Below are 60,948 nucleotides of genomic sequence, written 5' to 3'. Positions count from 1 at the left end.
AAAGAAGTTTATTTTTTGCAAAAAATCCATTTAAAGGTGTTTTTTTTAAATAAAAAAAAACTGAAAACAAAAATTTGTCAAATCCAAAATTTTACTACTAAAATATGATTTCATCTCCAAAGCAATTTTGTGCAACGAAGAATAATGTTTTTGACATCTGATAAAATGTTGAGAAAAATCGAATTGACAGTTTTTTTTATAAGAAATAAAAATCTAAAAAAACATTACTTAAAGTTGGTAAAAATTGACTTCAAACTTATTTCATCTTATAAGAAATATTGTTTTCAACATTCTGAAAAATGTTGAGAAAAATCGAATTGACAGTTTTCTTACAAAAAATAAAAACTTACAAAAAAATTAATAAAAGTTGGTAAAAATTGATTTTCGATTCAAATATCTTTTCAAAACTTTGAGACATTGGCTTTAAACTAATTTTATTTTTTAAAAAATATTGTTGTCAAAATTGAGTACTTTTTTGAGAAAAATCGAATTGGTAGCTTTTTACAAAAAATTAAAAACCTAAAAAATAATTAACAAAAGTAGGTAAAAATTGATTTTCGACTTTAATATCTTATCAAAAATTTGAGATTTTCTACTTGAATCTAATTGTTCTTGAACATTCAATAAAATATTTTGAAAAATCAAATTGAAAGTTTTTTAACAAAAAATAAAAACATAGAAAAAGCATTTCTAAAAGATCGTAAAAATTGATTTTCGACTCAAATCGGTCAAATGTCTTTCCAAAAATTAAAAATATTGGTTTGAAACTTATTTTATCTCACATAAAATATTGTTTTTAACATTCAGTGAATTTTTGATAAGAATCCAAAAGTCCGTTTTCTTATGAAAAAATAAAATCTACAAAAAACACTACGAACATTTGGTAAAAATGATGTTCGGTATAGAGGAAATATATTATTGTATATATTATTATTATAATATATTTCCTCTATGCTTTAAAGCAAGACAAATCGACGGACAGGATTTGAAGTTATCAGTATGGGTAGCATCCCAGCCTCTGTTTTACTTTAATGACTAGCCTCCCTGGATAAAAGCCTGTATCCGCCCTTGGATAGTCACCGAGCTATTCCACTCTATTCAATTTAATTCAACATTTTCAAATGAGTTAATAAAGTAATGGGTGCCGTAAATAAGTTTGTTTATATAATTTGGATATAGAGTGTTTTATATTTTTGTCCAAATCATAAATTTAAAAAAAAACTGCATCAGTGAGCTTAGGGCCTCAAAGTATTAAATCTAGGTGTTTGTTTTCAAGCAAATCATTTTCTTCTCTTATCTCACTGTTGGCTAACCTGACTGTCAATGTGATGTGACTGTCAATTCTGCTAATGTCATCTAATGTGTATTTTATTTTTACATAAGAAAATTAAAAAAATTATAAAGTTACAAAGCATTTATTCAAATTAAATCATCAATAAAAGAAAACTCTCAATAGCATAATTTTCATCATGGACAGCGATCACAACCCGTTTTCAGGTCTAATCCAACAAAATCAGCAAGTGATTGATTTAAATCAAAAATTAAATGAGCTTATCGAAAGTGTCTTCTTGTTCACAATCAACAAAAACATTCATTCCGATTCGAAGCAATTTGTTTACATGGAGGAATTCGCCTCCCAAGCTGATGGAAGTACCTTTGACATGGATCTTTTGGAACAAGCCCTCTTCGAGAGGCTACTCTTGCCAAATCTCAGTGAATATTTGGTTCCGAAGGGCGTTGCATTATCAGAGAATGAAACGAGTTATGTGGCAGAAACGCAAGTCATTGTTTATTTGTGTCGAGCGTTTATTGAATTGGAAAAGCGTAGGGCTATGAATGAAGATGCCAGTTTGTTGGATGTATTTGAGCAAATTAAAAAGTTAATTTTGAGGAATTCCAGTACATCAATGAATCAACCGTCACTCTACGAAGGACAATCTTTGCACTCACAATGGCTGGAGTTGCTGCAGGATGACAATGATGTGGATTATAAGCAAGCTTTTCTTGAAGGTAAAAAAATATGTTTTTTTCTCTAATAATCGGTATTTTTGTTCACTATGTTTTAAAATTAAGATCATTAGTAAACGGTTTACTATAATTCTCAAAGACTTGGCGTATTGTAATTGTTTAGTATACCAAAATTGTTAAGGTTGGATGAAATGTTTCCTTTATAGTTGTGTTGGATAGATTTAAGTCTTGTGTGTGTTAGGGCTCTTGTTTTTCCTTGGCTGTTTTGCTCGTTTTTGTAAATGATTTCCCGACCGCAACTTGTAATCCATTTAATTACACCGCTCTGACTATAATGATCTTAGTTTTTTGTATTCATTCTCAAACTCACAACTTGTCTCTTTAAATATAGAGATGCAAGGGCTAAATATGATGAGCTCATTAAATCGACCTTCGCAGTATTGTACAGTGTGGTTCATATTTATTTATTAAATCAATAGAATTTATACCTAACTAATAAATTGTGTCTTTAACGGTATGGATTCTTGAACTATCCTGCTAGACAATCCAAGTTCTTTTATAGTTGTCTGCCAAAAAAGAAACAAAACTACGACCAATCGTGCAAAAAAGACTAGACATCCCCAAAACTGGAACTCATAGAAGGAATCCCTCAAAAAGTATAAACAAGAATTGAGAACAGCCAAAAGATCCTCATGGAGATCCTTCTGTACCTCAATAGAAGAATCCTCGGAGACATCAAGCATAAGGAAGATTCTCTCGACAAATCCAACCATGCCTAGTTGTCTTAAAACCTCGGATATTACATTGACTAACTCTTGCGAAAAAACGCTAAACCTGCTACTAGACACTCACTTCCCATATAGCTCCAAATCCGTTAATACAACAAACCGTCCTGGGTCGGGTATTAACTTAACTTTTCCTCAAGGTTTTGTTACAAAAAAAAAATTGGCATGGGCTCTGAATAGTTTCGAACCTAATAAATCTCCAGGTCCAGATCAAATCGTAACAGCTAAGCTACAACTTACCATTGACATAACTTTGCCCATCGTTGAGATGATCTATAAAAGGTTGTTTAGATCTGGTCTATATACCTCAGCAATGGAGAGAAGTAAAAGTAGTTTTTATTCCCAAGGTGAGCAAATCCTCGCATGTCAACCCTAAAGACCTAAGACCTATAAGCTTATCATCAGTCATTCTCAAAATTCTCGAACTATTGGTTGATATCCATGAACGTAATAGCATTGATAAGACACTATCGATGTTTCAGCATGCAGGGAAATCGGTAGAAACAGCCTTGCACACTCTGGTAAGAACCATCGAATACTCCTTAGAGCAAAAGGAATACGCTATGGTGGCCTTCCTGGATATTGAGGGCGCTTTCAACAACTTTGACACATCCGCTATCACTTCTACTATGACGACCCTAAACGTCGAATACTCAATCTGTGAGTTGATTAATCTAATGCTAAAAAGCAGGATCATCAACTCTAAGTTGGGAGATTTTTGCACAAAAAGGTCTGTCAGTAGAGGCACTACGCAAGGTGGTGTTCTGTTCCCTCTCCTGTGGAACATAGTGGTTAACGAACTACTCATATCCCTTGAGAGGGAAGGTTACAGAGTGGTTGCGTATGGCGATGAGGATTAGGAGAACATCCTAATACACTGAGAGACGTCCCCAAAACACACTCAATATGCTCATTAGATGGGCTGATTACTGCGGACTTAGTATTAATCCTCAAAAAACAGACCTCGTCCTTTTTACACGAAAATACAAGATCCCAGTAATTGTACCTCCTTCAATAAAAGGTGTACCACTAATTTTTACCAATGAAGCCAAATATCTTGGTGTGATATTGGACAAAAAATTAAGTTGGAAATCTAATATTCAGGAAAGAGTTAAAAAAGCTGCAGCAGCTCTTTGCCTTTGCAAGAAAGCCATAGGAAGCAAATGGGGGTTTCAACCTCGCATTACCTACTGGCTATACACATCGGTCATCCGACCAATACTTATGTACAGGGTTGCAGTATGGTGGAATGCACTGGAGAAAGTCACATACTACCACAAACTCAGCAGAGTCCAACGCACTGCATGTCTCTTCATAAGCGGGGCATTGAAACCACATCCTCAGCAGAGTAAGACAGACACTCTCCTGCATCTGACACCCCTCGACATATTCAGCAAACAAGTGGCAGCGAGTACAGCTATAAGACTCAACGCCTCATCTCAATGGACCAATAATAATGTTTGACATTCCATCATTTTGAACCTCTTTGGTTCTATACCAAAGTACATAGACTACACTTTTGGAAAAAAAACTTCCAGGTATCCATTCCATCCAGAGATGAATGGGGAGACAAAAAACTCCTGGATGACAAAAGCATCCATTTTAATATAGATGGATCCAAGACAAACGAGGGAGTTGGTAGTGGTGGGTACTCAGATAAGCTTAATCTAAGCATCTCATTCCGCCTCCCTAATCATTGTAAGGTCTTCCAAGCAAAAATTTTAGCGGTCAAAGAGGTACTTTCCTGGCTAAGAGAAAACGTGATATCACGTTATTCTGATATCCGCATCTTTTTTGAAAGCTGCTTTTGATGGTGTCTCAACTAAATCTCAAACGACACTCGATTGTCGATCGTCTCTCATGGAGATGGCGCAGCAATTTAACATTCGGCTATGTTGGGTGCCGGGCCAAAGAGACATCACACGAAATTGTAGAGCCGATGAACTCGCTAAAAATGAAACCGTCATACCTATTTCACCTGAAATTCAGACGGTAGGTATACCGATAGCTACACGTAAACTTCTGCTAAAAAAAATAGCTTTTGCGATAGCAAACTCTAGGTGGCAAAATTTACCAACATGCGGAGCCATAAAACTCATATGGCCTTTACTGGACCTAAAGCGCTCTAAGGACTTGTTATCTCAAAGCAGATTTCATATTAGCTCCCTAATACAACGGGACACTGTCTTATAGGCAGACACGCAATACGACTTGGTGTAGCCTCTAATGACTTCTGCAGGAGCTGTATGGACGAGGAAGAAGAGGAAACAATGTATCACCTCCTCTGCCCTGCTCTTTCACTTAGACGCAAACTTCATCTGGGAGACTACTCTTTTGATAATCCCAGTGAACTAGCTAAAAAGGATATCAAATATCTCCTTCTCTAGATTCATGTGGTATCACAATGGGCTTTTTCTTTTGGCCTAAGTGTGTGGATTCTAAATCCGCAGCCACTTTAACCTAACCTAACCTAACGACCAATAACTTCAACACAATGTTTTCTGTTCACTTTAGTAGAATTAAATTGTATTTCTAGACACCATCACCATCATTTCGCATTTAATAAGTCATTCCAATAAGAATTCACACCATCAGGACCATCTTAAATCCAACTTTTCTTATCAGAAAAATAATAAAGATCCAATAACAACTCTTAATTCAAAAATACAGATGTCCAATTAGTTTCCATATTATTCTTGGTGAACTCTCCAGAACAGTGACCTTAAGACAATCTAACAGATGTGGTGCCCTATGTATTCAGAAGTAATTCGATGTATTTAATACATTTCTTTATATGGACTTAACGCACAGAATTTGATCTCAAGAAAAATAGCAAGGCTTTTGGTAAAAAGTAAAAAGAGCTCAAATGGGATTGCCAACTGCATGCACTACCCAGGGACTTATTTTAGTAGTGACCCTATTGAAATTAGTAATATGTTTTCAAATTTTGTTGACAAATTGACAGACGGGGTGGAAAGTTATCAGTGTGAGCCACATCCCAGCCTTTTTTTATTTTGTTTTCGAACTTTAAGAAATCCTAACACAAATTTTGCACCCAGCTAACTTTTTTTTCAATATTAATTTTATATTATTTTGAATACTTTCGCAAAAATTATGGCTAAAATATTTCGCTACGACAAATAAATAAATTAGGCGACGCAACAGTCCGTTAAGATATAAGGCTTACTGACTTACAACTCTCAACCAGTCTTAAGTAGAATCTGAACGACATACTTACTTAAGGTAGCGCTATAGTCCGGGGCGAACCTGGGCCTCAACCAACATGTGTCTCCAGCCAGCTTAGTCTCTAGCTAGCTGTCTCCAGTTTCGCACGCCAAGATGGTTGAGGACTTCACCCACCCCTCCTCTTCTAGATCCGTCCCTCGGGATTGGATTCTAAGCCCTTCCGGGCTGAAGTGTTGATATCCATTCGCCATCTAAGCCGTTAGGTCAGTGTCGCTGTTCAGCCCGTACAGTTCGTCGTTATATCTTCTCCTCCTTTCTCCATCTATGCGTACGGAACCGAAAATCACCCGAAGAATTTTTCTCTCGAAGCATCCTAAGACGCTCTCATCTTTCTTTGACAGGGTACAGGCATCAGCGCCATAAATGAGAACCGGGATGATGAGCGTCTTATAGATGGTGATTTTAGATGCTTTAGAAGTCCAAAGAAGCAGCGATTTGCAAGAATTATTCTTCGTTTGATTTCAGCGCTGGTGTGGTTGTCTGTGTTAATAGCGGTGCCTAGGTAGACAAAGTCCTTAACTACCTCGAAGGTATAGCTGTCCATGGTGACGTTTTGTCCAAGACGTCGTTGTTCAATGTTATTTTTGATGACAGCATATATTTGGTCTTGCCCTCATTGACCACTAAACCCATCTTCTTCGCTTCCGTCGCAATGCTCAAAAACGCTGCACTGACATAACGCTTTGATCTTCCAATTGTGTCAATATCATCTGCGTATCCTAGTAATTGGATGGACACAGTTCTTACCAGAACGATGTTGAAGAAGTCGCATGACGGTTCATCGCCTTGTCTAAAATCTTTTTTAACATCAAATGCATCGGTAAGATCTTTTCCGACCTTGATAGAGCAGCGTCCATTGTCCATCGTCATTCTGCAGAAACAGATAAGTTTGACAAGGATGCCAAAACTAGACATTGCTCGGTAGAGCTCTTCCCTAAGATCTGCCGTAGTGTACAAATTTGGTCGATAGCGGACTTTCCTCGTCTGAAGCCACACTGATAAGGACCTACTAGGTTTTTGAGGAACGGCTTCAGACGTTCACATAATACGGTAGAGAGGATCTTATAAGCAATGTTAAGGAGACTGATGCCTCTGTAGTTGGGGCAATTTAGAGGATCTCCTTTTTTATGTATTACTATGATGTTCCCCGATTGTCCTTACAGGCTTCGGTTCGAGTCGGGTACCCTTGGGAGGTTTTTTTTACCTTTTGGTAAAATTTACGAACCTCATTCCTGTTTTGACATCCCTCTATCTCCTCGGTCGCGTGTTTCTCGTACTCTCTTTTTTTTCCATCTAAGAAGTCGGTGTTTCTCTCTCCTCTTCTACTGGTAGTGCTCGCGAGCAGCTCTGGTCCTTCTGGCTCTTGTTTTGATGCGTGCGCTTTCCGGCATTCGTCGTCAAACCAGGGGTTTCGCTGTTGTGGCCGTGTTAAACCTAGCACTTCAGAGGCGGCATCTCTGATGACTGCATGGTAATGTTGGCACTGGTTTTCAATGCTTAATGCAGGCAGCATAGGACTCCTTAGGTGGTTATTAAAAACTCGATAGGAAAAGGAAATGGCAATCTCTTGTGACTGTAGCCGTCTAACGTCGAATTTTCTCACACTCTTCTCACTTCATTGTTTTGTTTTGGATCTTGATATCCGTAGCCGTACCTTGATAGCTACCAGAACGTCTCGCCCCGCAGCGAAATCTATCAGCCTGAATCCGTTGTCAGAGGTTGTGTCGTGCAGGCTGTATCTCCCGAGTATGCCACAAAAGATAACTTCTCTTCCTAGCTTGACATTAAAATCTGCTAAGACAATTTTAATGTCATAGCCAAGGCACTGCTCATAAATCTTGTCTAAGAGCTCGAAGAATATGTCTTTGGTGTCTCCATCTTTCTCCTCTGTTGGGGCATGCGCAAATATTAGGCTTATGTTGGCGAATTTAGCCTTGATGCAGATTGTCGTGATGCGCTCGCTCACACTGTTGAAACTCAAGACTTTTTGCCTGAGTCTAGTTCCAACAACAAATCCACACCCAAATAGACGCTGTCTTTGTTCTCGGTAGCAGTCGCCGTAGTATACATCGCAGTCTTTTAGTTTGCGTTTGCACAGTCCATCCCATCGCACTTCTTGAATGGCGGTAATATCTGCTTTGCAGCAGTTGTTCGGCTGCACGTGGTCTGTTAAGGGACCTTACATTTCACTTACAGATCCGAAGTTCGTTATTTTGTTTGCGTGGGTTGTCAACAGTAAATCCGTCCGTATTCGAGGCTTGTTGGTGCTTCGCAACATATGTATTTTTTTACGTGGCCGTTACGTCACCCCGACGGCATAACCCCCAACCTGGAGGGCTAGATCCTTAGTATAACTTTAAGGACGGGGAGCCGGATAAACCGCTCCTTATAGGCCTGGGCTCCGAATAAGTCTTAGAAGCCCTATAAGGTGTTCACTAAGTAGTTCAACCTTAATAAATCTGTAGACGCCACCGTTGATTCCATCTCTAGAATTCGTCCGCTGCCGTCTGGATAAGGAGAGGTGCCTTAGTGGAAACACTTCTCCCCCCTCTCTCGTTTGCTGCCCCCAACAACTGTCCACTGGGGTTAGAACCCAATCTCCAGTTGAGGTACTAGGCACCCGATGTTCACCGCGTTGATGTGAGAGTAGGAGTTGATAGACAGAGGCGTGTTTTGAGAAAAACCTGTATACGCTTGTATCCTCTTGAATGCACATGTCTACCATTTGAACACTTACACTTGGAGTATTTATACCGTAGTATACGTGAAAATAGTAAAGATGGTATAGGCATAGATTAAACCCAAGACCTAAGGCATGAAAGTTCAAAGCACTGACCGTCACGACAGGGGTGCTCGCTACGACAAAAAAGAAAGCTCTTGGTATTATGGCTTGGTTTGATAGCTAGCAGCTACAGCTGAATAAGTGTTCAAATGTTAAAACGATGTTTGCAAACCAATCAAAAACAAATTTTATATTCCAAAATCTTTTTATTTGAAACATACAAATGTAAGCAGATGACAAAATAATTTAACGAACATTATAAAAAAGTTTACATTTTATTTATATTTTAACCTAACGTATTAATGGAATTGATTTGGCCGATTGAAGTTTGGTCTGATTGGCCGGTTTGGTGGTAATGTTTGTGGTCGTTGTGGTCGCAATCCATTTCCTCTGTTACCTCCAAAATTTGAACCAGAAACAATTTGCATTAGTGCGACTATCAAAAAGCAAAATACAAGAAAAATTTTAGAAACAAACATTTTTAAAACTTGAAATGTTTTATTGAAATGAACGATGAATGTTTACTAAATGCCGAATTATATTCAAATTGGTTTTTATAGCTGATAAGGAGATGATGAAAGCTGAAATTTTTTTGTATTCGATATTTTATATTGATTCACGGGGATTTTTCAAAATGTAAATATAACATCGTAACTGATGGGAATCACACTTATGTCTACATTGCTTTGTTTATGTTGATTTTTCAATACGGTGGTTTTTTCACAGTAAAAATTTGTATGATATAGATTTATGTTCAAATAATTAACTTGCTATATACAACATATCTATGTTAAATCAAATCGTATCGGGTGTTTTGTTTTAAAGAGCTTGGTAGCTTTATAATAGCATCTTGAATAATGAAATCGGGCCGGGTGAATTTAAGGAAATGGTATTGTTCCCAATCCTTAAAGAAGGAAATATATCCGATCCAGATAACTACAGTAGAACATCCTTTCTTAAATTTTATGAATTCTAAGGAATCCAAAGTTTTATGAAAAGGTGAAACGAAATTCACAGGCACATAAACCTAGAACAGAAGGCTGCAAAGACTAAAGTGGATACATCATAGTGGAACCGCAGTCAATGCTGAGGATATGGAAGGACCACTTCTGCAGACTGTACAACGGCGACGACGAACCAAATTCCGCTGTCAGGCAGGATGATCAATTCAACATAGACGACGAAAGCCAACAATCCCGTCCTCCCGACTTAGACGAAGTAAAGATTGCCATATCTAAGATGAAGTCTAATAAAGCCACTGGAGCGGATGGCTTGAATGCCGAGCTCTTTAAAGCAGCTAAAGATAAGTTGGTTAGGAGCATGCACCAACTTATCTGTAAGATATGGTCGGAAGAAAGCATGCCCGATGAATGAAACCTAGGTATTGTTCGTCCGATCCTGAAAAAGGAGACCCTCTAAACTGCACCAACTATAGAGGAATCCCTCTACTTAACATCGCCTATAAAATCTTTTCTGCCGTATTATGTCAATGTCTAAAGCCCATCGTCAACAACCTGATAGGTCCTTATCAGTGTGGTTTTAGACCAGGAAAGCCCACATTCGATCAAATATTCACATTACGGCAGACCCTGGAAAAATCCAAGAATACCAAATCGACACTCACCATCTTTTCATCGATTTCAAGGCCGCATATGACAGCATCTCCAGGGACGATCTGTATAGAGCCATGACTAGTTTTGACATCCCTGCCAAACTCGTGCGTTTGTGAAGGATGACCATGGAGAATTCACGCTGCTCCATAAAGGTTGGAAACAACTTAACAGAAACTTTCGATGTCAAAAAAAGGTTTTAGACAAGGTGATGCGCTGTCATGTGATTTTTTTCAACATCGTGCTTGAAAGAATAGTGCAGAGTTCACACGTCAACACCAGAGGCACTATCTTTCAGAAGTCTGTCCAACTACTAGCACATCTGATGACATTGACCTAATCGGAAGAACCCAGCGTGATGTCAATGGTGCTTTTGTGAGTATTGAGGCAGAGGCGGCAAAATTGGGTTTAACGGTTAATAAGGGCAAAACAAAGTACATGTTGTCGTCAAGAAAGAACCTACAACACCTACGTCTTAGTAAAAACGTCACCATCGACAGACGAAACTTTGAGGTAGTCAAGGACTTCATTTACCTAGGCTCCCCTGAGAACGCAGAAAATAACACCAGCGCTGAGATCAAATGCAGAATAACTCTTGCTAACTGCTGTTTCTTTGGGCTAAGAAGGCAATTGAGTGGTAAAGTCCTCTTTTGAAAGACCAAAGTGTCGCTATATAAGACCCTTATCATTCCCGTCCTGCTATACGGTGCAGAAGCATGGACTATGACAAAAGCAGATGAAAGCACCTTGGGTCGTTTCGAGGAAAAGTTCTTCGTTTGATCTACGGTCCCGTATGCATTGGAGGGGAGTAGAGGAGAAGATGGAACGACGGGCTGTACAGCGACGTAGACTTAGCCAGAAGGGTAAAGGTCCAACGACTTAAATGGCTATGTCATGTAGAGCGCATGGAAGCCAATTCCCCGGGCCGGAAAGTCTTTGAATCCTAGGGACCTAGCTAGATGGAGAAGTTTGTTGAGTGAGGCTCTAGTTCACACAGGACTGTAGCGCCACCTTAAGTAAGTAAGTAAAGAATCGCCTAACAGTTTGGATTAAAATTGAAAAAAAATGATAAGGAATTCCAAGCTGGTTTCCGAAGCAGCTAACGAACGACAACATTTTTGTCTTAAAACGCATTGCGGAAACACTTGCGGCAGAAATAGAAATTATATGTCCTATTCATAGAGTTCAAGACAGTTTTCGATAACATCGATAGAAGAGCCTTGTTTTGCAAGCTGTAGAACAAAGGAATATCAACAAAAAAAAAGTGTTAGAAAACCTTTATGAAGGAAATATAACTGACGCGTGAAGAATGAGGATATGAAAAATATGAAACTGTTGAAAAATTACTAAGGATTTATGTCAAAAAATGTTTTCAACTACCGACACATAATGTTTTCAACACGTCAAATTATATGACCATCTTTAAAAACGGACTGTCTCCGCTCTTTATTGAGAAACGCTTAAGCCACATATTGACTACCTTTAAAAAGTTTTTAACGTACCTAATCAAAAATTGCTAAAAGTCATAGCTCTGTTCGGTCGGAAAAAATCTCACCGATGCATTTGATGTCAAGTTTTTAGACAAGGCGATGCACTGTCATGCGACTTCTTCAATATCGTTCTGAAAAGAATTGTGCAAAACTCAACCGTCAACACTAGAGGCACAATCTTCCAAAGGTCCAGCCAATTACTTGGATATGCATATGATATTGACATAATTGGAAGATCAAAGCCTGAGTGGAGTGTTTTTGAGCATTGCGGCGGAAGCGAAAAAGATGGGTTTAGTGGTGAATGAGGTCAAGACCAAGTATATGCTGTCACCAAGAAAGGACATTAAACGACGACGTCTCGTACAAAACGTCACCATGGGCAGCTATAACTTTGAAGTAGTCGAGAACTTTGTCTGCCTAGGCACCGCTACAAACTCAGAAAACGACACCAGCGCTTAAATCAAACGAAGAATAAATCTTGCAAATCGCTGCTTCTTTGGACTAAGAAGGCAGTGGAGTAGTAAATTCCTTTCTCGACCATCTTAAATCACCATCTATAAGACACTCATAATCCCGGTTCCCGTGGCATGATGGTTAGTGCGTTGGACTGTCATGCAAGGGGTCTTGGGTTCAATCCCTGCCTGTGCCACCTTAATTTAAAAAAAAATTAATTTTCGCGGGTACTGCCTCTTGCGAGGAATTGACAAATCCTTCAAGAGTAATTCTTGTCATGAAAAAGTGCTTTCTCAAACTAGCCGTTCGGATTCGGCCTAAAATTGTAGGTCCCTTCCATTCCTGACAACAGTACTCGCACACAGGAATGGTTGAGAGTTGTAAGTCACTAGGCCCTGGTTCACAACGGACTGTTGCGCCACCCCATTTGTTTTTTGAATCCCGGTTCTCATTTATGGCGCTAATTCCTGGACCATGTCAATGAAAGGTGAGAACGCCTTAGGATAATATAATAGAAAAATTCTTCGTGTGATTGATGGAGAATGGAGGAGAGGATATAACGACGAACTGTACGAGCTGTACAGCGACACTGACCTAGTTAACAGAATTAAAGTCCGACGGCTTAGATGGCTAGGCCATGTAGAGCGTATGGACATCTATGCTCCAGCCCGAAAGGTCTTCAAATCCAATTCTGAGGGACGGGCGCAGAAGAGGAAGACCGTGACTCAGGTGGCGCACGCAGATGGGTGAAGACCTCAACCAACTTGGCGTGCGAAACTGGAGACAGCTAGCTAGGGACCGAGCTGCCTGGAAACGCATGTTGGTCCAGGTCCGCCCCGAACTGTAGCGCCACCTTAAGTAAGTAAGTAAGTGCAACATTTCAGTAAGAGAAGACATTATGCATTTCATGGAATCGTGCCTAATTCTAAAATAAGTGAGAAGAACCTTCTTTTGCAGTGAAGTATTAAGCTCTTAATTTCTTGCCATTCACAGTGACGACATCTCCTTAGTAGTTTTTCAATGGTTTACCATTTTTTCAATCAATGCACCTCCTTTCAAACCCAATCCTATTTTACTAAATTCGATCAATTACTCGATCGGGTTCTCCATCCCTGAAATTACTCTCACAAAGGAATGGTTGAGAGTTGTGAGTCACTAGGAGCTAATTCCTTACGAGCTGTTACGCCACCGAATTTATTTTTTAATAAGGATTCTAATTATAACAATATTATCAATATCAAGTAACATTATTTACATAAGCTAAGGAAACCGTGTCACACAGTTTGCATTTAACATTGATTTTTTTTCACAGGTACTGCCAAAGAAATGTATACCGATGACGAACTGGCTTCAATGGGCAGTCTTAAAGCCATCTTCTATCCAATGTTCAATGAAGTGCAAAAAACTCTAACAAAATCAAATTTAATTTCATTGCCTAAATGGGTTTACACCCTGTTGACATATTTCGTTCGAAATAAAACAGTTCCTCAGTTAGGAGAAATAATCATAGACTATTCCACACCAAATCCAAACACAAATGGACGAGCTTATATGGAAACTCTTTTTGGGCAGTTGTTGACAATGTCGATATTACCTAAAAACGACAACGGTCCATATGACTATTTCGGATCGTTATCCGAAAATTCAACAAATGTCGATCATCTTAACAGCTGTCTGACTAACCATCAAAACAATATATTTTCTATCTTTAAAATGTTACTAGTACTCGGGCCGCAAGTTAAGAACAAGACATTAAATTGGATTGCAAATTGCTTGCATGCCAATGCACAGCGCTCTCAGATATGGACAATGCACAATATGGCGCCAATGCCCAATTCGGGTGCAAGTGATGCCTTTATGTTTGGTTTATGTTCGGTGCTTCTTCGACTCTGCGCTCCGCTCTGTAAACCAACGTTGAAGGTGCTTTTAGTTGATCCCACTTATTGTGCAACACCGGAGAGCAAGTGTTCTGCCAAAGAGGTAAGGCTTAAGAAAGCATGGGATGAGACGTGCCTCTTACCAGTAGAAGACGGTGAAGAAAGAATAACCGCAGAGACGTACAACTTCGTAACTGAGCTATTTTTTATGACACATAAAGCAATCGAACTAAGTAAGTGTTTATGAACTATTAACATTTGAGTAAATAATATTTTTGCTTATTTTAGGTTACCGAGTTGGATATGAGAAATCCATTCGAATAACACGAGAAAACCAGAATATGTTAGCAGCATACCAAGACGCTATGAATCAATTGAACACTGGAGCAGCTGATACCATTATGCGAATGGTAACATCACAAACGCAAAAGTTCTTATCCATGAAAAATTATTTACAAAATCCGGAAAACGACAAACACTTGCTTGGATTCTGCGAAGCGACAGCTATTTGGTTATTGCAGGTAAATGCAAAGTCAAAGGAACAGTTTGACGCTTTGGCTTCCACTAAATGTTTTGCTCCAAAGGATCAGGTTTCAGTAATGCTTCCACTTGCTGCGTACGTCCCACCTTACTTGAAGTAAGTATGACTTTTTAAAACAAATTGAATTCTTAATTTAAAAAAGATAAGTTGCACATATAAGCTTCCTAATTTCCTAGCACTTTTTTTAATAACAGTATCCTTTATAATGTTTTTATTTTACTACAAAAAAGTAAGAAAAACTTCTGCGAATGTTGAAGAATTCGTACCTTAGACAAAAAAACTCAAAATACTTTTTGTTTCATAATTTACGACCACTAAAAGGGATTTGTATTAATATGCCAAAGATACAGTGTGAGTGTGAGATAGAAGGTGTCGGTGTACATTGATTTAAAATTCCTGAACCTTCCAATAACAGGGAAAGATAGAGCGTGGCAAGGCATTTCACATTCGTAGGGTTCAAGGGTAAACTGATGGGCATACCTAAAAGCGCGGGTATTAGGTTAAATTGGGAGGAAAATTTCTTGCATCTTCTCAGAAAACATAGAAATCTAGCGGCATTTTTGGCGACATCACGTATCGTATCGCTCCACAAAAGGTGGTTGCTGATGCACGTTCCGAGGATGTCGAGATTTTCAGTGTCTTTGATGCAAGTGCCACTCATGGATAGTTGCAAATAGGGTATATCTCCCTTTAATGATACAAGACAGCATTCGCTTTTCGAAGCATTAAATTCCACACGGTTTTTATTCCCCGTTGTACAATGCTGTGTAGGTCGGAATTTAATGAACTTATCATATTTTTCCGTTGCAGTTCCACATATAAAGAAGAGGGGTGTGAATCTGGAAACGAATATGAAAAGCTGAGAGTGCTATCTTCAGCGAAACAATGTATTGGATTAGAAGTAGCAGACAGAACATCATTTATAAAAATGAGGAAAAGGGTCAGAGACAAAAAAAAGCCCTGGGGCACACAAGCATTTATTTTATGGGGTTCAGACTTGAATCCGTTTAAAACAACTTGTATTGAAAGGTTCGAAAGAAAATTTCTAATCCAATGAAGAAGAGATTGATCAATACCAAAAGGATGCAATTTCAATAAAAGAGCAAGATGCCAGACTTTATCAAATGACTTTGAAATATCAAGTGCAGTAATCTTACTTTCTCCAAAACTATGTAAAGATTTGTTCCACTGTTCGGTGAGATGAACTATGAGATCACCAGTGGACCTATTGCTTCGAAAGCCGTATTGCTGATCATTAAGAAGCTTCCGTTCCTCAAGATATTTCTTAAGCTGATAATTAATCATCTTTTCCATGACCTTAGAAAGAAGGGACGTCAGTGCTATCGGTCGGTAATTTATGGGAGAAGAAGATTCGCCTTGTTTGGGATTGGCTGAACAAATGCAGTTTTCCAACTACTCGGACCGGACCCAGTTGAATCTGCACTGGAGTCTACGTCGTTACCGAGGAAGCATAGCGACCAGTTAAAGATGCTGACAAAATAATTGAGACTGCCAAAGGGTTCTCTTTGGAGCTCTTTCTTTAAATAGATTTCTTTGACACGAATAATTAGCAGATATGACACTGTGATCCGATGTGCCTAGAGGCGTCAATATATATCAGGACCAGAAGTGAGAAACAAGTCTAGTGTATTTTCTGCTCTGCCGTTAACGTCTGATATACGAGTAGGCTTATTGACAAGCTGAGTAAGATGGTTAGGTAGGTAGAAATGGCGAGCTCAAGGCAACCTAGCCTGAGATCCAATTAGCGCTGCAGTGCGCCGTTTTGATACCAAAAACTCGTTTGACCTTTGATTGAAAGGGATAGATTTACAGAAAAGCTTCATAGCGATTATGTTAGAGCCATTTTGTCGCATTGAGAAAAAAGATTAGACCTCTAATCTTTGTCTCAGATAGCTCATCGAGTTCTTGAAAGAATGCTTTTCCAAAGCATTTCATTCTGGTGTTTGCCAAAGCAGGACATTTGCAGAGGAAATGGATTATGGTTTCACTTTCTCTTTGGTCACTACAGCTACGGCAAAAGGTGTAGTAAGAGATACCCAACTTCTCTGCATGAACTCCTATAGGCCAATGTCCGGTACAAACCGCAACAATCCTGGCTATGTCTTGCCTTGGCCTGCATAGAAGATCGTTTGTACGGGTTTTGTTATAGGTGGGCCGTATCTTCCTAGATATAATGCAGTTGGGTAAATTGCTCCACCTTCGGTTTGATTCAGTTTGGTAGATAGAAAAGATTTTACTCTTCATAGCACCAAGAGGAATGTTAACCATTTCCGCAAGTGAGCTATGAAGGGCCAATCCTTGCCTGGCTAGCTCGTCAGCCCGTTCATTTCCCACGATACCACTATGGCCCGGAACCCAGATCAGGGTGACACGGAGGTTAATATTCAGGCTAGCAAGCTCATCGCGACATTGCTTGGCCAATTTAGATGAGGATGTGGCCGAGTTAATGGCTTTGACAGCTGCCTGACTGTCTGTAAAGATAGCCGCATTTCGGTTTTGGTTTGGGCTTTGTTTAAGTATCTTACATGCCTCCCTTATTGCCAGCAGTTCAGCCTGAAAAACGCTAGCAAAGTCAGGAAGCCTAAAGGATTTGGCTACATTTAGGGACTCAGAAAAGATCCCAGAACCAACTCCGCACTCCATCTTTGAGCCGTCAGTAAAGAAGGTTATGTCGAAACCTATCGACAATGTCATCCTCCCAATCTTCTCTCGATGGGAAAATAACCTTAAAACCCTTACTAAGTGCAAAGTAGGAGTTGCAGTAGTCAGTCTCAACCGAGATAATATCTGAGGGAATTAATTTCGTAAGATGGTTAAACTCAGCAAAAATCTCAGCACACATTCTATCGGATGTTGTCTGGCGCGAATGGCGAAGCCACGAAGAATTGTGAACATTGAAATCACCCGTAATAACCATTTCAGTGTGAGGATACAGGGAGACAATTCTTTGTATGGAGTCAGACAGACCAACAAATTCCTGAGAAGTCAAAACTCTGTGCAGTTTTGAGCTCTGATAAAGAAAATAATAGTGAATGATCGGCTTATTCACGTAAAATTTTAACCACATGAAATTAAAAAGGAAGTTGATACAATGACCATATTGCGGTAAAGTTTTTATGCAACATCTTTTCTAATATACATGGCGGGACCATGGTGTGAGAAGAATAATGGCACCAAGCAATCAAAATTCAAAAACTGTCACCTGAAGAAGTCTTGATGTAGGGTTAATTGTTATAATATAAGCTCCGTTGCTTTGTCTTTGAGTTGAAAGAGAACACATACATAGGTAAAAAAGTAAACTTTTACCTTCTAAAAGATGTTAAAGCTTTGAAGACTTTTCAAGTATATGATTTTCTGTTAATGAATTCTGATAAAATATTACCAATCCTTATAAATACTTATTGTGTACCCAACTTTCAAGATATGATTATTCTGTAATATTAACGTTCAGTTCCTCATCTTAATAGTCTTTTCAGCATTTATTTGAAACAAAGAATGAAATATTACATTTATTAGCTTGGTTAGCTCTCTTTTTAAGTTTAAAGATCATAAAAGTGACCTTAAACCTTTTATAAGAGTTTTATAAACGCATTTGATTTACTTATTTTTATTTTTATGTTCCAGATCGATTCCTGAAACCATTTTAGAAAACACAGTTGTTTATTTTAATTTCAATCGACGCTTCTTCTCCTCCACCGAGCGACCACATTCGTTTTTTAAAATGGTTCTTGCATTTATGGGAAGCGCACAACGTGTAAAGAATCCACATTTGCGAGCAAAACTTGCCGAAGGTCTAGAGAGTCTTTTGCCAAAAGAAAATGAAAATAGATCAGCAGCAGATCTCTTCACTAGCCATCCAGATCGTTTGCAAATAATTCCCAATTTATTAGAAGTTTTTGTAAGCATTGAAATGACTGGACAATCAGTTCAATTCGAACAGAAATTCAACTATCGTCGACCAATGTATGCAATCATGGAATTCTTGTGGACACTAGAAGAGCAAAGACAATGCTTTAAGTAAATTAATTTATTCTGATATTTAATCTGCTTTTTTTTAAACAAAATGCCGTTTTTTGTTCTTTTAGAGATCTTGCCATAGAAGCTGAGAAAAATATGGAAGCTACCGAACCACCACTATTTCTTCGTTTTATTAATCTTTTGATCAACGATGCAATTTTTCTATTGGATGAGTCACTATCGAATATGCAACAAATACGCCAACAACAAGCAGCTCAAGAAAAAGGGGAATGGGAAGCTCTACCTGCTAATGAAAGGGAACAAAACGTATCTAACTTGGAGCTATTGAGAATGTTGGCAAAGATATATAATACAGTTGGGCGTGATACAATAAATATTTTAAAATTGATAACAACTGAAATCAAAGTTATATTTTCACACAAAAGTATGGTGGATCGAATAGCGTCTATGCTGAACTACTTTCTATTGAATTTAGTTGGGCCAAACAAGGGAAAATTTAAGGTATACTCGTAAAGCATGAAGCTATTTATTTTTAATTATTTCTTTCTATAGGTAAAGGATAAAAACGAACTTAAATTTGACCCAGCTCATACAGTAATGGAAATATGCCGGATATATATTAATTTAAGTGATTGTGATAGTTTTTGCTTGGCAGTATCACAAGATGGGCGTTCCTATAGCAGTAGTTTATTTGAATATGCTGAGACAGTGCTAAGTAAGTTATTTTTAACTTGGAGAATAGAAATTTGTTTAACTCGATGGTGCAAGTTGACAAATTTTAATTTCTTTTTTCGTAGTTATAAAATCTGTTCATAATATCCTGTTTGTTTTTAAGCTTGTAGCTCTAAATAATCGTTATTTGTTGAAATTTCGATAAATTGTCAACTTTACCGAGTTAGATATGTTTGTTTTTCTTTATTGAAATCTTATACAAAATATATTTATTTGAATTTCAGTCCGTATATGTGGTGGGCAATTGATTGGTGAAATGGAAGAATTTGCTATTAAGGTTAAAAATATTGAACAAAAATACAAAGCAGATCAAGAGGCTCTTACCAATGTACCCGATGAATACTTGGATCCAATTATGTCAAGTATAATGACGGATCCTGTGATATTACCTAGTTCTAAGGTTACCGTAGATCGATCTACAATTGCCAGGCATATACTAAGTGATCAAACAGATCCCTTTAATAGATCACCACTTACAATGGACCAAGTTATGCCTAATTTAGAATTAAAAGCAGAAATTGAAAAATGGATTGAACAAAAACGAATAGAATATAGTGAAAGGCAAAAAGAAGATGACGAAGATTAGAAATAAATAAATTAACCAACACATCGCGATTCAGATGTGTGCGATTATGTGTCCTTCATTCCGTGTAAATAAGTTAAACCAAATATATATAAATGTGTTAACATTAAAATATCATATGATTTTTTTATAAACTTTAATACGTGGAATGAATGTTGACAGTGCTTTAAAAGATGCAGGTAAGCTTTCACAAAATGAATTTTTTTTTCGAAGGGCTTGGACCGCAGAGTTTGAGCACTATTTTAGAATTTAAGCATGTTAAATTTGAGAGATTAAATCAACCAACATTGCTCGTAAGAAAGTATGGCAATGATGATAACGATAAAGACAAGTCAATTAATCCACTGGATTGAATATAATTGAAAGAAAATACAATTAATCCACTTTTTCATTAAATTAATGGTATCATTGACCACTTTACAGTATACATAAAGAGTTGATAAAATAACTAAACGTCAATTTCTTGTTTATTAGTTTCATAAAGAACAAGAAATTAAGAACTTAAAGAACTGAAATTCATTTTGAAGTGCACTAATTTAAAAACCTGGTTTTTAAATAATAAGTTAAGATTTTATTTTATTTGAAACTTAATACAGTTTTGGGCACCACCTGCTTTACAATACAACCATTAATCTTCAAAAATATATAGATCTATAATATGTATTGAAAAAGTAAATAAATTCCTTACAATCCTTAAATTAAAAGTACAACAAACAAAATTTAATTTATAACAAATTTAAGAACAGCAGAACCAATATTCCTCGCAATAAGGCTCTTTATTTTTGTATATATAATTAACTTTTATTCTTAGTTGCTAGTTAATGAATTATAATAATAATAACAATAATAATAATAATTATAATAATAATAATACAATATGTTTTATTTACATAATATGAGTCTGTTCAATTGCCATATCCAAACAAACCGAAGGACAAACTAAGATTTTAAACTCATCCACTCTATAAGAATGTACACTCAAAATCTCAAGGTTACGGTTTTTTAAATTGAAGATTGTTTTCAAAAAATCCCAGGAAGATGAGGGTATGTATTTTTTTGTAAATCGTGTTATAACCATAAGACACTGTAAGTGCCAACTAGGAGACAAAACATTTCATTTCAAACCACTTAAAAGTTCTTCTAGAAAAGTAAAAAGTGTTATTTACAAATATTCTATCCAATAGAAACTAATTTAAGTGGTTGAAGACACTAGACAGTGATGGTCTATATAACCAAAAACTAAAAATTGTTATTGCTAATTTTAAGCACTTTTATAGTTTATTGGTGATTTCAAGTCCGAATAACAATTTAATTGAATACATTTAGGTTATTATATATTGAGTCTACTAATTTAACCTAACATTTAAGTAGTACCCGTGGCATGATGGTCATGCGAGAGGTCTTGCTCTCTAGGTCTCACCTAAAATTAAATTCACGGGTACTGCCTCTTGCGAGAATTTGACAAATTCCCCAAGTGTAATTCTTGTCATGTCTCAAATAAGCCGTTCGAATTCGGCACATATACTGTACTGCCCATAATCTCGTAAAGGCCCTTACTAACATTTTCACTATTTCGATATAATGATGAAAGCACTAAATCGTTAACCCCGACCTGAAGGTAAAAAGTAAAAAATACCAAAAATATTTTTTTAAAGCGTTTTTATTGCTTTTTTTTTAATATTTTAAAACTCAAAATTTGTATGCATTTAGAAAACAAAATTGCACATCGAGAATGTGGAATGCTTTGGCCAACTCTGTTTTTCCCTCCCACTTTGATGTTCAGAACTTTAAGACCAATGTGCACCGGTATCTCCTTTTAAATCCTTCAATATTTTCCTAACGCTCGCACTGTGTTTAAATATAAACATATAAAGGGTACTAATAACCCCTTCAGTGCTTGTGAATTTGAAAAAAAAGAAGGTAGATAGGGCTTTTTAGCTTTGGACGGCGAAAAAGGCCCTATGTACAACAATTTACGTTATGCTTTATTAAAAATCTTTAATAAAACATGAAATAAGAATTCAAATTAAATTAATTTATTTCAAACATTTTAGTTATGCGTCATGACACACAAAAAGGCATTATTAAAATATATATTTTTATATTCAGTTTTATAATTGAAAAAAGCGTCGAGTTTGGTTATTTATAGTAAACAAAAAAATACTGGAACTTATTTCTCCCTGTAATTAATTATTATGTTGTTTTACATTTTTATTTATTCGTTTATTATTCAAAAAATGCAAAAATGCTTTCGGTTTTCATGAAACAAAGAAAACATATTTTTTTCAATTTCATTTTTTTGTTCGATGGCAATTCCTCTTGGTTGAGAACGAACTACTGAAACCGGCCTATAAAACCCTGACTTCAAATATTTATTTTTTTTAGAAAATTAAGCGTTTTGAAATCCGACTCCTCTCTCTTCTTTTATGCATGCTATATCGTGTAAATACGGTCTTGGTGTGGATTTGTTTATTTTGTATAAGGACGAGCAATCGGGCCAGTCGTAAAAATCCGATACAGACATTTGTTTAACGTAAACCTTTGAAGAGTTTGCGTCTTAAACACAATAGAAGAAATCCTGGAAATCGTATAGTTTTCCCTTCCGTTTCATAGAGAGTTCAACCTGATAGTGAAAGCTGTCAGCAGACATGAACGGGTGACCAGGTTCAAAAAAGTTTAGTGTTATTGATGAAGCAGATATCTCATCTGAATTGATAATTATTACAAGATATGAAAATAATGCCCAATTTTTATTTTGAGCCGCGCAATTATCAACCCATACACTTAAGTGTAATTCATCCCGATATGGTTAAAAAAAAGAGGCTGGGATGCGAACCACACTGATAACTTCCCATCCCGCCTGTCGATTTGTCTTGCTTAAAAGTTTGTCTATATGTACTCTAATTTTTACCAAATTTGCGTACTATTTTATGTAGATTTAATTTTGTATGAAAAAACGGACTGTTGGATTTTTATATAAAATTTACTGAATATTGAAAACAATATTTTCTGTGAAATAAAATAAGTTTGAAGCCTATTTTTCAAATTTTTGAAAAGATATTTGAGTCGAAAATCAATTTTTACCAACTTTTGTTTAATGTTTTTTAGGTTTTTAATTTTTTGTATAAAAAAACTGTCAATTAGATTTTTTTTCAAAATTTTATCGAATGTTAACAACAACATTTTATGAAAGATAAAAGTAGTTTAAAGCCAATATCTACAATTTTTGAAAAGATATTTGAGTCGAAAATCAATTTTTACCAACTTTTATAATTTTTTTTTGTTTAGGTTTTTATTTTTTGTAAAAAAAACTGTCAATTCGATTTTCTCAAAATTTGTCCTAATGTTGAAAACAATATTTCTTATAAGTTTAAATTAGTTAGAAGCTATTATCTCAAATTTTTGAAGAGATATTTGAGTCGAAAATCATTTTTTACCAACTTTTGTTAATTTTTTTTTTGGTTTTCAATTTTTTGTAAAAAAAACTGTCAATTCGATTTTTCTCAAGATTTTTCAAAATGTTAAAACCATATTTTTTATAAGTTAAAATAAGTTTGAAGCCTAAATTTCAAGTTTTTGAAAAGATATTTTAGTTGATATTCAATTTTTACTAACTTTGAGTAATGTTTTTTTAGATTTTTATTTTTTATAAAAAAAAACTGTCAATTCGATTTTTCTCAAGATTTTATGAGATGTCAAAAACATTATTCTTCGTTGCACAAAATTGTTTTGGAGATGAAATCATACTTTAGTCGTAAAATTTTGGAGGTGACAATTTTTTTTTCAGTTTTTTTTTTGATTTATAAAAAAACCGTTAAATGTTTTTTTTTTTAAATATACTTCTTAGATATCACGTTGCAATATATTATATAAAATTTAATTCAAGTCTCTAGTGTTTTTGGTAGGTAAGATATTTAGGGTAAAAAAACCACCCACGCAATTTTCTTCAGAGCCCTTTCTGCATCTTTCTGCCTTATTATCTGCACAACAAAATTTATTTGAAGTCGATATCTCTTCACAGACATCTTTCCAAAAATCTTTTATTTCGACTGTAGGGACCTTGAAACGTCGAGGAATGTCAAAATTTTCAATTTGACAAATCGGACCCATTACAATAACTTCTTATGGGAAGTTAAAAAAGCATTAAAAGTGCTTATAGTGTCTTCTTTCTTTCGTCTGGAAGTACCCTCATAACAAATTGCAGCAAATGGTATTTCCTTGCGTAATTTTTTTTATTTTCATTTGTTAATTCGATTTTTTTTCTGTGATTAATATTTAAAGCTAAATTAATAAGCATTCTTTACCGGTTCATGTTTCATCACTTATTGTAAATACAATATATGTAGACAACAGACTATGTAAATGCCTAATAAAGCCCTCTGCTAAAAACAAAACTAAACATTCGAGTTAAACAGGACCAAGCACGAAATGAGGTTACAACCTTTACGAATCAAACATTTCATTCAATTGAATGCCAATAATGCACTCTCCGACAAAATCAAATTCTAAATTCGTAAAAAAAAACTCGGCAAGATTGAGCACGTTACGAGGTTACAACCTTTTGCATCAAAAACTGCAGAAAGAAAAAAAGTCCTAACTACAAAAATTCTTGCATCAAAATTTATAAAAATTCCTAACTGGGCTTTTTTAAAACGAACATGAATATGCTTTCTCTATGCAGTGTACGTATTATAATAGGCCCTATGTGGTATTTTGGGCTTTTTATAAATTAGGGCTTCTATAGAAATTGTGTTTTTCTGGCTTATTTGAAGATATAAGGTTAAGAAATGAATGAAGAAAAATCGCCCTAACTCCATATATGAGTACCTACATGGGACAGAAAAATAACTTTCCAATTAAAAGTTTGATTTTTATTGTAGCTGAATTTATGCACATTTCTTTTTTGTATGAAACAAAATTGCAAAATTTACAGAGAAACGGTATTTTATACCTTACTACTGACAAATTTATAAAAAAAAATATACATTATATTTTTACAGGTATAAATTGTTTGAAGGAAAAGCTACATGAAAAAAAAACTTCATTTGATCAAAATACAAAATATATGTATACAGTTACTCTTAAAATTGAGCGTACACCAGCAAAAATATCACATCTGTATCATATCAGTGGGTGCGGCATTGATTCAACAATAATTTAGTAAAAGACGGGGGTACATATATTTTCCCAAAATTCCGTGATCTTCGATTTCAATTGACTTTTTTTTGGTTCGGTTGCAATTCTGCAACCCTTGCTTTATTTTTTACCACAAATGCTCGGTGGGATTGAGGTCCGGTGACTGAGTTGGGGTCTTGTGCTGTTTTCTGGCATTATACATCAAATAGGTATTCCTTCACAACAAACGATGTGTGTTTGGATGTTATCTTGTTGGAAGTGAAAGGTTTCTGATAAAATCCGTTTTTTTTTTACAGTCTGACTCATATTTCTTTTAAGAACGTCCACAAATTGCAACATGTTTATGATTGTGTCAATAATTTTAAAGTTTCCAGTCCCATTTGCAGCCAAGTTCTCGTCCGAGAACAAAACATCGTTCAAGAAATGTTGGGGTTTGTTGAGGTGCTTTTTGGCGAACTAAAGACGTTTTCGCTTATTAAAAGGTTTTTTTCTGCGAACGAATACGAATTATTTCTGCGACGAACATTGGATTTAAATTCAACTTAAAAAATAAGTAAATATAGCAATACGTTTTTTGAATACTTGATTTAAGAAGCCAAAAATACAAAGTGTTTTTTAAATATTAGCTTTTGTTTATTGTGTAAGTAATTTTTTTGCATGTATTCGTAAGAAAAAATAATTTTAAAAAATTCAAAAATATTACATCTTAAATGGGAAAAGTAACAAATACCAATTTTTGGAGCAACTGTATGTATACTCGTATATAGATTTTTCCTGAGGGGAGAGAAAATGAATAACCATTTAAACCTAATAAATAAATAAATAAATAAAGAAAATTAAAAAATAAGTTAAATAACAAATAAATAAATTAACAAATAAATGCATTACAAATTAATTAAATTAAAAAGATTAAGAACTAAAAAAATTAATAAATTAAAAAATGTATCAAAGTACTAAAAAATAAGTATTGAGAACAATTAGAACATTTATAAACCTCAAGTAGTTATAGGTTTATAATAAAGTTATTAGTCAGAGAGGCTGCACGATACTTTATAACGGTCATATAATCCTGCGATTCGAATTGCAAACTTTTAATAAAAATAAAGGATTAAGGATTTTTGAAGTTAAGCTTATTAATACAAAAAATATTGTACGAAATCGAGATGGGCACAATCCCGAAAAACCCAAAATCCCGAAAATCAAAACTGTAAATTTATGTGTGCCTATGGAATGTAAAAACAGCCGAAATTTGTGTTTCGACAGAATTAGATCAATAACAAATTGATTTATTTTACCTTTTTTTAGAGATATCGAATTTCAAAAAAAAAACAATGGCATTTTTTAGACGGACGGACGGAATCAGGGACCAACTTTTTTCGAATTCTCTACCAAAGAAATGTCATGTTTGATTAAAATCTCGAGTTCGAAATTGTTTACTAAAGCAAAATTTGTTTGAAATCCGGAAAAATTACTTAAAATTAAATTTGTGCACATTTTTATTTATTATTATTTTTCCAGATTTAATTTTAGATATTTTGGAATTAAGAGGTATTAGATTTCCGAGGTTTTGGATTTTTCGGAAATTTTGGGTAGGTATTAAAAAATTAAAAGAAAAAAATTTATTTCCATAAGTAATTAAACACTTTTTAATTGCGGGTCTCAAAAACATAACTTATAATAAGACGTACAAGTAAATAATTGTAATGGCTTTTTTTTCTCTCACTCCCATTCTGCAAAATCTTGCTCACGCACCTGGAATTTATTATACCACAAGTGACTGACGGGAAGACTGGAAAATTAAAAATCTATGTCAATTCTATTAGTAAAGTACTAGCTAGGTAAATGCGAAAAATAAAAAAAATAAAAAAACAATTCTTTTTGTGTAAAAAATGATAGCGGGGCTTTGAATATCAACGAACTTTTTCTTTAGTTTATTTGTCAAAGTCTATAACAAAATAGCCTAATTCATAAATTTCTAATAAATAAATATCATGTGTGTTTTTATTCACTTGACTATGTTCTTTCTTTTTATCACAATTTTCGGAAGCACATTGGTAAAATTTTAAATTGTTACTGAATTTTCGAGAAAGTTTCTAAAGTGAAATATATTATGTTTTTTTGTAGGCTGTGCCATTGCTGAGAAGCCAAGATTCTGCTATTGCATCATCTTCAAGAGTAGCTTTGATTCAGAGAGTGCGCAGACAGGTTTGTACATAACAATTTTTAATTACTTGATTCTCATCCAATTTTTACATAAATTAAGGATTAAACCAGAAAAAGTAGTCTAAGAGGTTTCTTATTAGCAAATTTGTTTTTATAAAAAGTTCTAGGTTATGTTTCGTAGCGTGGAAAATGTGTTGTATTATGCATTCATAGAACCCCAAAAAAAGAATTGCCAGATGGTTTTAAAATGAAACTATAATATTCTACTTGTTTATAAAAAAAAACTTTCATTACATGTTCATACTGAGTTCAATTTTATTAAATACTAATTTAAGCTAACGAAAAAAGCTCAGTAGATAACACTGGTCGATAAGGTTTTATTTCTAGAATTAATTTTGCACGTTTTCAATTGGTCTTGATAGACTTCACATAAATACGGCTTCAAAATTACTCTATCACGTAAAGTTTTTGATATGTGTCTTACTTTTTAAAATTGTCATAAAATACATATACCTACATTATACAAGGCCTTTGGAGGCTGTCTAAATGAACGAAGTAACATTTTATCGATTAAATTCGTGGTAGTTTACCAAATCTATAATCCCGTTCTCCGATATTCAGTTGAAATGTTTGAAGTATTTCATAAAATATTCAAAAAAAACTATTTCTTGTAGATTTTTTTTATGAAAAAAACGGACTGTTGGATTTTTATACAAAAACAAAACTACTGAATATCGAAAACAATATTTTCTGTACAATAAAAAGAATTTGAAGACAATATTTTCAATTTTTAAAAGCTTTTTGAGTCGTAAGAAAATTTTTAGGAAGTTTAGTAGGTATTGATTTTTGTTAGGTTTTTATTTTTTGTAAAAAAAAACTTTCAAATCGATTTTTCTCAAAATTTAACTGAATGGAATTTTGACAACAATATATTTTAAGAAATAAAAGTAGTTTAAGGCCAATATTTAAAAGTTTTCAAAAGATATTTTACCAACTTTTATTCATTTTTTTGTTAAGGTTTTTATTTTTTTTTGTAAAAAAAACTGTCAGTTCGATTTTTCTATATTTCTTATAAGTTAAAATTAGTTGTTAGCCATAATCTCAAATTCTTGAAAAAAAAATTGAGTCGAAAATCAATTTTTACTAATTTCTGTTAAATTTTCTTTTAAGTTTTTATTTTTTGTAAGAAAACTGTCCATTCGATTTTTCTCAAAATTTTTGCGAATATTGAAAACGTTATTTTTCTTTACACAAAATTGTTTTAGTGATATAATCATTTTGTATTCGTAAATTTTTTTCTCCAGTTTTTTTGATTTTTTTCAAAAAATATACTTGTTTGGTATCACGTTACAATATATTATTTAATTCAAGTCTCAAGGGTTTTTGGTTCATGAGATATTTAGGGTTAACAAAAATGTTTTCTTAAACTGCTATGGTAAAAAAAAAACACCCAATCAATTTTCTTGAGAGTCCTTTCTGCATCTTTCTGCTTTATTAACTGTATAAGAAAATTTATTTGAAGTCGATATCTGTTTTGGTTATTGAGCTAGGGAAAGGCTATCGAAAAAACGTCGCGAACGTACGTAACACGCACGCACAGACATCTTTCTAAAAATATTTTATCATCACTCTAGGGACCTTGAAACGTCGATAAATGTCAACATTTTCAATTTGACACATCGGACCCATTACAATAACTTTCTATGGGAAGTTGATAAAAATATATATGTATTTGTAAAAATGTTAAGAATTGATAATTTCAAAGATGTACATCAATAATTACTCGATGATTACTATTGTAAATGAATTTAAATAAAAAGTCACAAAAATCGTTTAAGTTAGATTTCAGGAATTAACGCTTCTATACATTCCTTGTTAGATTTAAGGCATAACTTAATTACACTGGTAGACAAAGTTATGTTTTTTCAAACAAAATCATACTTATTTAGAGGATTAAGTTGTTTTGAATTCATATCACGCTTTGAAGTTTTTCTATTCCGTCATGTTTTTAAAATGTATCTTTTTAAAAATGCTGAAGCCAACCAAAAACAGTAAGTTAATGATGATTTTACAAAGTGTACATTTTTTTCTTCTGGACTCAGTTTAAATTGTCTTCGTGTCTTACTTAGATTCTAGGTTCTCACTAATTATGAGTCTTAAGATTTGACTTTATAAGAAGTTTTGGGCAAATCTCGAATTCAATAATTTTATATTGTATATAGTTTTGAAAAATACTTTTTGAGTAAATTTTTAGTGCTGATCTCGAATCCAAATTTTAATTTTAACTATCTGCTAAGGTTTTAAAAGTATCAGTTTTTAACATTGTTTTATTAACTTCCCATAGGAAGTTATTGTATCCGATTTATAAAATTGAAAATTTTGACATTTCTCTACGTTTCAAGGTCCTTAGAGTTGAAAAGATTTTTATGTCCGTACGTCCGCGACATTTTTTTCGTTGTCCATAGCTTAAGAACCAGAAGAGATATCGACTTCAAATAAGTTTTGTTATACAGATAATAAGATAATAAGGCAGAAAGATGATAAAACCCTAAACAAAAAAATCAATAAAAGTTGGTAGAAGTTGGTAAAAATTGATTTTTGACTCAAATATCTTTCCTAAACTTTTAGATATTGGCTTTAAACTACTTATATCTTTTAGAAATATTTTTGTCAACATTCAGTAAAATTTTGAGAAAAATCGAATTTACAAAAAAAAACAAAAACCTAACAAAAAAAAACAAAACTAAAACTAAAAAACTAAAACAAGACTCAAATTGCTTTGCTTGCTGAGATATTGGCTTTAAGCTACTTATATCTTTTAGAAATATTTTTGTCAACATTCAGTAAAATTTTGAGAAAAATCGAATTTACAAAAAAAAAAAACAAAAACCTAACAAAAAAAACAAAACTAAAACTAAAAAACTAAAACAAGAGTCAAATTGCTTTTCAAAAATTAAAAATATTGTTTTCAAACTTTTGTATTTCACAGAAAATATTGTTTTCAATATTCAGTAGTTTTTTTTTAAATCCACCGTTCCGTTTTATCATAAAAATTAAAATCTACAAAAAATAGTAAGAAAATTTGGTAAAAATGATGTTCGGTTCTTGATATCTATTAATTAATTACATTCTTGCAATTTGTAAACATTTAAGAAATGCTACTAAAATTTGTAAAAATTTGTTTCGATTAAAAATCTATTTAACAAAACTAGATTTTCAAACTAACTTTATATGAAAAATATTTTTAGTAATTTTAAAATTTTTAAGAATAATTCAACTGACAACTTTTTGAACCCAACACGAAAACCTACAAACTTTTAAGCAAGACAAATCGACAGACGGGATGGGAAGTTATCAGTGTGGGTCGCATCCCTGCCTCTTTCCGTTTATTTTAGCTTCAGTTCCATTTTGGGGACATATGATTTTTTGAGCTTAATTTAGCATTTTATCTCAAGTAACAGTTTTTTATAACACTAAGATAACATTTATTTTTTAGGGTCCTGTAGTTCAGCCAAGTTGGTCTCTCAATTCAGATTTTGGTCTATTTGAGGACTATAATGTAAGGGTTACAGATGAGAAGCTTGAAGAGACTGAAGCTATAAGAGACTACATACAGGGAACTGTCGATAATGGAACTTATGTTGTTGAGCTAGACGAAGGTGATTTTGAAGAAGTAAGTATACTATTCAATATAACCTCCGTTTTATTAAAATGCAGTTTTCTTCAATAAATTAATTCATTATGAAATGATGAAACAAAACTAAGCAAAAATCAAGTGACAGTTATCAAAAAGATCACACATGTAAAAAAACCCTTTATTAGAAGTTTTTTTTTAATTTTTGTTATATCTGGGAGATAAAAATAAAAAAAATTGTTTTAATTGTAAATTTAACAAACAACCAACACATGACATTAAAAGCATTCACACTAGTATATTTAATTCTTTTTCTGGAGCTAACATTTTTAAATATTGAAAGGAAAATGTTATTGTTCCAAAACTAATATGTCAGCATAAACATTTTCCCAGAAATTCACAAGTGATTTTAATAGAGTTGATTCGCATTGACTGCATTTTTAATCTGTGTTGATAGGAAGGACGCTCTACTGATGTCGAAGAAGGCGAAGAAATTCCTGCGGAAGACATATCACAACCGGAGCCTGAGCTCGAGCCTGAGGTCGCACCTCCATCCCCTCCGGCACCTAGGACCGAGCCACTACAACCACCACCTCCACCATCTGAGCCCACACCAAAAACAAAACAAACCAATGAACCAAAACCGGCAGCCAATAAACCGTCCAATTTCTTCAGCCGCTTTAAATTTACCCCAAGAAGAAATTCCCAAATATCGGATAGACCATTCTTCATTTGGCTTAGAAAAAGTTTTTCAAGTAAATGATGAGAAAATAGAAACAATAATTAAAGCCAATTTTAAGCATGGCTTTTTGTGTATATATATTTAAATATTTTCTTTTATTGGTACAATATTTTGGTATAAACGTTAGTTAATAGGTAATTTTATATAATATTTGTTTCAGTACATGATTTTAATTTGTTTAAATAAAATTAATTTAGCTCGAATACTTTCGTCTATGCGAACGCACTTGTTTGCATTTGCTTAGGTATAATTATTATTTAATAATTTATTGAGTGTGTGTAAAAAATTAGTTATTCAATTAAAATTATTTTGTTTTGTTTTGTTTTGTTTTATAATTAATAACAACCTACATATATCCCAAATTGCATATTTATTTGTTTACCTACTTAAATGCAAATACATATATATTTTTGTAGATTTATGTTTTTAATGTATTATATATAATAAATAAATCTTAAAATTAACTTCCTATAGAGCGCTTCAATATGACAACAATTGTTCTGTTTTTTTTTTTTCTAAGCCTTATCATCAACAACTTATATTAAGGCTGCCGTAAGAATAGCGGTAGGATCTGATATTTTAATTCAAAATGTTCAATAAAAAGAAATCTTAAACAAAGTGTGAACTGAAAACAGCTCGTAAAAGCTTAAAGATACAAAATTGAAAGTGCAACTAAACGTACATATTTGATTTTAAATTTAAGTTCTTCTGGTTCAGCATTTTATGTTCTGCTTTAATGTAAGACAGTTTTTGGCGGTTTGGGATTTTAAAAGTATTTAAGAATTGTCGTATCAGAGTGTTTTCAAAATAAAAATGTATTTAAATAAAGATGATGGGGATTAATACGATGTGTAAAAATTCGTCTTATTTGGTTCGTGTAGTTTTTGCAATTATTCTTAAAATTGCATAAGAGTTCCCAACTTTCGTAATTTTCGGAAACATTCAAAAAATGAGTAACAAAATTCAGCAAAAATTGTTTTTGATATCATTCTACATTTTTCAACACAACTTTCAATAAACATACAGTATTTGAAATTTTTTTAATTTTTGTTTATTCTCCTCTGAAACTAATCGAATTTAACTAAACAATTTTATTTATTAAGCCAATAAAATTCAATCTATGGGTTTTTAAATATTGTTTTTAATTACTTTCTGATGTGTTGGAATCAATTATTGTTATTATTGTTTTTTTTTTCAACTTTAGAAAGGATCTTCAAACGTAAATGAAAGCTTCCTTCAGCAATTACTCCATTAATTTTGGGCCTTCATGTTTTTCGATTTGTATAAAATTTATAAAATTACTTCCTATTCTGAGATCTTTGTTTTGAAAAAAGTCAATTAATATACTAATTAGGTATTATTTTTGAAACATAATTGACATGTACCTATATATTTTGGGTTTCCTTTTAAATTTTATTTAAATTACAATTACATAATTATTTCAATAAAACTAACTACATAAATATCTAACTACAATATTCGAATAAGGAAGAAGAAAAGGTTTAAGCTTCAAGAAAGGAGGCTAATTGAATGATACTGTTTCTCATACGAAGTTTTAGCTTTATAATAAAATAAAAAGGTTCATTAAAAACGTATCGCTGTGTCTTATTGAGCTTTACCACTTTCGAAACGGAAAAATAAATTGCTCTGTATCTGTATTAATCCAGTTTTAATATTTGAACATAGTTCCTCTAAGAGGCCAATTCTGATCGCCTCTCCAGGAATTATACGATCAGGAAACTTTACTTTCGAAATATCGATTTTTTCGTACATCTTGGGTAAGTTCATTAATGTAAAAAATGCAGCAGTAATGCAAGATTTGCGTTCATAAATGTATAAACCCTGCATTACTGCAGTCGGTAACTCTGTTCAAAAAAGCAGTCTGACAGCTAAAATGCGATCAAACCTGCAGTCATTTTATTTCTGTTGTCGCTCTGCAGGAAAATGTCAGAACAAGATGAGTAGGTAAAATAATTGAATATTTATTAAATTTTTGGCAAAAAATAAAATGATTTGTTATTAATAAATTGAAATATAATATTTTCACTTTGTTCCATTCAAAACATTTAAAATAAGTGCTAATAAAACATTTTTTTTTTGATATTTTGAAAGAACTTTGTTAAGACACTAACAACCTAAAACCCGCGTAACTCATAGAAAAAAATTAATTAATTCTGTCAAACTTTTTTTATAGCCTTTTTGCAACTATAGTTGCATTTTTGAACTCAACCCTAATGTGGAACGTAATAGCGTAGTTCTAAATTGTCAAATTTCAAAAGTGAAACCTGTCCTACAAGCAGGTTAATTAAACTAAAACCTTTTTTAAGATAACCCTAAATAATACAATACATTACCATACATACTTTTTATCAATCGGGCTTAATCATATCACATATTGTGTTCACTGAGAAGATTACAAAATTCTCATAAAAGCATCCAACGAACAAAGATGTCTATTTTATATATTTAGTCTATGTAAACTTTTTTGATGAAATATCCTCCAGTTAATTAAGATAAATAAGACTGTTATATAAACATTTTGGTACCAAAATAATTTGTCCGTTAATTTTGTATATAATGTATTATTAACCAAAGACATAAGAACTATAATAGTACAATTTTGATATTAACAAATAATAATCTACCACCATAATTCGGTCCTAATTATGTACATTATGTAAGATTTACGGGCAAATCGAAAAAACGTCAGTCTCAGTTTTTTTATGAGAATGGAATTGTGATCAGATTTTTGAAATTTAAATGAAAAACATGAAATGAGATCATTTTTTCCAAAAACAAAATGTTCACAACAAATAATGTACATAACTATTTTCTACCCAAATATGGAGTTTTGATAATTATTAATATCTTACTTATCAGATCATTTTTATTTTTTTTCTTTCCGCTTGTAGTTCTTCTGTAAATAGGGATTAAATAAATTTCCATGAACATTTTTTTCGACTTAAATGAAAATCCAAGATAAATTTCGTAACAAAGTTAAACCTTAAATCGAAAACACTCTGAATATAATTTACCTTTTTTTTAATTTAAAAATAAAAATAATATTTGTTCCACTCGTTTCTTTTTATCATTTTAGCTTATTTTTCTAAAAACCTTATCGAGCCAAGCTTTGTTAACGTGCTTAAAATTATTGCAATACCAAATAAAATTTAAAGCACAGTGCTTATTTTGTTTTATTTTGTAATAATAATATTTTGCTTAGAAATACAATTTTTTAGTTATAATTTTTACGAAACATATACATACATTTTTAAAATGTTTAATTATATTAATATAAATTGTTAAATAAAATTAATTTTAATAGAATATTAGTAGTATATAACTTTTAATGTGTTTTAAATATGTTTCTTTGTTGTTTAACTGGTTTTGTTTTTGTTTTTAACATTTTGACGTATAGTTTGTTTTTAATTAACATGTGTGTAGCCACTTATGAACAATTATTTAATTTTATCTAGCTTCGTTGATATCTTCACCTTCAGACGAACTTCGAATTGTGTTGTATTGGGAATTGCGACTTCGTAACATACGCAAGAAGCTGCCAACGGCAAATATAGTTCGGCGATGACGATGAAATATTCCTTGGTATAAGGCCTCACGGAGAGTTTTACGGTCTTCTACATCCACTGAAGATGTTAGAGATGTCTGTTGTGACAAGCGTACTATGATTAAAATAAAACATAAAAACAAATATTAGGAATCACATTAATTAGATGTTGTAAAAAAAAGTTATAGTTAAAGCACAAGGAATTCCTAAAAGTAAAATTTTTTCGTTACAGAGAAGGTAAATCAGTAGACTGATAGGTGGTGGTAAATAACCCAAAAAAGGTGGTAGAAAGGTGGAGAAAAAACGAAACAGACTCAGTCCATTAAAATTAGTATTAAAATTACAAATTTATCTTGCTCACAACCGATAAAATAATTATTTTATATTAGAATTACTTACTTACTTACTTAAGGTGGCGCTACAGTCCGGGGCGACCTGGCCCTCAACCAACATGCGGCTCCAGCCAGCTCGGTCCCGAGCTAGCTGTCTCCAGTTTCGCACGACAAGTTGGTTGAGGTCCTCTCCGACCTGGGTGCGCCACCTGAGTCGCGGTCTTCCACTACTACCCCGTCCCTCGGGATTGGATTCGAAGACCTTCCGGGCTGGAGCGTTGATGTCCATTAGCTCTACATGACTTAGCCATCTAAGCTGTTTTACTTTAATACTGCTAACTAGGTCAGTGTCGCTGTACAGCCCGTACAGTTCGTCGTTATATCTTCTCCTCCGTTCTCCATCTATTCAGACGGGACCAAAAATCACTCGAAGAATTTTTCTCTCGAAGCATCCTAAGACGCTCTCATCTTTCTTTGACAGGGACCAGGGCTCAGCGTCATAAATGAGAACCAGGATGATGAGTGTCTTATATATGGTGATTTTAGATGCTTAGCAGCGATTTGCAAGATTTCGTTTGATTTCAGCGTTGACTGTGTTAATAGCAGTGTCTTGGTAGACAAAGTCCTTAACTAGCTCAAAGTATAGCTGTCCATGGTGACGTTTTGTCCAAGACGTCGTTGTTCAGTGTCCTTTTTTGGTGACGGCATATACTTGGTCTTGCCTTTATTGAGCACTAAACCTATCTTCTTCGCTTCCGTCGCAATGCTCAAAAACGCTGCACTGACATCACGCTTTAATCTTCCAATTATGTCAATATTATCTGAGTATCCGACTAATTGGATGGACCTTTGGAATATTGTGCCTATAGTGTTGACGGTTGAGTTTTGCACAGTTCTTTCCAGAACGACGTTGAAGAAGTCGCATGACAGTACATCGCCTTGTCTAAAACCTTTTTAGACATCAAATGCATGGGTATTCTGTCGTACGTGGCTTTACAATCGATAAACTGATCTGCGTAAAACTTGGTCGATAGTGGACTTCCCTGGTCTGAAGCCACACTGCTAAGGACCTATCAGGTTGTTGGCGAACTGCTTCAGACGTTCACATAATACGGCAGAGAGGATCTTATATGAAATGTTAAGGAGACTGATGTCTCTGTAGTTGACGCAGTTTAGAGGGTCTCCTTTCTTATGTATCGGGCACACTATGCTGAGATTCCACTCATCGGGCATGCTTTCTTCCCACCATATTTTGCAGATGAGTTGGTGCATGCTCCCAATCAAGAGTACCAAGTTATCGCCTGTTGCTTTAATGCCGTCAGCTATAGCAGCTTTGTTTGACTTTAGTTTCGATATAGCTTTCTTCACTTTGTCGAGGTCGGATAGGCGGAATTGTTGATCTGCGTTGCCAAGGTTGAGTGGTTCTATCTCCCTTACAGCGGAATTCGGTTTGTCATCGCCGTTATATAATTTGGAGAAGTGATCTTTCCATATTCTCAACATAGACTGCGATGTTCTCCTAATCGTATTTACAGGCGGATCGTGGCTGGTATCCTTGGGAGTTTTTTTAACTTTTGTAAAATTTACAAACCTCATCTCTGTTGTGACATCCCTCTATCTCCTCGATCGTGCGATTGTCGTCCTCTATTTTTTTCCATCTAAAAAGCCGGTGTTCCTCTCTCCTCGTTTACTCGTAGGGCTCACGAGCAGCTCTGGTCAGGGGTTTCGTTGTGATTGCCGTGTGAAACCTAACACTCCAGAGGCGGCATCTCTGATGGCTGCAAGGCAACATTGCCTCTGGTTTTCAATGCTTAATGTAGGCAGCATAGGACTCCTTAAGAGGCTACTAGAGACTCGATCGGAAAAGGACATGGCAGTCTCTTGCGATTGTAGCAGTCTAACGTCGAATCTTCTCACAATACATCCTTGTTTTGGTTTGGATCGGGATATCCGTAGCCGTACCTTGGCTACAACGAGGTACTGGTCCGAGTCAATAATGGTCCCTCGGAAACTTCGGATATCCTGTATACTGGAGAAGTGTCTTGCGTCGATCGCAATTTGGTCAATATGGTTGACGGTTGATTGATCAGGAAATTTCCATGCCCCATTGCGGATATTGAGATGTGTGAACTGCGTACTAGCTACCAGAACGTCTCGCCCCGCAGTAAAATCGATCAGCCTGAACCCGTTGTCGGAGGTGGTGTCGTGTATCTCCCGATTGTGCCACCAAAGATGTCTTCTCTCGCTAGCTTGGCGTTAAAATCTTCTAAGATAATTTTAATGTCATAGCCAAGGCACTGCTAATAAGTCTTGTCCAAGAGCTCGAAGAACATGTCTTTGGTGTCTTCATCTTTTTTCTCTGTTGGGGCATGCGCACATATTAGGCTTATGTTGGCGAATTTAGCCTTGATGTGGATTGTAGTGATGCGGTCGCTCACACTGTTGAAACTCAAGACTTTTTGCCTGAGTCTAGTTCCAACAACAAATCCACACCCAAATAGACACTGTCTTTGTTCTCGGTAGCAGTCGCCGTAGTATACATCGCAGTCTTTTAGTTTGCGTTTGCCCGGTCCATCCCATCGAACTTCTTGGATGGCGGTAATATCTGCATTGCAGCAGTTTAGGGCTTCCGCTAATTATTGGGCTGCACGTGGTCTATTAAGGGACCTAACATTCCACGTACAGATCAGAAGTTCGTTGCTTTATTTCGTTTGCGTGGGTTGTCAACAGTGAATCCGTCCGTATCCGAGGCTTGTTGGTGCTTGGCAACTAAGATATTTTTGTATGTGGCCAGGAAGTCACCCCGACAGCACAACCCCCAACCTGGAGGGCCAGATCCTTAGTATAACTCCAAGGACGGGGAACCTCATAAGCCGCTCCTTACAGGCCTGGGCAACGAATATGTTGACTAGAACTGTAGACGCCACCGCTGGCGCTGATTCCATCTCGAGAATTCGTCCGCTGACGTCTGGATAAAGAGAGGTGCCTTAGTGGAAACACCTCTCTCGTTTTATATAAGAACCATCTTTAAATTGGTATTTCAAAGCATATTTAACCAACACCTCTGGGGGATCAAAATGTTCCCGTTGCCCAAAATTTCTCTTGCAGCTAAAATGTTGAGTATAGTTGTGTTCAATTTGTTCCTTTTTATCAGCTTCTGTGCTACTATGTGGTAAACAGCAAAGTTGTAACATGTCCAATGACAGGTTTTCATCCATACCGTCTTTCAATTTTTTAAGAAAAATCCGCTTATGTACAATGTCATCATTTTTGAAACTTTCTATTATTTTAAACTCGCCTATGAGTTTTTCCCACTCAACATTGAGCAGTTTAATGCTTGCAGCGTCTATTTGAAAATATCTAGTAAGTCCTATGACTTAGGCATTGTTCCAGCAACTACTTTTTTGGGATCGAAATATTTTAATACATTAACTTTGTCATTACAAAAAGTAAATCGCTGTTAAATTTGTACACATAACTCAACATAATAGCTGCACTTAAGTTTTCTTAATGTCATGTTTTTATTTTCATCAATTTCATTTTCTAGTTACATATATGCTTCAAAATTTAACCCAAAATACATTTGAGAGTATGGCTAATAGTTTTCAGGATTTTTTACATCTGTAATTATGTCAATATTCTGTTCAAGTCGTTATTTATTTTTAAATTCAAGGCAATACAATTCAAGAAAATATTTTGTTTGTATTTTCTAGAAAATTGAAAATACTAGTAACCTTAGGATAAGGCTCTTCAAATGAACTTAAAATGAAAAAAAATCAAATAAGAGATTCCACAGCTAAAGAAAGCCACCGAGTTTGGTAAACTTTTAAAATCAAATCATCAACATCAAGTGCCTTCTGAAAGTTTATGAAATCTTTTTTTTGAGCTATGACAGAAGTACAAATAAATACCCTCAACGATTGTTCAATACGTCAATACAGCAATACAATGATATATGTATTAGAGAAATTAGTCTTATTACCAGCGAATGGTAAAAGGTGGTAGATTTTGAGTTGGAGGTGGTAGAATTTCAAAAACATAAAAAAGTGGTAGAAATAGTACTTAAGTGGTAGAAGTCCCATCACTAACTTAAATGTAAGAATATGAAGGAACTGGCTTAGTAAGAATACGAACAAATTCCCTTGTGTATCACATTCAAAAGAAAATGCTTTTAGTTTGCATCCGAAGTAAAATATAACGCTTCCGAACATCACCTACTCAAGATAAACTGATATAAGTGGAATATTCGGAAGGTAGGGAGAGTTTGAAAGGAGGTGTCATTGCACATTGGTTTCGAATTCCTGAATATTGCAATGACTGGGAAAAACGGAGTGTGGTAAAGCATTCTACATTCGCGTAGTACGGCTAAAGAATGAATATCTACTATACAGTACGATTGAAGTTGGGCTCGAGAGTATAATGATGAGCATTCCTAAAAGCGCGAGTATTACATGCAACTAGTTATTTCTGTAGATTACAAAATGTTTGAATAAGAGCAAAAAAGGGCGAGACAAGAAACTTTACGACGATGTTCAATCGAAGTAAATTAACTAATAATGAAATTATCACAAATCAATTTAAATGATCTACGTTCAATTCTGTTCAAGAGGCTTGCACAAGCCAAGAGATGGCAGTTATACTAAGCTTTAGACGCATATAAGTCTTGTAGATAACGGCCATTTCTTGCATGACCTTAGAAAACCAAAACATCTTGCGGCATTTTTAGAGACATCGCATATGTGATCGTTCAACAAGAGGGTGATGGTGATACACATACCGAGAATATCAGTCTCCTCGATGAAAATGCCATCCATGGATAATGGCAAGGGGGTATATCTTGCTTCAGCTTCGGATTCGCCTGACGTTTATGAGTTCAGCCAGAGGAATTAAATGCATTCTATCACATTGAAGCTTCGACCTAACGCTTTATTTGACAATCATAAAAAAAGAACGTAATGTGACTCCAAACGGAAGCTCTAGTTCAAATTTGTTGAACATTTGCTTTGTCTGCTTAAGTAAATACAAATTGGGTGGCGCAACAGTCCGTAGTGAACCAGGGCCTAGTGAATACAAGTCTCAACCATTCCTGTGTGCGAGTGATTACAGGGATGGAGGGGACCTACATTTTATATGTCCAATCCCAACGGATAATTTGAGAAAGCACTTTTTCATGACAAGAATTACTCTTGGAGAGTTTGTCAATTCCTCGCAAGAAGCAGTACCCGTGAAAAAGCTTTAGGTGGCACAAGCAGGGATCGAATCCAAGACCTTTTGCATGACAGCCCAATGCACTAACTATTAAGCCACGGGTACTACGTCTAACAGCTGTAAAAAAGTCAAGAAACAAAATACATTTGCTGTAGGAGGGATTCCCATTGGTTGTGTAAGCTACTTCCGCGATAAATTTAATTAGTTCGATTTCAAAACTAATACTTTTTTATCTTGAAAATGCTCATGACAAAAGTACCATTTTAGAAATGTCATATTGGAAGTGTCATTCAAAGCAACCTTGAAGCAGACCCAACGCAACACAGACGAAGCTGGAGCGTGTTTGTGTTTCAGCCATAAATTCCGCGCGGGTTTTTATTCACTATTGTACAATGCTGTTTATTTCGAATTTAATTGATCTTATCATATTTTGTCGTTGCAGTTCCACATCCTAAGAATCGTGATGTGAGTCTGAAAACGAATTTGAAAAGTTAAGAGTACTAAGAGTACAGACAGGAGGTCATTCATAAAAATGAGAGAGTGTGTTGGAGGTAAAACAAAGTCCTGGAGATCACCAGCATTTATTATTTGGTTTTCAGGCATTTGATTCATGAAAACCAAAAGCACGCCTTTTAGATAACAGAACCTGATGACAAACCAATCAAATGCTTTTGAAACGTAAAGTGCAATTAACTTACTTTCTCGAAAAAGATGTAAAGATTTGTGCGGTGTAGATGAGCTTTACAAATGCCGTTTTACATCTACTCGGAATGAGACCTGAGTTGAAGGAACGATGGAGAAGCTTAAGCAGTGGTTTTGCCAACGTTGAATAAAACCTCTCCAGAACAATAGCGTGGATACCATCCGGACCAGCGGATTTATATGGGTTGAGAACTCTAAGGGCTCTTGCCACAATACGATTGCGAAAAACGATTGATCCCATAAAATCAATAACGCGGTAGAGCACAAAACTTCAAAACTACACCGCAAGTTTAAAATGCATTTAAAAAATGCAGCATTACACAACACATGACATTTTTCATAACATTTCATTTAGAATTTCGATTAAGTACAAATCGTGATCGTAACATTAATTTAACTTTAATGATTATTAAAATAAAAGTAATTGATGAATTCAAAAAAATGATGCCTAATACATCAGTTATTCAAATCAATGTTAATTTTTCACTGCTTGTGTGGTATAAATTTTGTGTAGTAGGCTGGGATCATATTTTTTCAAAACTTATGATAGCCAATGGCCAATAATTACTTAAAATATTAAATAATTTATTATTTTTGGAAACAAAGATGATGATAATAAAATGTAGAAGTTGGAGAAACACTCACGTTTGAATGTACACATAATAAAAGATTAAAGCGATGCACTTTATAATAATTTAGATTAAAACACTTACCACCTGCTACTGGCGACTTTGGCGACATAATATCCAACTCATCGCCGTCTTTGGTTGATACCAAATCCAATTTCATAACTTTTCGCGTGATGTCTTGAGCTGTGGGTGTCTTCTTGGAAATTTTCAAGTCTATAGACCGTTGACTGACAGCACTTCTGACTGTTTCCTGTCCTATTTTTGCAAGATTCCCTCCTATCGCAGCATTACTGGCTTCCTGGCTTAGAACTGCGACTTGATTATGGGCCATTTCAATAGGTTGTTCTGCTGTCGTACTTTGTTCATGCGGTGGCGAAGCAGAGCTATTTTGATGGTGGTGTTCTACAGTAACCATGTTTTAGCAATCGCTTTAGGATTAATGATGCAGTTGTTATTGTTTTTGTTATAATTTTATATTTTTGTTTTTGTTTCAACAATAAGTTTGTATAGTTGTGAATTATATATTTTTGTAGTTTATTATTTGTAAATAGTTTATAATTACGGTGGTCTGGCTTCACTGCTATAATAGTCGTTAAAAAACGGTATGTCAATTTCTAAACTATCTTGTTTTAGAAAAGTCCTTTCGTTTGATTCACTACCAAATAGTGATGATTTGACGTCATCATCTGCTGATGATATTGTTATTTTTGGCAACGAACCAGAATCGCTTATTTCTAATCTGTTTAGGTTCTCTATTAAGTCGTGAAAATGGTGTTGTTTAACAGTACTATTCGTACTACTCGAATTATTATTATTAACGATTCCACTGGACACTACTGCTTCGGCTAGGTTTAAAAAGTCACTCATAATACAACAGTTAGCGCTTGTAAGGTCTTCACGTTTCTGACCAGAACTACGATTGGAGTTCAAACTCTCAAGCGATGAAGAACGAGTTATATTGACACAAATTCTTAAGTCTCGCTGATTGGTGTTGCTATTAAGATTTTGTTTGAAAAAAGGATTTCTAATCAATCGGTTAACTGCTGATGCAAATCTTCCAACACAAATTTTATTCGGCAATTCTTCAAGAGAACAACTCGACGACGACGAGACACTAGAGACCGCTGATGATGGCTGACTGCTTGTACTTGGTTTTGAATTTTCAGTATTGTTTCGTTTGTTTTTTGTATGCTTTATCGCATTACGGTGGACAATCGATTGCAAGTATTCTATATGGGAGAGAAACCCTTCATCGTAGCATTCCGAAGCCAAACGATAGAAACAGTTGTCGCTGTCATCACTGAAGTCTTTTTCTTTGATACATTTCTTTGCAGACACACCTTCCCTAATGACCTTATTAGTATCAATACCATTTACGTAGTGATTATGTTTGAAAGGGGTACAATTTCTGTCGGTAGAAGTAATGTGTTTCAAGTTTAGTTTTCCAGTTTTGCTTAGGTACCTTCTGTTGAGGCTAGAATTTAGGTTATTAGAACATTGATTAGACGGTCTTTGAGTTAAACTTGGCACTTTTTTGTGTTTGTATAGACGCTCTTGACGTTTTGTTAAGTATCTCAGTTCGCTTAACGAATCTATTGTCGCAATCTTTCTGAGAGTATCGCCATAGCAATTTTCAAATAATTTATGGTAAACGCTGGTATTGGATCTGAAAAGAAAAATATTACTATTTTTAGTTAATTCATCTAAAAATAGTTGTAATCTGATTAAAAGAGAAGAGAATTAGTCTGTCCAGTTGAACGTAAAATGTAAGAATAATGAATGTTAGAAAACTTATTGACGAAGGGCAGACACATAATATTGTGTGTTTTTTAACTACTAATGCAGGCATGTAAGTACTTTATTTTTAGAAACCTTAAAAATAGAACTGCAAGGTGTATATTTTACAATCAATATACTGTAGTAGAATTGAATTATGTTATCTTTATAATGGTTACAGTGATTGTCCAGTAGATATATTAAATGGTGTGGATTTTTTTTTTTTTTTTTTTAAATATATTCGTTAAATTCTTCAAGTTCGAGAAACATCGAAAACCTATAAAAATTACTAGATTTTGTATTCATTTTCAAAGAATTTTATATATAGTTTTATCTAAAGGAACTATACACTTTTCATTACAATCATCAGTTTTAAAAGATTTGTTCTTATTTCCAATATTCAAGAAAAGAATTCTTAATTATTATTGGTGTGCAAATACTCGTAAGTTTACTCCTTTTTTTTTAAACAAAACATTGCCATTGTAAGCTTCAACTTTTTCACATCTCTCTTATAGAGCTAAAATACTATCTCTGTTGATCTCTTGAGAATATGCACGAAACAAGCAATTTGTTGATGTCTTTAAAGGACGTTGGAAAGCGATAATAACGTCAATGCAAACCTTCTAGCACCATTAATTAAACAAAGTGTGAACAGAAGAAATTCACAACAAATTCACTATAGGCCAATTTCAATCTTGCCCGCCTTTAAAAAGTGCATTGAAGAAATTGTTGTAAGACGATTAAACACATTAAACACGGCTTGCTGCAATCCAAATTACTGGTTAAGGGTACGGGAAGACTTTTTGGTGAATTCTGTAATTCTGTCAACACCAGTCTCAAAAAAATCTATCTCGTATTGGAAACTCTTTTGAAATGGATATAGAGAGCTCTCATAGGAAGAACATTTAAAGTTAAAGTTGGAAGTTTATGGAGTTAGGAAACAAGCTGCTAACATGACGTACCACAGTGGTAAAAACGTGTTCCGGTTCTTTTAATAGTTTAATTCTACGGGTGTCTAGGAAAAGCACAACTTTTTCATATGCAGACGATATAGCTATTAGACATATGTGTCTTGAAATTGGGATTTCTTCGATGCGACAGGAGTTTGATGAAGTAAATCCATGTTTTCTAACGATGTTGGATCAGTCGTCAACGCAACCAAAACGAAAATTATATATAATATATAAAAAAGTGGTAGTACCCGTGGCATGATGGTTAGTGCGTTGAACTGTCATGCAAGGGGTCTTGGGTTCAATCCCTGCCTGTGCCACCTTAATTAAAAAAAAAAAAAAATTAATTTTCGCGGGTACTGCCTCTTGCGAGGAACTGACAAATCCTTCGAGAGTAATTCTTGTCATGAAAAAAGTGCTTTCTCAAACTAGCCGTTCGGATTCGGCATAAAATTGTAGGTCCCCTGCATTCCTGACAACATTACTCGCACACAGGAATGGTTGAGAGTTGTAAGTCACTAGGCCCTGGTTCACAACGGACTGTTGCGCCACCCCATTTGATATAAAAAAGTGATGCCAATAGATAAGTTAAATCAATCAAATATCTTGGAGTTAAACACTTTCACTGTGGCACGAGCATATTACTAACGTAAGGGAAAGTATGAGCGGTGCCATGTTTCCTTTATTTTATCTGGAAAGATATTTAAAAACATGTTTACTATTTGCTTGTTGAATCTCGATTAAGATATGAAAAACGCATACAGATAAACTTATTGATCTAGAGAGGAGAGTCTCAAAAGTTTTTAATAAAAATCATCTACATTTAAAGTTCTTGAATGTGGAAAATGTGTTAAGGATGGCAGCAGTTATTGAATACTACGACATGATGTACAACTAAGAAAAACTATATGATGGTATTATAAACCAACTACCTAAAAATATTCGTAATTTAAAAAACCTAAAAAATGATTCTATTTAAATTGAGTTTTAAACACATGAGTTTTAAAACATGCCTGCCGCACGGCAGATCGGGTAGTTGCTGATTGCTGAAAACTTGGTTTAGACCAGCAATGCAACTTTCTTTCCATGTTGAAGTTCTTCCTTTACCTTGTCGTGGTGGCCCCCGGGCAATGATTTGTGTATCCCTATATTCATACATAAGTTAGCTAAAATTGCGAAGTTAGTTGACTCTTCAGGATAGGTTACGGAGATTAGAACTCTTCGTAACTGAACTCCTTCCCGCTATGGAAACAAAAATTAAGCCTCGGATAATTAATGATAACTCGTTGGCGACTTTTGGCTATTGTACCCGGACAAAGATTGGTTTCTGGAATGTGAGGAAGCTTTTGGACGCAGGAAGTGAAGGTCCGTACAATGCTAGATTCCTCCAATTAGAGAGAGAATTTATGCGGTACAGGATAGATATCTTAGGGTTAAACGAAGTGCAAGTCACCGACACGTAACACTGTAGATACTGCTCTACTCTGGTCATGATCCAGGAAACGCTCGAGAAGCTAAAGTAATGCTTGGAGAAATGCTTATCAATATCAGAAAAGAAGCCCAGAAAACCGAAAGTTTCCTCGATGAGTGAAAGAAGGGAATTATCGTCAAACTCCCAAAAAAGCAGATCTAGCAAAGTGCGAAAACTGGAAAAGAATTTGCGTTCTACCTACCGTTGCGAAAATAGCAGCAAAAGTCATACTGGAACGCATCGATGACTAACAACCAAAATTCAACGCTGGATCCTCTTGCATTGATCATATCAACAAACTGCGGATCATTATTGAACAGTGCGTTGAGTATCGATCACCACTACATCTGCTGTTCATCGACTTCGAGAAGACCTTTGATAGCGTTAACAAGGAGTATATTTGGTTAGCGTTACTGAGGAGAGGCATCCCAGAAAGACTAATTGCTATTATTAAAACAACATATGATGGATCCAAGTGTCACGTACTGCGCGATGGTAAGTTGTCAGAAGATTTTAAAATCCGTATCGGAGTCAGACAGGGCTGTATTCTGATCGCAACCGGTGGAAAAAGTGGAGAGCTTTCAATACCTTGGAAGTATCATCTCCATCGAAGGCGGCGGGCGTTCGGTATGCTGTCAAAAATTTGGAGGAATAACTCTATCAACTCATGAACAAAACTACGACTGTTTCGCACAAATGTCGAATCTGTAACTCTTTATGAGTGCAGCCTTGGAAGGTTACTTCAGCCATTACAAGAAAGCTGCAAACCTTCGTGAATAGATGTCTTCGAAACATTCTAAAATTTTTGACCAAACCGTAGGTATATCAAATGACGCTCTTCATTGAAGGACATGCCAGGAACCTATAGACTCTATAATACGAAGGCGTAAGTGGCAATGGGTTGGACATACGCTTTGAAAAGGTAACGACTGCATTGGACGCCAATCAATGCAGTGGAAACTGCTCACACAAGAAGGAAGAAGAGCTTGACGACCGAGAGGCACATGGCGCAGGACAGTCGAGGCGGAATCAGCATCACTAGGCAAAAGTTGGAAGGAGCTAAAACACATATCCGAAAACCGTACACGATGGCGAGTAGGCGTAGTAGCCCTATGCCCCAATGGACTTAACAGGTCTGAGGACCTAAGTAAGTAAGTAAGTTTAAACACCATGCACTGATAAAGTAAATTAGAAAATGGTAAACATTTAACATTTTCCAGTTAGTCTTTTAACCATTCTCCAATAATGGACTACTTGGTCTCAGTAGTAATAAATAATAATGGCATTGTACTACGAAATACATATAACTGTATTAATTATTTAAATAATATTCCAATATATGTAAAGAGTGGAACCGAAATTGATATGTTGAAGAAAACACTTAGTGCTTTTAAAAAAAACAACGTCCTTTAGCCAAAATACATATCCAAGTGGTTATAGAGCCCAATTTTAACGTTAACATGGGTACTCTTGGCCAGCCAAAATGGTATGCAGAAACTATATTCGACAGAGTCCAGTTGACTTCATCTTCTTTGGGTTGCTGTAATGAATCCATTTTTCATCACTCTGCAATAAAGGATGAAAAAGGAAGGATTTATTCACAGATAAAAAAACAACGTCCTTCTTTGCTTCACTTCATAAGGAACCCAAGCTCCCTGTTTTTTAATCATTCCCAATAACTTGAATGGCTTTGCTGAATAAAACCCTTTTTAACCGCAAAATTAAGCGTATTGGAAGGTTTCTGGCTTTGTTTCGTCAAACACGAATTGCAACACATTGTTTCAATAATGTCAGCATCTGCGTTGACTTATAGTTCCACACAAAATAATAACTATTATTAATCTCCATAAAATTACATTTCTGCTCAAGGTTTACGCCAGATGCACATTTTTATATTTGTCTTTAAAATATAATTTCTGCAGGAAGATATTGTAAGCATAATATGTATACCGTGGTGTCTACAGTGAGTGTCATTAATAATTGGTTTGTTATTCTTTAAAATACTTTTGATGTTTCTTTTTTGGAGTAAAAGTTGAATTTATGTTTATTATTTGGTTATTTTATTAATAAGTATATTATTCCCCAAATATTTCATTTAAAAAAAAAAATGGTGCAATCACATATTTGCATTAAGATATACGATAAACAACGCAAAAAGGAGACATGTAAGCGCTTCATTAATATTCGTTTTTTGTTTTCTTTGCTGAGTTTGACATTTGCTCCGAATAACAGTTTCTCTATTCAAGAGTACCGTTAAAATTAAGTGTTCACTAGACGTTCGCATACATTTTTAAAACAATTTAGTGTAAGATCGTTTGATTTAATTTAAAAAGTTAAACATGGGGCGAAAAGGGAAAAATGAAAGCATTGAAAAAAGAAACCTTGTTATGTTTTACCATAATAAAGGTAAAACATACAAAAAAATTGCTGATATTTAAGACATGAAGCCAAACACTGTCGGTGATATTGTTCGGGTGTATAAAAGAGAAGGAAGGATCGAATCAAAGAAGTTGATGGGTCAACCAAAAAAGTTAACAACGAAAGAAGAACGGCTTATAGTAAGAAAAATTAAAGCAAAACCTAGTTTAAGTGCAACAAAAACTGTGCAAGAAGTGTTAATGGAATGCAAAATGAAAATATCTGCATCAACTGTAAGCCGAACCATAAAGACAATGTCTACAATGCATGGTCGTGTTGCCCGAAAAAAAGCCATTTATCAATATGCGCAACAGGCAAATTCGGATCAAATTTGCGAGGGAACACAAAAATAAGGATGGAACTTGGTGGGATGATGTAATATTTGCTGACGAGAGTAAGTACAACCTATGTGGATCTGATTTTAGGGTTATGGTGTGGCCAAATGAAGAGCTTAAAAGCAGGAACATAAAGCCAACAGTGCAGCATGGAGGCGGGCACATCATGGTTTGGGGGTGCATTTCGGCAAGAGGCATGGCAAATTTAGTATTCATCGACGGTTAATTGAATAAGGAATATTATTTAAGGATAATAAAAGAAAATGTAAGGCAAAGTGCTGAGAAAATAGGCATTTTCAAATTTTACCAGGACAACAATCCGAAGCACAAGACGCATGTTGTAAGAGAATGGCTTTTGTATAACTGTCCAAAAGTTTTTGCAAACACCTCCATAATCTCCAGACCTTAATCCAATCGAGAATTTATGGGATGAATTTGACCGTCGAGTTTGCAAAAACTCTGTTTTGTCAATAAGTGCACTCAAGCAACGGCTTCAAGAAGAATGGAGCAAAAAAGGCATTGAGTACCTTCAACAAATTATAAAAATATGCCCAATCGACTGGACGGAGTTTAATCCAATCAAGGGTATCCAACAAAATATTACAACCAATGGTAAGGAAGATTAATTGAAAAGTTAATATAAGTATGTTAAAAAAACGAATATTAATGAAGTGTTATTTTTGAGTTATCGTATTCTTTATTTATTTTATTTTGTTAATTTGCTACTTTAATTATAAAATGTATATATGTATGTATATGTATATATACATACTTGCATTGAAATTATTAAAAGCGAAATATTTTAGAGCAAAAGTGGTTTTTAACTTTTTTAAAGTTTGAAGTGAAAATTGCTTTTATGAAAAGAAACAAAAAACCGAATATTAATGGCACTCACGTACGTGGTAATAACAATTTTCCGACTCAAAATAAAAACAACAATGTCAATAAACAATCTTAAAAGACCACTGAAAACTAGATTGTTTTATTTCTTGTAGTTTACAAAAACATTAAAAATTACAAAAATTGTTTTTTTTTTATAAAATTTGTATTTATTAAACGTCTTTAAAGTGTAACTCACTCAGGAAAATTTATTCGATTTAATGGTAAAATATCGCGATAAACACATGGTTGCTCTTCAAAAACTACTTTTAGTGGATGGCGCCGTCGTCGCCGTCTTTTTTTGTAAGAGCAATTAAGCTTTTTGCGGTTTTGATAATCACGAAAATGATTAGCAATCTCATGTTGGTATTCATCAATCTTTACCCAATCTGAATTAAAAACTTTTCTCGAAGGCGGTTTGATATTATACTTCTTAATAAAATCCTTAGAATAAATATTTTCACCAACTACTTTCAAAAATATCGCCATTTCACTTAAAGCCAAATTGCTAAACTGAATCAGAGTTACTGTAACAAGATGAAGCTTTTTTCAAACTCTTTTCCAATTTAACTTAAAAAAAAAATAACAAAACAAAAGCAATTCAATCCATTTATCCTTGCATACTTATGATACATTTCAATATTGAACAACTATTATGATTGATCAAATCAAAAAATTGAGGCCAAATTAGATTTGATTATACATATACCTCAATTCTTTTTACAACGGCCGGATTACCTAAATGCAACATAGTAAAATAGTATACGGCTCTGCGATACTTGTTGAAGAGTATGTGGGCCTACAGGAAAACAGAGTAGACTTTATTTCGTGGAACATATTGTTCCAAAGTTAATAATGTCACGCTATTGGCTATTTTGGTTTTCAAATTGACTATTAAATAGTTAATTTTTAGTTGATAACAGCGATAGTTAAAAGGACAATTTTCGGTTATCAATTTTGGGATCCGAAAATTGTTTACAAGTTGGTAGTCAATGGCGGTTAAGTGTAAAATAACAGCTGATCAAAATCAGCTGAGATGTCAAAAAAGGAATCCAAATATATTCAAAAATGTCTGGCTTATGTACATAGGTATCTGACAGAACAGCTGATTCAACACATGGTTAATTTTTAAAGATTTTTGATACAAAATGTTAGTTGTCTCCAAATTTTATAAAAAAATTTCAAAATTGTCTTATTTTGTTCTCCTTTTGTAGATGACAATCTTCTAACAACAATTTTGGCTTAGAAGCTTAAATATTTCTCTGCTTTCAGCTGAAAGTTATTTTAATTTTTGACAGCTTTCTAAATACAGCTTCCCAACTCGTTCAACAAGGTATCTAAAAATCCACCTATGCAAGATACCCTATCCAACACGAGATTGAACGCAGCCAACATGACAGCTTCAGTAGTCAATAGGACAACTTTGGTTGAAAGAAATTGAAACTCATTTTGACTTATGTGGTAGTCGAGAACTGCGGTAGTTAATACGACAACTGCGGTAGTCATCACGGTAACTGAGGTAGTCAATTTTTTCTGAAATTTTAAATTTGCAGCAATTGCTTTCAATTGATAGGCTGTGGAAGAAGTTTTGATTGCACTTCGGCCTATACTTAATTTTTATGAGCGGAATTTGTATCATTTATCAATATAGCTACTTCCTGCTTTAAACTTTAAACTTTTTTTTTTGTTAACCTTAATAACAAATTCAAAACTCTAAGCTAAGTTTGTAAGGAAAGTGTAAATCAAGAATTTTGTGAGTCCAGAAAATGATTGCATGTCCAGAATTAACAATTTGTCTTATGACTTTTTTGTTAATCCAAAACTGAAAATAGGCATAAGCATATTTGACAGAATTGAAAACTATATAAATTGAACAAGAAACGGATGCCTCACAAAATCTTCAGGCTGTTGCTATTTTAAACATTAATTGATTACTTGTTTAAAATAAAAACAAATAAATTAGGTAGCGCAACATTCCGTTGGGAACTAAGGTCTATTGGCTTTCAGCTCTCAACCATTCCTTTGTGTGATTAATACCATGGATAGAAGGGACCTATAATTTTAAGCCGAATCCGAATGTCTCATTTGAGGAAGCACATTTTTATGACAAAAATTACTTTTGGAGGATTTGTCAATACCTCGCAAGATGCAGTACCCGAGAAAAATCTTTGGATGAACATGAAACATGCAGGGTTTGAACCCAAGATCTCTGCCATCACAGTCTAGTCCACATTTCGAGCATATTGTAGTTACTTATAATAGTAGATTCCAAAGAAAATCTCTTCCTTAGGCCTGTTTTGACTTACAAACTAAATTCAGTCATGCTTACTTCTTTGTGTGCCTGGCATGAAGTCCTTTGAGTGATTACGATGCGGCTCGACGACGACTCAACGTCAGCTTTGTTGTAACGATTCAAAAACAAACAAAGTGAGTTTTGTCAATAGAAAAAATTTGGTTGCTCTTACATTAGTTATTCAGAATGACAACATGCGATTAATTAAGACCGCTGGATACTCACAGAAACAATTCCAAGCTAAGCACGAAAATTAATTTAATGGAATTTAGATTTATTTATTTATTCAGTTATAAAATTTCCCTAGAGACAATTATGTATTTTTGTGTATATATACATAATTATATACTTTACATAAATGATCAGGACTTCTTTATTAAATTTAATCATGGAAGGCTAGCGTAACAGGTCTGAATTTATGTTAAAATGGTAGTTGGGCTATAAGATTAGGGAAGATTAACGGCGGGATAGCATGATGAGGCAGCAAATAACGTACGTGTGTATTTTATAAATACTCTTACTAATCTATAGAAAACTTTAAGGTAACTATATTTTTGTAACATTTCTATTTAAAAATGTAGTTTTATGTTTGTTTTATATTCTTTAATTTTGCATTTTTAACTTTGACAAAGAAGATGGAAAATCATATTCGTCATATGCAATGGCGAATCCAGAGGAGGGGTAGTAGGGATCATTATACCCCTTGGATATAATTGTTTGTTTTTTCGAAGGAATTCCCTTTAATTCAAAAATAATCGTATTGCATTAACGGACATGATACCCATTATATTTTGACTTATTAATTTTGTGTATACGAAAATAAAATTTTGTATTATATAAAGACTGGACCAAAAACATAATATGAATCGGATATTCAGCCTCATTCCAAAAACCTAGCACAAATTCATCAACTTTTGACAAGTGGACAATCCAGGGGGGCCATATGAGTAGTAGTTGTGTAGTTGTATAAGTATAGATTTCATCTATTTTTTTTAAAGATTTCTCAAGAACTAATAAACTGATTTCAATAATCTTCCTTTTCTGCGTAAGTTCTTGTCGATGATCAAATGATCAAATTACTGATCAAAAATGTCATTTGTTTGGAAGACATTAGCAAGCTCTAGCGACCCAAACGTGCATTTTATTTCTTTAAAAATTTCTGTTAATACAAAATATCTTAAGAAATTAAATAAATCTACTTTTGAAGTGCATTTGCTTTGGATGCTCTAGAACTTAGATTTAAACACGAATTTCAATAATATAAATGTCCCAACAACAGCAAAAGTGACACTTTTGTTAAACTAATGGCTAATTGGAAAACATAAAAAACTTTTTATGTTTATTGATATAAAGAGAAAAAATGTACTTAAATGCACCTATATATATGGCCAAATTCAAAAATAAAGTATTTTTCTCTCTTCAATTTTGAAGTTTTGGGTCAAAGTACTAGTAAGCAGACTGATAGTGATAGTACCTAATAATAGACTCCCGAAATTTGAGTCCGAAAAAACTACGTCAAAAGAAACTCGAAAGATCTTCATATCAGATCTTCTTTTGCGTTTGTAGCGTTTTTCGCATTAATAAAAATGGAAACAAGAAAAGTATATTTTAGAGCTAAAAAAAGCTACTTTTCAAAACAATTTCTTACATTTCTGCGTGAAATGCAACAAAAACCTTCTAAACTATTGTGTTTTAGCTCTTAAATATGGCATATTTAGAAAACTATTCGAATCTTGGAACGCTTTCATAAGTAGGGAAATAAATAGTTAGACCTTACCTTGCTGGACAACAGTGTTCTTAAATAATTTGATAACTAAAGTTGCCCTTCAGCAATTGAAATCTTTTAATGTAAGGTTAAGATACACATTATGTTATTAGCCTACTTTACAAAACATTAAAGAAGATTTTTAAGCGGTAAGTAAATCTAAGTCTGTGAGCCCCCTCCCCTGGGTGAAAAGTGTGGACCCGCCCTTGGTGATATGACCGAATTTTCTTCTGGTTTTTTTAACTTTTTGTGGCTTTTAAAATATATTCCATAAAAGAGGCATTGTTCTCCTAATATTTAAGTCGAAAACATTTCTCAACAGTTGTTTGTTTTTTTTTTAGGTTTTCGGGTTTTGTAAAAAAAAGTTGTCAGTTAATATTTAAAAAAAAAAAAAACAAATAAAAATTACAAACAATATTTTACTTCTGATGATTTGAGTAACAATTTTTGAAAGTTTTTATTTCTTATATAAACAAATACAAATTCGATTTTTCTAAGAACAATATTTTACGTTAAAACCAAAATTTAGCACAGAATGAAATCATTTTGAAGACAATACATTCATTTATTCACAAGATATCGAGAATCGAATATCAATTTTTACCAATTTTGCCTACTACTATATTTTATATATTTCAATGTTTGGTTGACTGATGCATTTTTAAAAAAGTTTAACTGAATGTCGAAAACTGTATGTTCTGTAAGATGAAAATAGTTTGAAGCGAATATCTTAATTTTTAAAAAGATATAAAAAAGTCGAAAATTAATTTTTACCATCTTTTTTTGTATTGTACTGTATTTTTATTCATTCATTTAAACTTAAAACTATATAACAATTAATTAATAAGAAAGGTGAATAATAGTGTTCATTTTTAACTACAAGTTAGTAGTGAATGACACATTAATTGCAAATCTATTCGTATCTGAAGTGGGGTGACAATCAGTGTAAATTAAAATACAAGAAAAACGAAAACTGAAATATAAGAAAATGGAAAATCATATTCGTGATATGCAATGGTGAATCCAGAGGAGGGGTCGTAGGGATCACCCCCTTGGATATAATTGTTTGTTTTTTCGAAAGAATTCCCTTTAATTCAAAAATAATCATATTGCGTTAACGGACCCCCATTATATTTTGACTTATTATTTTTTTGTATATACGAAAACACAATTTTTATTATATCAAGACTGGACCAAAAACATAATATGAATCGGATATTCAGCCTCATTCCAAAAACACAGCACAAAATTCATCAACTTTTGACAAGTGGACGATCCAGGGGAATCATATGAGCCATAAAGCTTATACAGTGTAGTTGTATAAGTATAGAATTCATCTGGAGATTTGTTAGTAATTTAACAACATTCACTAAAAAGCGTCAAAAACAACTCAAATTTGTATTTTCACTCAATTTATAATTTAAAAAACTTTAGTCATGCTTTAAATTATTTTCATAAAATTTATTTCTAAGAAAAATAACAAATATTCAGGTTCTTAAGAAGAAACCTTGAATCGTCAATTTAAAAATGTTTGATTTTTTAAAACTTTCTCTTAATTTTGTTTTCTTAGTTTGGCTTCTTTCTAAAAACATATTTTGGTATTGCTTTAGAAAGGGTACCCCATAAAGAACTTTTTTTTTTAAATTTCTCAAGAACTAATAGACCGATTTAAAATAATCTTCCTTTTCTGCGCAAGTTCTTGTGAGAGATCAAATGATCAAATTACTGATCAAAAATGTCATATTTTTTTGATTTTTCGACAACGAAATTTAAATGTAAAATGTATAAGTAATGTATAAGCACTTTATTAAATAATAATGAAATAATTTTGAACAGTTTGTTTGGAAGACATTAGCAAGCTCTAGCGACCCAAAAGTGCATTTTAATTCTTTCAAAATTTCTGTTGATACAAAATATCTTAAGAAATTAAATAAATCTACTTTTGAAGTGCATTTGATTTGGATGCTCTAGAACTGAGATTTAAAAACGAATTTCAATAATATAAATGTCCCAACAACAGCAAAAGTGACACTTTTGTTAAACTAATGGCTAATTGGAAAACATAATAAACGTTTCATATTTATTGATATAAAAGCTTTGAATCTCTTGAGATTTGAAGTGTAAAGAGATGCCGAAACGTGTAATTTGTGAGTGCTACACAAACGTTTCTTCCTTACTTATTTATTTGCCTTAATTTGTTTTAATCTAGTTTTTTAGAGAAAAAAATTACTTAAATGCACCTACATATATGGCCAAATACAAGAATCAAGTATTTTTCTCTCTCTACTTTAAGTTTTGTTTCCTCTTTTAAGGTCAAAGTACTAGTAAGCAGACTAATAGCGATAGCAATAATAGACTCTCGAAATTTGAGTCCTAAAAAACTACGTCAAAAGAAGCCCGAAAGATCTTCATATCAGATCGTCTTTTGCGTTTGTAGCGTTTTTCACATTAATAAAAATGGAAACAAGAAAAGTATATTTTAAAGCTAAAAAAAGCTACGTTCCAAAACAATTTCTTACATCTCTGGGTGAAATGCAACAAAAACCTTCTAAACTATTATGTTTTAGCTCTTAAATATGGCATATTTAGAAAACTGTTGGAATCTTGGAACGCTTTCATAAGTAGGGAGTCATCCAAAAATAAATAGTTAGACCTTACCTTGCTGGACAATAATGTTCTTAAATAATTTGATAACTAAAGTTGCCACTTCAGCAATTGAAATGTTAGGTTAAGATACACATTATGTTTATCAGCCTCCTTTACAAAGCATTAAAGAAGATTTGTAAGCGGTAAGTAAATCTAAGTCTGTGACCCCCCTCCCCAGGAAGAAAAGTATTCAGTATGGTATGGAAAAGTATGGTATTAAAATATATACCATGAAAGAGGCTATGTTGCGGTCCACTCTGAAACTTCCCACCCCGTCGTCGATTTCTCTTTTAACAATATTTTGTATATTGAGATATATAATTGTGTTTTGTAAAAAAAAGTCAGTTGATATTTTTTAAAAAAATCAACTAAAAATTACATACAATATTTTACTTCTTATGATTTTAGTAACAATTTTTAAAAGTTTTTATTTCTTATATAAACAAATACATATTGGATTTTGCTAAGAACAATATTTTACGTTAAAACCAAAATTTAGCACAGAATGAAATCATTTTGAAGACAATACATTCATTTATTCACGAGATATCGAAAATCGAATATCAATTTTTACCAATTTTGCCTACTATTTTTTATATATTTCAATTTTTGTGTGACTGATGCATTTTTATAAAAGTTTAACTAAATGTCGAAAACTGTATTTTCTGTAAGATGAAAAAAGTTTGAAGCGAATATCTTAATTTTTAAAAAGATATAAAAAAAAAGTCGAAAATTAATTTTTACCAACATTTGTGTATTGTATTGTATTTTTATTCATTAATTTAAACTTAAAACTATATAACAATTAATTAATAAGAAAGGTGAATAATAGTGATCATTTTTTTACTAGAAGTAATTAGTGAATGACACATAAATTGCAAATCTATTGGTATCTGAAGTGGGGTGACAATCAGTGTAAATTAAAATACAAGAAAAACGAAAACTGAAATATAAGAAAATGAAAAAGCTTGTTTGCAACTGTATAGAAAAATATTTTAAGATACTTAACAATTCATTAATAATATACATCTTATAGCTATTTTAATTTACATTCATTTTATTTATTAATTATTATACAAAAAAAATGCTAAACAAGTGATTCAACACAATTAAAATTTAAAGTGAACAACCAGTCTTTAGCCTTTTTACTAAAACATGAAAACGAAAGGTTTCTCTTAAAGATAGGGACAATTTTTTGATAATATTTGGAGCTGTATATGCATGAAAATGAGAAAAACGTATAAATGCCTCATTGGTAGAATTTGCAATTCCTTAAATAAAGGCCAACTTTCAGCCAACCGATTTTTATTTAAAGTAATTCTTATTAAATGCTTCTGTGCAATCAACAGAGGTCGAAAAGTATTAACACAGGAAGCACCCCAGCTTGTTATGCCGTATTGCAGCTTTGAGTTTGAAAGCCCTTAACATATATTTTTAAAATTTTGGGAGCAAAAATACTTAATTAAATACATTTTTCGTGTGACCAATGTAATGTTTCGATCATATGGATATAATTCTTCCAATTTAGATTGCTATCAATTACTACTCCTAGGTACTTAAACTGTTGAACTGTTTCAATTTTAAAGCAATTATCTGTGCAATGTAAATTAATTGTAAAATTACTTTTACCACACTTATGAAAATGTAAAGGAACTTGTTTACAATTGTGAGCGTGAAACCGTAAATTAAAATCAGTAAGACTGTTTCCAATTACATTAAAACACATCAATTTAGTTTTTTCGCTGATAATCAATTTATGATAGTAAACCCCAACCTTAATGCTTCCAGCTCTTCTTCAATGTTCACAATACTTTCAAAGCTAGTCCCAGATGAATATGTAAAAACAATGTCATCAGCAAAAGTTGAAGTACTATTTAATTTCAGTTTGAAAATGAAATTAATATAAATCAAGAAAAACAAATTGTCAAGAACAGATCCTTGTGGCACGTCGTTCTTTAACAGTGTTGATTCACTTAACATTCCGTTATTATTAACTTTTTGTTTTGTATTTTTAAATAAGAATTCAGCAGAATTGAAAAAACTGCCGCGAAAGCCTGCATTATAAAATTATGTTAGCAAAAGATCGTGGTTCAAAAATCAAAAGCTTTAGTCAAATCAATAAACAGACCCATTGTTGATTTATTTCTATTTAAACTAATAAAAATCTGACTACATACCCTTAAGATAGCATCTTCTATTGATAAACCTGCTCTAAAACCAAACTGATTATTACAAAAGAAATTAAACTTCTCAAACATTTTTGAAAAGGTTGAAAGGAGCGATACGGGCCTATTATTCGAAATAATTGTCCTATTTCCTTTTTTGAAAAGTGGTTTGACTTCTGCACATTCAGGGAAACAACCAATTTCAACACTTTTGTTAAAAACGAAGGACAGTACGTCTACAACATACCAAGCAACATTTTTCAACAAAAAACTTAAAGGCATAATAACTTTGAAAACTTCTCTTGATGCTATTCTATCAAAAAAAAAAACTATTTGGTTATGTATTATCCGAAAACAATTTTAAAGAAGTGGAACAATAGGAGTTTAAACAAGATTTAATAGCAGGTTTTAATTTTTCTGAAATTTCAGTAAAATACTCATTAAATTTATAAGAAATGATCAACGAATCGGACTCGGTAGCTCCCTCAATTTTTTTACGAATATTACCTTCAGCTCTAGAAAACCTCTCAACATAGTAGTTATTACGAGTATCATTAATTTCTTTATTTACCGTTTTGCACAGCTTTATAGCATTTTTTAAGTTTGCTATTGTTTGGATGTTTTTTACATTTTAAACTCAATTTTTTCTTTTTTCTGATCCTATTCAAAATATAGTTATTCATCCAACGATTAAGGTGTTTCTTTTTACCCGAAAGCTTTTTTAAATGCAACAGAGGAATTATTTTCGGCATAAACTTAGTCCCAACATTCAAATGTTAATAATTATTTTAATAGTGTTAAATTTACACAATATTTTACTGGATCTGAAGCGACTTTAAGTTTCTAACTTTTGGAAATGTTTTCTTAACTTCTCATAGGAAGTTATTGTAGCCGGTCCGATTATTCAAACTGAAAATTTTGGCATTTCTCGACGTTTCAAGGTCCCTAGAATCTAAATAAAAGATTTTTAGAGAGACGTATGTGTGTGCGTCCATGCGTCCGTATGTTCAGGAAGCTTTTTTTGTCTTCATCGACTGCAAATATATTTTGCTATACAGATAATAACACAGACAAATACTGAAAAGCTTCTCAAAAATCAAGTCTATTAAGTGGGTGGTTTTTTTACCATAGCAATTTTCAACCCAAAATATCTCACGAACAAATATAACGGGTTCTTTAATAATTAAAAAAAACTGGAAAGAAATAATTGTCATCTACAATATTTTACGAACAAAAATTTATTTTACCTCTAAATTAATTTTGCGCAACGAAAAAAAACTTTTTTGACAGTGGTCAAACTTTGAGAAAATTCGAATTGGCAGTTTTTTACAAAAAATAAAAACGTACTAAACAGTACTAATATTTTTTTAAACTGATTTTCCACCTAAATTTCTTCTAAAAAATTACGAAATTGGTGATAACTAATTTCAGCTAATAGAAAATATTGTTTTCAACATTCATAAATCCAACCTTTAGTTTTTTTTTAAATCAACAAAAATAATACACACAATTTTTAAAATTGGTATTCAATTCTCAATATCTTGTTTATATAAAAAAATAAAAACTTACGAGAAATGCTACTTAAATTAGTAAAAATTGGGTTTTGACTAAAAACCTAGTTAACAAAAATTAATTTTGAAATCCAACTATTTCATCGCATGCAAAATATTGTTTGTAGTTTTTAATTCATATTTTAGAAAAAAATCAACTGACAACTTTTTTTACAAAACAGGAAAACCTACAAAAACAACAAAAAACTGTTAAGAAATGGTTTTCGACTCAAGTGTTAGGAGAATAAAGACAAATATTGACATAGAATTATTTATCTCACACAAAATGGTGTTATAAATATTTTGTAAAAGCTTAAAGCAAGACAAATCTGGAGACAGGATGGGAAGTTTCTTTTTATAATTTCAACCCTCATGAAACTCAATACAAAATACATAGAATAAGTTATGTCACGGCAGCCCGACACCCAGCGATACTGACCTGACGCTGACATGATCCCCAGTAAAATGATCTCAAGGTCTTCACGTGTTTGGTACCCACATATATCGCTGAAATACAAGTTCA

General features: G+C 33.6%; 3 protein-coding genes across 3 annotated transcripts; 2 read left to right on the top strand and 1 right to left on the bottom strand.

Moving 5' to 3' along the window:
• Positions 1-1,347: 1,347 nt before the first annotated feature.
• LOC129946192 (ubiquitin conjugation factor E4 A) lies at positions 1,348-20,183 on the top strand. The gene is made up of 7 exons (XM_056056286.1): positions 1,348-2,010; positions 13,647-14,444; positions 14,500-14,848; positions 18,398-18,790; positions 18,859-19,252; positions 19,304-19,466; positions 19,708-20,183. The coding sequence occupies exons 1-7, from the start codon at positions 1,470-1,472 to the stop codon at positions 20,067-20,069; spliced, it is 3,000 nt and encodes a 999-aa protein (XP_055912261.1). The 5' UTR covers positions 1,348-1,469; the 3' UTR covers positions 20,070-20,183.
• Positions 20,184-27,073: 6,890 nt separating this feature from the next.
• LOC129944707 (protein TsetseEP-like) lies at positions 27,074-31,763 on the top strand. The gene is made up of 4 exons (XM_056054340.1): positions 27,074-27,256; positions 27,327-27,407; positions 30,862-31,038; positions 31,457-31,763. Exons 1-4 carry the CDS (start codon positions 27,194-27,196, stop codon positions 31,760-31,762), a joined length of 627 nt encoding a protein of 208 aa, XP_055910315.1. The 5' UTR covers positions 27,074-27,193; the 3' UTR covers position 31,763.
• Positions 31,764-31,782: 19 nt separating this feature from the next.
• LOC129944708 (uncharacterized) lies at positions 31,783-42,602 on the bottom strand. The gene is made up of 2 exons (XM_056054341.1): positions 42,262-42,602; positions 31,783-35,421 (listed from the first exon to the last, which is right to left on the bottom strand). The coding sequence occupies exons 1-2, from the start codon at positions 42,590-42,592 to the stop codon at positions 35,210-35,212; spliced, it is 543 nt and encodes a 180-aa protein (XP_055910316.1). The 5' UTR covers positions 42,593-42,602; the 3' UTR covers positions 31,783-35,209.
• Positions 42,603-60,948: the final 18,346 nt, after the last annotated feature.

Source organism: Eupeodes corollae, chromosome 2, assembly GCF_945859685.1.
Source record: "Eupeodes corollae chromosome 2, idEupCoro1.1, whole genome shotgun sequence".
NCBI lineage: Eukaryota > Metazoa > Arthropoda > Insecta > Diptera > Syrphidae > Eupeodes > Eupeodes corollae.
The sequence above is the reverse complement of the archived record's forward strand: the minus strand, read 5'-3'. Positions and strand labels throughout refer to the sequence as shown.

What these genes read in the sequence shown, in the direction of transcription:
- LOC129946192 (XM_056056286.1), top strand. Translation starts at nt 1,470, where the DNA reads ATGGACAGCGATCACAACCCGTTTTCAGGTCTAATCCAACAAAATCAG. An exon ending in TAAGCAAGCTTTTCTTGAAG is followed by an intron (nt 2,011 to 13,646) that starts GTAAAAAAATAT and finishes TTTTTTTCACAG; the next exon opens with GTACTGCCAAAGAAATGTAT. An exon ending in CAAACAAGGGAAAATTTAAG is followed by an intron (nt 19,253 to 19,303) that starts GTATACTCGTAA and finishes TTCTTTCTATAG; the next exon opens with GTAAAGGATAAAAACGAACT.
- LOC129944707 (XM_056054340.1), top strand. Translation starts at nt 27,194, where the DNA reads ATGTGTGTTTTTATTCACTTGACTATGTTCTTTCTTTTTATCACAATT. An exon ending in TTCAGAGAGTGCGCAGACAG is followed by an intron (nt 27,408 to 30,861) that starts GTTTGTACATAA and finishes TTTATTTTTTAG; the next exon opens with GGTCCTGTAGTTCAGCCAAG. An exon ending in ACGAAGGTGATTTTGAAGAA is followed by an intron (nt 31,039 to 31,456) that starts GTAAGTATACTA and finishes CTGTGTTGATAG; the next exon opens with GAAGGACGCTCTACTGATGT.
- LOC129944708 (XM_056054341.1), bottom strand. Translation starts at nt 42,592, where the DNA reads ATGGTTACTGTAGAACACCACCATCAAAATAGCTCTGCTTCGCCACCG. An exon ending in AAAGTCGCCAGTAGCAGGTG is followed by an intron (nt 35,422 to 42,261) that starts GTAAGTGTTTTA and finishes TTTTAATCATAG; the next exon opens with TACGCTTGTCACAACAGACA.